Source organism: Ursus maritimus, unplaced genomic scaffold (assembly GCF_017311325.1).
Source record: "Ursus maritimus isolate PB19 unplaced genomic scaffold, ASM1731132v1 scaffold_2, whole genome shotgun sequence".
NCBI classification, from domain to species: domain Eukaryota; kingdom Metazoa; phylum Chordata; class Mammalia; order Carnivora; family Ursidae; genus Ursus; species Ursus maritimus.
Genome location: NW_024424452.1, coordinates 64,542,959 through 64,613,787, shown reverse-complemented (window position 1 = coordinate 64,613,787; position 70,829 = coordinate 64,542,959). Strand labels below are relative to the sequence as shown.

The 70,829-nt window shown below is 47.1% G+C and overlaps 3 protein-coding genes across 3 annotated transcripts in view; 2 read left to right on the top strand and 1 right to left on the bottom strand.

The window, feature by feature from the left end:
• The window catches only part of PLD5 (phospholipase D family member 5), a 421,522-nt gene extending 413,117 nt beyond the window's left edge, over positions 1–8,405 (top strand). The window contains exons 10-11 of the mRNA XM_040636060.1: positions 5,018–5,171; positions 7,289–8,405. Coding sequence (XP_040491994.1) covers positions 5,018–5,171; positions 7,289–7,298 — 164 coding nt within the window. The 3' untranslated portion in view covers positions 7,299–8,405. The remainder of the gene's footprint in view (positions 1–5,017; positions 5,172–7,288) is intronic.
• An 8,171-nt stretch (positions 8,406–16,576) lies between these two features.
• MAP1LC3C (microtubule associated protein 1 light chain 3 gamma) lies at positions 16,577–23,260 on the top strand. Its single transcript, XM_008694717.2, has 4 exons — positions 16,577–17,948; positions 18,050–18,105; positions 18,280–18,386; positions 20,785–23,260. The coding sequence occupies exons 1-4, from the start codon at positions 17,891–17,893 to the stop codon at positions 21,041–21,043; spliced, it is 480 nt and encodes a 159-aa protein (XP_008692939.1). The 5' UTR covers positions 16,577–17,890; the 3' UTR covers positions 21,044–23,260.
• Positions 23,261–35,767: 12,507 nt separating this feature from the next.
• BECN2 (beclin 2) lies at positions 35,768–49,883 on the bottom strand. Its single transcript, XM_008697256.2, has 3 exons — positions 48,725–49,883; positions 35,946–36,025; positions 35,768–35,869 (listed from the first exon to the last, which is right to left on the bottom strand). Exons 1-3 carry the CDS (start codon positions 49,881–49,883, stop codon positions 35,768–35,770), a joined length of 1,341 nt encoding a protein of 446 aa, XP_008695478.2.
• Positions 49,884–70,829: the final 20,946 nt, after the last annotated feature.

The following is a 70,829-nucleotide window of genomic DNA, read 5'->3' as shown; positions in this document are numbered from 1 at the left end:
AACTGAAGAAAAAGGCCCCCATTTTCATATAGGGCCCAGGACGGTGGAAGAGCTGCCGTCTCCCTACAGGTGGTAGTGGTGACCCGTGCTTTTCCTCCTGCCGTCAGGTGGACCCCTGGAGGCAAGTACTCAGTCTCTTTCAAAAGTACGCATTGGACGGAGAACACGTTAGATTAACCCTCGGAGCCAGAAATTCTCTGAGGGAGAGAACCATTTTGTGTAGGAACGCACGAGCCCGGAGGCAGAAGGTGAAGCCCTGAGGTCACCCGTAAGCAGGAGTCAGGGCAACTGAGGACAGCACTACACCCGTGCGCCTCGGATAGCAGTGGGAAGTCGCCGGAAAGAATGAGCTGTGGTAGAGAGAAGGGCTGGACCACGCACAGGAATGGGCAGGAGCCGCCGGCTCAGAAATGGTGAGGGATCTTCGAGGAGGAGCAGCCGAGGCGCACGTCGGTTGTGCGCCCCCGATGGAGACCTCTGCCGCCCCGGCTCTCCGTACATCACCCCTGCTCGTCCGTGGAAGCGCTGGCGCGGTCGGGGTCGGCCGCAGCCGGTGTAAAGCCAGAGGTCGCCCTGAGGGCGTAGAGACCTGGGAGGCCCCGGTGTCTTGGGGAGCACGGCGGGGGCTGCACCCTTGGGCAAGGCCAAGTGACTGCGGCGGACCCCTGAGTAATCACGGCCTCGTCTCTCCACCCGCTCCTCCTTCGGCAGGACAGCACCCACGGGTTGGTCCCACCTTCCTTCACATCACGACCGATTTTCCGAACACACGTTTTGCCTTTCCCGAGCTCCTCAGCCCGCCGCACCGTGGCTTTCCGATCTCAGCCCCTCCACTGGCAGGGCAGGCGCTCATTGCACCCAACATCTCCCCTTGCAAGGCTTTATCTTACCTAAATTATCGATGGCATTTGACGCAAGCCACCGCTCACTCTCACTGCAGACATTCCAGCCTGAGGGCGTCTGGCTGGTTCAGTCAGTCAAGACGCAACTCTTGATCTTGGGGTTTTCAGTTTGAGCCCCAGGTTGGATGTAGAGATTACGTTAATAAATGAATGAATGAATGAATGCTTTAAAAAAGAAAGGAAGAGAGAAAGAAGCACTCTGTCCTCTTGGTTTTCCTGGTTTCCACCACAGGACAGGCTCCTAGACCGCGTCCTAACTCTGGGCTACTCCCTGTCCGGCTTCTTTGCAAGCTGAATTTCCTCTAAGTCACTACGACGTTGGTGCCCGTCAGTGTTCTTATGTGGGCTCTCACCTCCCTGCTGTCTTCACTTCAACCGGTCTTTCCAGGCTATTTTATTTTATTTAAAGATTTTATTTATTTATTTATTTATTTATTTATTTATTTATTTATTTGACAGAGAGAGAGAGGTAGAGCACAAGCAGGGGGGGGAGCAGGCTCCCTGCTGAGCAAGGAGTCCGACATGGGGCTAGATCCCAGGACCCTGGGGTCACGACCTGAGCCGAAGGGAGACGTTAACTGACTGAGCCCCCCTAGGCAATTTCATATTCTCCCCTGGCTTCTGCGACATTTCCAGACGCTCGTATTCCCCTTCCTACTGGACACGAACACTTGGATGTTTCATCTTCTCCTCAAAACTCCAAAAGTGAATGCCCCTCCCTCCGAGCTTGCTCTCTCCCCAGCCCCATCCTGTTGTTGAGGCCAGAAATGGGCACTTCCTCCTCAGCGCTTTGGTCCTTCTTCTCCCTCAAACTGTCAATCAGTCACCAAGTCTCACTGATCCAACTTCCTCAGTATCTCTCTGATCTGCTCACTTCTCTTCTTCCCTATGTCCACACCCTTATTCACACCCCCGGCATCCCTCACCAAGATCATTCCAGCAACTTTTTAACTGGTCCCCTACCCCAAGTTTTGCCCCTTCAGGTTACTCGCTTAATTGTCCACACTACGGCCACAGTGATCTTCCCAAAATACAGCTCTGCGTTACTCCTCTGCTTAAAACCTTTGGTGGCACCACACACGGGTCTGGGGATAAATTTCAAGCTAGCGAACATGACTCTGAAAGCCATTCAAGGTCTGTCCTCTACAGTTCCCCCTGTTTCTTTGCTCCCCACTCCATTCCCTTCCCATAAAATGTGTCTTGTTCCTTCCTGTGTCTCCATTACAAACCGCTCAGTCCTCCACGTTCAAGATCTGCCATGGAGCGGGTGTGCAGTTTATCGCTGTTGGATCAAGTCTGATCATGTGACATTCTCGGCAAAACCCCTTCCTGCTCAGCCAGGCAGGTAGAGTGCAGGTGTATTAATTTCCTAGAACAGCTGCAACGAAATACACAGACTGGTAGCCCCAGAAATCCAAAGTCCAAGTGTTGGCATGCCAAGTTCCTTCTGGAGACTCAGGGGAGATCCCTTCCATCCCTCTCCCTGTGTTTGGAGGCTGTCGGCAATCCTAGGTGCTCCTGGCCTTCCGGATGTTTCCCCCAAATTCTTCCTCTGTCTTCACATTGCTTCCCCCAACCTCTATCTCTGGGTCTCAGATCTCCAGTCCTTTCTCTTGTAAAGACACCTGCTATTGATTTAGGACCTTCCTAATCCAGGATGATCTCCTCTCAAGAGCCATCCTGAATTACATCTGCAGAGGCCCTTCTTCCAGATAAGGCTCCATTCTGAGGTTCTGGATGGACACACCTTTTGAGGGACACTGCTCAGCCCATTAGAGGAAGATGTGGGGAAAATGTTTTATGGCCAGGTATAGGTCCTGCATGAGTCCTCGTGTATAAACTGCTTTCACTCGAGGGGCGCCTGGGTGGCTCATTCAGGTAAGCTTCCAACTCTAGGTTTTGTCTCAGGTCATGATGTCAGGGTCATGAGATCGAGCCCCACACAGAGTCTGTTTCAGATTCTCTCTGTCTCTCTCCCTCTGCCCCTCTCCCTGCTCATGCTCAATAAATAAATAAATAAACAATAAATAAATAACTAAAATCTTTATAAAGTAAACTGCCTTCACTCAGTACTTCTCATATTCTAAAAACCTTAAAAATTCTCACCAATTTATCAGAAATTAAAACTTTATTTTTAAATTTTGCATTTATTTTATTATTAATGAAGTTTCAAATATGATCTTGTATATTAACCATTTTATTCCCTCATTTGTGAATAAGCTTTTCATGTGCTTAGCGTTTCTATGAAGCCACAGTATCTTTCTTATAAATAGGGATAGGCTCTTTATATATTAAGGCCATTAACATTTGTGGCATACTTTTTCTCATTTTGTGTCTCATCTCTCCTTCCTATATTGTTTCATATAAATAAAATCTTAGAAATCATTTATGTCTCAGGTTTAAAGCAATAACAAATCAACAGTTATTTTGTTTGGTTTTTAAGACCTTATTTATTTGAAAGAGAGAGAGCATGAGCAGGGGGAGGAGGCAGAGGGAGAGGGACAAGCAGAGTCCCCACTGAGCAGGGAGCCCAACGTGGGGCTCGATCCCAGGACCCAGAAACCACGCCCTGAGCCGAAGGCAGACACGTAACGACTGAGCCCCCCAGGCACCCCTCAACAGTTATTTTAGATTGTCAATTTACATGGTTATCAGATAACCCCTCATGAGTTTAAATGTCTCTGAGTCAAGACTTATAAACGTGAAACACCAGGAGCAAGCCAAGCCAATCTAAAATCTGGAGCTAAGATTACAGCAAGGACCACAAAAACCATGGCAGGCACAGAAGATACGGCGGGATCCTGCTAGTGCCAGAGGGTGAGCTCAGAGATTCCCGAGAGGCAGTAACCTAAGCCAAACTCTCCAAAGCTTTGTGTCATTATTGTAAGTCCTTGAGTCCATATAGTTTAGGAGATTTGGTCTAATATATATATAAGCGGCTGAAGTATCCTACTTCTGAAAATGACAGTGACATGATATTCTCAAGGTTTAAAAACCTAACTCTAGAAAGGTACTTCATGGCAGTCTTGCAGATCTTCTTTAAAAGATATTTTCCCAACCCTACCGATTCAAATAGGGGTGGGGGAAAGGGGCAGCTCTTGGTCAACGGATTCGAAGTTTCAGTTGTGCAGGATGGGTAAGTTCTAGAGACCAGGTAATCTAGTTCCCCGTACTGCACGTACACTTGACGTTTGCTAAGCAAGTGTTCTCGCCATTTGCGGGCACACACACCAGTCGTGACTGTGAGGTTATAGAGCAATCAGTTAGCTTGACTGGTAGTCATTCTACAGTGTATATGTGTATCAAAACAGGGTATTTTATGCCTTAAATCTAGACAGTTTTTGCAGTGTAGCTCCACAGAGCTGGGCAAAATGCCAGTACTGACAGTGTTCGTTGCTGAGATGCTAATAGTTTTCGAGGTTCCTTGTAAAGTTTTTATGTTAAGTACCTATTGCTCTTGTAAAGAAAAACGCACAGGTGTTTTTACGCGTTTGCTACGCGAAACGAGAGAATTATTTAACATCCACCGAGTGACGGGGAAACGAGTCCTCTTCACTGCAGTCATCAGTGGCATCCTGCAAGGTCCCCAAACCACGTAACAAAGCAAAGAGCTGACGAAAGGCTGCTGGGGGCACCCATCTCTTGGCACAGGGAGGAACCGTGTGCGCTTGGGTCTCAGTGCACGGTAGACAGTGCTGGGCTACCGGAGGAAAGTCTGGGCTGGAGAGAGAGGGTCTGTCATATGCTGTGGGCCAAAAGCCACCTCAGTGGTAACCCTGCTTAGCTCCCGAAATGGAGAAGCGACTTCTTTATCCTGGAACGAACGCCACCTGTGCCCCTCCCGTTAATGGGCTTGGAAAGCCTGAGCTTCGGCAGTGAGAGCGTCTGCGAGGCTAACCCTAGAAATGGACCAAGTCAGAGGAACTCAAACTCCCTATTAATCGAGTGGGTGGGTGGTCGCAGGCGAAATGAGTGACTTACACTCATGCAAGGGCAACAAAGACCTCACGGTGCTCTGTGACGCGCCAGTCCTCGTTCTTGGGGACCCAGAGCCCTGCGCGTAATGCTGGTCTTAACTTCCTCCTCATTTTCACACTTAACTCTTAAATTCCTAGATGATCCCAGCCACGATTTTGGAGACTTCATTGATGCGATCGACAGTTCCAGACCCGAGCTACCCTTTAACACTCTAGAGTCTGAGACTAAAAAGCTGAGTCATCGACCACCCAAGGGCAGGACATCACACTTACTGACATCCACTAGCATCGGGTATGTGCCTGGTATGGTTTACACTCTAACAGCTCTTCGCGGTACTGTTAGGGGTTCTTTTCTCCAGACCGCGGATGAAGGAACCCAGTCTCACGAAGATCAAGTTACCTCTCACGGGAACAAAACACGAGTGAGGAGCCCTGTTCACAGCCAGGCCTGCCTGACTTTGACGTGTGACGCGGGAGGAGAGTGCGAGGCACTGGACCAGAATTTGGAAAAGCAAGGTTTCCAAGACCTTGAGGATTTTCAGGAGTTCGTTAAACTGGGGAATAGGGTTGGTAGGAGTCAAAGGGAATAAACTGAATTTATTTGTTTTAGTAAATGCTATCACAGACACCATGAATCCCCACTGGCCAGCTGTACATTGAGCCTGTATTTCAGCCAAGTGCTAGAACGGGAGGATGCAGTGATGAGTGGAATGGGACATGCAGCCTCATGGAGCACGGCTAGGAGGCAAAAGTACCGTTATTCAAGCCTAAAAATATGTGTATAATTAACAAGGGATATCAGAGCTCAGAACTGAGTGTCTTACTGGAGCGTCTGTGGCAAGCAGAATAATGGCCCCCAAAGACATTCAGACCCTAACCTCCAAACCTGTGAATATGTTATGTTACACAGCAAGGGGGGGATTGAGGATTTAGGTAGAATTCAGAGTGTGAATCAGCTCACTTTAAAAAAAGGGAGATGATCCTGGATTAGCTGGCTGGGCCCCATGGAGTGACAAAGGCCTTGAGTGGGGAAGAGCCCGGAGTGTCAGGGAAGGAGATGTGACCAGGTCAGAGGTCTGAGCGATGGGACTATTGGCCTCAAAGGTGGGAGCGGACATAAGCCACGGAATAGAAGGCAGCTTCTAGAACCTGTTAAGAAAACAGATTCTGGGGGCGCCTGGGTGGCTCAGTCGTTAAGTGTCTGCCTTCGGCTCAGGGCGTGATCCCGGTGTTCCGGGATCGAACCCCACATCAGGCTCCTCCGCTGGGAGCCTGCTTCTTCCTCTCCCACTCCCCCTGCTTGTGTTCCCTCTCTCACTGGCTGTCTCTGTCAAATAAATAAATAAATATATCTTAAAAAAAAAAAAAGAAAGAAAGAAAGAAAACAGATTCTGTCCTAGAGCCTCAAAAAGGAATGCAGCCCATCTTGGTTTTATTTTTTTAAAGAATTATTTGTTTATTTTTAGAGAGAGAGCACGAGGGCAAGGAGTGGGGGCAGAGGGAGAGGGAGAGAGAAACCCAAGCAGACTCCACTCTGGAGCCTGGAGCCTGATGTGGGGCCAAATCCTATGACCCCAAGATCAAGACCTGAGCCGAAACCAACCCCTCTTGATTTTAGTCCAATCTGACCCACTCTGAACTTCTGACCTCTGGAACTTCATAAATGTGTATTGTTTTAAGCCACTGATTTGTACCAATTTGGGGTACTTTTTTACCACAGCAATAAGAAACTAATACAGAGGGAGGTCCTGGAAATCTTCTGTTAGGTGTGGCTCTGGACTGAGACCTGAAGGAACCACGCAGACCACCCGGGGAAACAGGTAGAGGGAGGGGTCCAAACAGACCTCACAGAGGAGGTTAGGGCAGCAAGGGGAGGTGTGGCGGACGAGCTCAGCAGGCGTTTGAGCAGGGACCAGGTCAGCAGCTTCAGCATACAGATCCTTCCAGAAACAATGGGAACCCACCAAAGAACAGCTTACCACCCAAGAGGGCATCATTAGAATGTGCTGAACACAACACAAGAATGTTGCTTCATCTCAGATTAGCGCCTTCCTCACTCCACTACTTTATTGCACACGGTACTTGGAAGCACGAATTTATATGAACCAGACACACTAAAAAAGACCAAAAGGCTGGGAAGATGTTACATGACACATTCCAAAGTCGATTCAAATGGTTTTATACATTACCCCCAGACACCCTCTCCTCCCATAGAAATGAGTGATCAAAAGATGACACCACTCCCAAGGCTTTCAATGGCTTGAGATTAGAGACAACAGTAACACAAGATTTGCTTTCACACTGAAATCTAAGTAAAATTTGGAATATCAGGTTGGGAATATTCTGTGAACCTTTAAATGTGGTATGACATCTAGTGGCCAAAGTTACTAATTTCCTTTTCTTTCTTAGCTTGGCTTAGGCACCCTCGTGATACAATGTACACTGAAGCCAGTAAATATCCAGGAACTGATGAAAATGCGTTCTCTCTGCTCTCCTCGGAGCTTGCAGGCTGCTACAGCGTGTGCAGGAGAGACGAGGATTGCGTGACTAATACTGGATCTCTCGCGCTGTGTAACCATCCCGCCTTGGAGCAGGAGTGGGGGCAGCCAGACAGAAATGGGGCCAGACTTGGGATCCATCAGTGAGCAGGCGATGAGGCTAGAGCGTGGCGATCGACAGGCGTGCTCAGCCCTGAGACTGGCACAGAGTAGTAGCTCAGTAAATATCTACCACTATTCAATAACATTTCCTCAAAGCTGCCGAATGCCGTGGTGGCAAGAGGAGAATCAGCGGAGTCCCAGCTACCGCTGGATGCCAGCTCCTGGGAGTGATAAAATGGTGAAGCGTTAAGTCACGGATGTTAGCAAGCATGCATTTCATTAGGGCTGCAACGTAAGCTTCAGGTGTTTCCCACATGACCGTCAATTGGGCGCCTTTAGAGAAATTGCTCATCTTCTCTGCGATGCTTGCCCAATTGTAAAATGAGACTAAAAGACACTTCACAGAAATTCTGTACAGATCAATTGAGATCATGCATAGTGAAGAGATTTTAACCCTAAAATATTACGCTCATTTAAAATTTGGCAAATTGTCCAAAGGAAATGCTGAAAGACCTAAAATCCTAACCCCAGGCAGCCAGACTGTGCAAGAAGATCGTCACAGTCAAATTACCAAATGTATCCATTTACCAAAAATGTCTTCACCTGTCATCAGTCTTGATTACAGGTAATGATAGGTATTTCTTCCTGAATTTTTATATTTCCTAAGCTCAGTATTCCTGATGGAAACATCTCCGTTTGTTGTGTCTCTCAATTCTTGATGTTAATTTCTGCTTTGCTAATATTTAGGCAGGTTGTCTGTGTGTTTCAGGTTTAATCACTTAACGTTTGGGTTCATCTCACATTTTATGTGTGTAGCTACAGTTTTTCAAACTTGAGGTATGACTCATTGATTTATTATTATAATCCTTTCCTTTCTGCTTCTTTGAATATGTTTACCGATTCATTAAAATCTTTGCGTAAACTGACCGGGCTGGACTATTTTACATGCTTCTTGTTCAAAATCGAATTTCAGAATTTTATTAGTGAGAGAGTTTGGGCAATTTCTGATGTTTTACTGATAATTTTGAATTTAACTTTAACTGAATCGAAATTTAAATTCAATTTGATTTTAAATTCTGATTTCCTTAGGATGCTTTTGAATAAAAATGTAAGTTTAATTCATTTAAATTACATGTAATTAAAAATAATTTAAATGTATTTAAATATTTTATTTGGATAATACATTTTAAATTTTCATTTGAAAACTTATTATGTATGATATAATTATTTTATTTTACTTTAAGCTTGGTGTTTCTGGAAAATTAAAAAAAATAAGCCTCACATACCTTTTGAGAAATTGGCATAATAATATAACAATTGTGTACTGAAAAGAAATAGAAATAACATTTTAAAATTTCCAAATGTCAGGGCGCCTGGGTGGCTCAGTCATTAAGTGTCTGCCTTCAGCTCAGGGCATGATCCCAGCATTCTGGGATCGAGCCCCACATCAGGCTCCTCCACTGGAAGCCTGCTTCTTCCTCTCCCACTCCCCCTGCTTTGTTCCCTCTCTCGCTGGCTGTCTCTCTCTCTCTGTCAAATAAATAAATAAAATCTTTAAAATAAAATAAAATTTCCAAATGTCTAGAATAAATATCACTACACGGGGCACCAAATTTTAGGTTGGAAAATGTCCTGGAAATGTTTAATTTCATACTGATTTCTGCTCAGCATTTTTACCAATTTTGGGGGCAGTTTTAGTTATACTAACTAGTTGAGTCACTATTCACAATTTCACCCTCAATAACTAAAAATTGAACATTTGTGTCAATGCTGTTAAAACCACAGTTTTAAAACTGGGTTAAAGCCGGTCAGGAAATGTGGTCACTGTGGAAACTTGTCATTTGCTAAATTTGGAGAATTGCCCTGCAGACTAATTCGAAGGCACGTGACCAACGTGAGGAACGGCAGAGGGCGCCAAAGAGCACAATGTCCTCGCGTGGCCACACTTCTTACACTTCCTTCAGTAAGAAGTGAGTGGCACCATGAACTTTCGGGTTAATTCGAATTTCTAGTCTTAGCTACCACTCCAAAGTGGATTGGTTTAGTAATTTTACATGATAAAAATATATATAATCCAATGCTAAGGCTTTAAAAAGACCGATAGAGGAAGAATGGGCTGGTAGCCCCGTGGATGGTTCTAAGTGCACCCTATTCCGCGACCTGAATCATTCCGTGATGCTGTCCACCCGCTAGAGGGACTCGTCAGAACACATTCCCAGCTGCGTTCTTGGCTTAAGTGCTGTTCCTGAGATTCGGGCACAAACAGCCCCGTTGGTACACATCTGAGAACACAAGCAGAGAAGAGACGGTCCACTCTTACCTTCCCAGTGAGGGAAGATCTTTGTGTCTCCCACAATTTTCGCTAATTGGTGGTTGAGAATAAACCAAATCCATTCACACTTACTGAGCCATGAACACATTCAAAGTTAAATATAAATGTCCTTGGCAACACTGTAATTACAGGAAATGTTTTACGAGGAAAAAAATATTCCCTTGAACAGGGTTTGTGCAAGATTGGAAGGAAATCTACTGAGAGCGTTCAAAATATGGGGATAGAAATCCAAGGCCTGGGGAAGGAAATTGAATCGGGTGCCAGAAGGGCAGGGAGGAGCTGGGCGGGAGGATTTGTTGGGGCGGATGAGTCATGGTGTTGGAAAGACTGGGATCAGACGATGAAGGGTCCTCACTGAGGTCTGCACTTGACTCTAAGTCTGAGAAGTCTTATTTAGGGTTTTTAAAATTCTGGGGCAGTCACTAGTGTGATTGATTTATTTATTTTAGAGAGAGAGAGAATGCATGAGCAGGAAGGGGCGGAGGGAGAGGGAGAGAACGAATCCTCAAGCAGACTCCCCGCTGAGTGCAGAGCCCCACACGGGGCTTGAAAATCAAGAGCCAGATGCTTAACCGACTGAGCCACTAGGGTGCCTCCTGAACCATTTTTTTCAAATTGCAGATTGAATCCATTAGGTTCTGCTTGGGTGGTTCCACAGTGCGCTAGTGCTGCATATCACCCTGCAGGGCCCCTGGGCTCCACGACGCTCTGCAGCCCCGCGCAGCCCCATTTCCTCCTGGCTTTCAGTGCCGCAGTCACTGTGGCGTCCAGCTCTGCCCTCGCCATGCCATATCCTGGTGTCCGACATGCTGTTCCCTCTGCCTCACACACGACCCGAGCCCCCACGCTCCACCCCCGCCGCTGCCTTGCTTGGTGGGGCTCGTGCCTGTGCATTCTTGAGCTTTGCGCGGAAATACGGCTTCTCCAGGAAGCCCTCCGGGCCTGCGTCCCCATCCCCCAACCCAGAACCCCCCCCCCCGCGCCCATCTTCCCTGAGCACCATGACCCCCGCATCGCATGTGTGTTCCTTCTGCCTCCCCCCCAGCTGCAGACTACCTGAGCTCAGAGCCCCTTCACTTTTCCGCTGCACGCCAGCACCACTGAGTGCAGGGCGCCCGTGGTAGGTGTCCAGGAAATGTTTTTGGAAAGAATGAATATACTGTGGTGAAGCCAAAGTAACTGTCTCCGCTTGTAAAGATCGAACCCGAAGCTCGGTGAAAAAGGAATCTTCCAGAACGCGGGTGCTGGCATTCGGGGGACTCAGGTGATGCGGGGTGAAAGGTTCAGGCTGCGTGAACTCCAGAGCCTCAGAGCTGCAGACCTTCGCGGAGGCCATGGTGCATCCTCCCCCACCGTCCGAAGGTGCCAGAAGGCGGGCTCCCAGCAGAGGCCAGGGCTAGGGCCCTGTTTCCGGCAGGCCAGGCCGACCCTGAGCCCAAACAGGATTCGCCGCTGGCTCCTGGAAACGCGAGCGCCTGCGCCTTCCTCGCCGCCCCCACCAAGGCCGGCAGTCCTTCCCCGCTTCGGGGCTCCCTCCTCCTCCTGCTCATTAGACGTCCTTTCTCCTTCTCTCGCGTCTCTAAGGGGTTCCTAGGCCCTGGAATGCCTGGGACCCCCAGGTGGGGCTGGGAGCGAGCACCACCCGCGCCCAGGTGTCGGAAGGAGGAGGAACCACCTGCGGGCTGGGAGCTGACCTGCGGCCACAGCTCCGTCCTCAAGCACCAGAGCGTCTAGAAACAGCCTGCTGCGGGGACACAGCCCCAGCTGCTCGCCTTCGTTTCCAGGGGCTCTACGCGTCTTGCGGACGGATCGTAGCACGTAGTCCTATCTATCGTTGCACAATATGTACAAGTCCCAAATTGCTACGTTGTACACCTGAGACTAATGGAATGTTAGACGTCAGTTATACCTCAGTAGTAATAGTAAAAAATACCTGGGGATGCCTGCGGCAGAAGGGGGAGAGGCTCTGCGCATGTGAAGCCCTAAACTTGGAGCGGCTAGCGTGATGTTTCAGGGAGCGTCTTCCCTGCGATGGCTCTACTTTGAGCTAACTTTTTAAAATTCTAGAATGAACGACATTATATCATAATGGGTTTTGGTGAAAAGTAGGCTCAGATCTCACCAGCTGAGGGATCTTGAGCAAATTACTTAAACTTCCTGAACTTCAGGTGTCTTTGATCTCTTTTCCGAGGGATTAACCAAGAGAATGGGTTAACCGGACACGTGCATGTGGCGTTCATTTCCACCCCCAGCCCAAGGACGTGCGCATGGTACAGTCCCATGTGCGAGGGTAACAGTGGCAAAGGTGGGGCCTGTGGGGCATGCCGAGTGACAGGCCAGGACTGAAGCTCTTATCCCCCAGCTGTGGGGTGCTAAGGCGCGGGAGTCGAAGGCCCCAGTGGAAGGGGGTGCACTGGAGACACACTCTATCAGGCATTTGAGAATAAAAAGCAAAGGGTAATTAGAAGGACTATGGAGTTGCGTAGCTATTGCTGGGGGCTATGCGATCCAGAAAGTAAAAGAAAGGCTCAAGTTGATTAATCATCAATTAAAAGCGAAGTATAAAATCCAGAGGGCCTCCTTGGAAGACTCTTCTCTCCTTCCGCTGGAGGACAGAGGAGACTGAAGACCCGGGCCACAGCGTAATTACAAGAGTACTAGAACTGCAGAGAAGGATGAGCTCTCAACGTAGCCCTGTCTGCTATGCTGAAGTCAGTGTCCTGGCTGGGAAGGACTGGAACCTGAGGATGGGGTAGGAGCACCTGGGTCAATTAATTTGAAACTCTTGAGCCCCTAGGTTCCCTTGAAAGATCTGGTCTGCTCTTTCCAGGGGAAAGCTAGTTCTTCCCCTCACCTGAAGCTTATGCAGAGACATTCACCCTACAAGGAGACGGGTCTCCCTGCCTCACATATACCACGCTTTTCCCACTGGCCATTATGCTAATAACCATATTTAGGGTATGACATCACCCAGCTGTGTAAACTGTGACCCAAACCTGGTTGTTAGCATAAAGTGGCCAGTGGGACGGCTGCAGGACCTAGCAAACTGTACCCTTGCGGCCAAGAGAGAACATACAGGTCTTGATTCTAAATGTGCTGGGTGGGAGGTGCATGTGGTGGGAAGACACAGAACATAAAGGTAGCTAAGGGAGAAGTTATTGATGGAAGAGCATTTCCCTACTGCAAGGATTTGGTATCCTGGCCAGGAACATAGAAGATGATGCCACCGCCGTGATGCTAGCATGGCTCTTGGAAGCTCAGACAGAAGCCCCACCAGAGCTGCTCTGCCAGATATAAGAGATTTGCTGGAGAGTATTAACATAGCCTCAGATACATGATATAAGAGATTTGCTGGAGAGTATTAACATAGCCTCAGATACATGATATATGGCCCAGGACCTTGCAAACGCATTCCTTTCCATTCCTGTTAAAAAGAACTAAAGACGTTTTGCATTCACTTGGACTAGCTGATACAAGGCTATGCTAATTCTCGGGCCCTCCGTCATATTATGGTCTGGAGAGAAATACATTGTCTGGACATCCCAAGTAATAGGGCCTGGGTCCCCTCTATCAATGATACGATGTGGATTCAATCAGATGAGCAAGAAGGAGCAAGTACGTTGGGAGCCTTTACGAGGCACATGCTTTCCAGAGGTGGGACATAAATCTTTCAATGACTCAGGGGCCTGCCTAATCCATGAAGCTTTCGGGAGGCAGTGGCCCGGGAGTGTTGCAACATCCTGTCAGTAGTCAAGGACAAACTCTTGCATAGCACACCTCCCACCACAAAGAAGGAACCGCAATGCTTGATTGCCTTTTTGGGTTCTAAAGATAGCATATTCCGCACGTGAGAATATACTAAAAGACATATGAATGTGTGAAGGAATATCCATGGGGGCAATTCAATGGGATGCAGGTGAGGCATGGGGCCCAGCAACATGAATTCCAGCTCACCAGGCCCAGCTATCCCTGGGCTATTGCCAATGTCCAAGCACCGGACCGAGACGGATGCCAGAGCCCTGATAGCACGGAGTCCTCGGGGAGGCCAACTGGTCACCCAGGGGCCGTAGATGCCCTTGGCCTCAGTTACTGCTGGAAGAAGCTGCGATTCACCTGACTGTAACCTACACACAGTCTGGACATGAGGATATGAGGCTGCATGCAGGGCTTCAAGCAACACCACTGGGCACTGCTCTGTGTTGGATTTGCACGCAGAGAACTGCACTTAGCTTTATAGAGCCTGAGCCATATTCCAGGCTCCGGGCGAGGTGCTGGGGCTGCAGAGACAGGCACGGTCTTGCCCTCAGTTGTTTCATGGCCGTTGGGGGTTCCTTTGGTCCTGGGGACGGGGTAGCAACGTTCCAGCATTAAAATGATTTCACAGGCTAACTGAGCAGATTCTGAGCTCAAGTGACATCATCATTCAGTGGCTAATTCGGGACTGGGAACCAGAAGCTTCTATTTTCACTGATGGTCTGACTCAAAATAAAGTGCTTTCAACCATGTTGATCAGATAAGCCAGTCTCATTGGTAAGCAACATCTTAAGGGCACTCGATGAAGAAAATAAGATAGAATGAAATAAAGTTTGAACTTCAGCTTTCTACCTTGTGCACGGGAGTGTCGCCGTCCCATCCACAGTGAGTCTTATCTAGGAGAGGGAATTTTGGGGGTCTGCAGCAGCAGGAGCCCCCCTTCGACACACAGCTCCTGTCTCCCGCACAGCCGCTGTGAAGCCACGAAGGGCAGGCACAGTTCCCCGGAGGAGTCGTTCTTCCGGAACCCCTCCTCTCCGAAACGGACACACTGATGAAGATGTCCTTCCACTCAAGCCCCCCCAGCTGCCCCGACCACTTCTCTGAGGGGTACACACTTCACTTCCCACACCTGTTTCCCGAGAATAACAGCTCGTAGCCAGGAAGGATGAGTGACAGCGGCCCCAATAGGACAGGACGGGGAAGCAAGGTGGGTCTGTGCTAGTCCCTCTGTAAGCCCTACACGTCTGCGTTTGCCAAGGGACAGGCCTGCTCTGAATCACACTGAAGAAGCCGAGTCACCTGAGGGCCCTCGTCGGGAGCAGCTGGAGTCAGCCCGGGAGACGTACAACGCTCGGTGGGGACGGGGCTGGGACCGGAGGAGCGTCGAGATCAAGGGGCCGGAGCTCTGGTGGCTCTGAGCTTCGTTCGCAGCAAGGGCTGAGGGCAGCAGTGGGGGGGAGCACGGTTATGGGGGGGGGTGTTCCCTCCAGCTCCGCGTGTCAGCAAGGACGCTGCTCTTCCACGGGCTTGCACGACCTCAGTGCCGGCCGCAGACCGCAGAGATCGAGAAACACAGAGAGGCTGCGAGAGTTTGTACTCACATGAATAAATGCGGATTTATTCTGCATAAACGGATAGTCTACTTACGTCCTTAGCAGCCTTAAGGAGAACCGACAGCTTGAGGGCAAGGGACAGAAGGGAGAAGAACCCCAAGAAAGTGGGATCCTGGAACCCAAAAGATGAGAATTTTTGGAAGGAGGAAGTGCACAGTTCCGCACCCTGATGGATCGAAGATCAAGTAAAATAAGGACTAAAGAGAGTTGCTTGTGTGTGCGTGCTGACCTCCCGAGAGCACGCGTCGGTGTTGGGACAGACTCCAGACCACAGCCGAAGAGGACAGGCGGTGAGCTCAGTGGAAAAAGTGAGCTCGGGCGACTCTTGCGGAAGGTTCCGCAAGTGTGAGCAGAGCGGGCCCGGCTACAGGCTACACGGGAGGTGAGTAGTGAGAGAATCCGTGTTTCCTGAGCCCCCACTGGGCCATCTCACGTGTACACGGACACCCCAGAGCTCCCCACATCTCGTCGTCACACAGCCCCAGCAGACGGGCAAAAGCCCACTCATTTCGCTAACGAGTAACGCGGCGCTCGGAGAAGCAGCGCTCGTCCGCAAGATTTGGGACCCACGTCTGTTTTCAGAGTTGTTCTTCCCATGACATTCGCATGTCTGGTAGAGTCAAGGGAAGGCTGACAGGTGCTATTTTAAAAAGGTGGGACATGGGCATGTTTACAGGTGGAGAGAAACGAGGTTCCCTAATCCCCGTTGCTAGCGCCCCGTTCCACAGCATCTCCTTTGACCAGCTTTCTCTAGTCCCAGGACCCCTGCCAGGCCCCGGGTCGGAGCAGACGGAGGGGGCCGAGTGGGTGAGACTCAGCATGACCTCAGCCAGCTCCTCTTTCACAAGCTTTGCCTGCAGGAAGGTAAAGCTCTAAAGGAGTAAAGCTGGGCTTTGCTTACTAACACATCAGTGGCCAGGACTCTGGCTCCAGCCATTCACCGCGGTGCTGTTCCCATCTCCTTCCCCACCGTCCTTGGGGCATCGATGTGATGTGGCTTTGGTCACCTTCCAGACGACGGGTCCTGCCCCTCAGCCCAAGGAGCACGATGGGGCCACACGACACCCACGACACCGTGCTCCTCTCAGAAAAGAAGCTTCTCCACAAAAGAAAAATGATCTCGCCCACACTGTAGCTGGGACTTACTTTCCCCGGGCCCCAACCCGGAGCTATTTCCTCCAGCCTCCAAACCTCAGTGCCCGTCCACGTCCCCGGACTGTGGGGCTTTAGGGAGGCCCGGTGCAGGGAGAGCCTTGGATTCGAAGCAAGGGCCTGGGTTCATTCTGGTCCCACGTGACCACTCCCCGTTAGGTAACACAAACCACTTTAATCAGGCGAAAATAATCATTTTGCAACAAGGAAAACCATAGTTAGTAATCGTGAAGCGATTTCTCTAAGATCAGAAATTGAGGTGATAGTTGGAGGGTCAGGCCTGGAGCCAGCTCTGCGGGTTCTGGGTGCTGGGCCCACTCCTGGGAGCTGGACGGTCGGGGGTGGCCCCCCTCAGTGCATCCGGGCTGGGTGTCCCTCGACAGAGAGTGTGGCTACCTGCCCTTCCTACCCACAAGGCAACTGGGGCTCAAGTGAGATTGTGCATTTGAGAGCTGCCTGACTACAGACACGCAGTCCACACTTGCTCCTTATTATCTCAGCCCCGTGAGCACACGCGCCCTTTCTAAAGACGTGCGACGAGGCCACTTGTCAACGATGCTATCATGTAACCACTCGATGTCCATTCCTGATGATGAACCGAAGCACGGAGAGTCACACTCTGAGTCACGAAGCAAACGTAGAGAATGTACCATCACCTTCCTTCATGTCGCTCTCTGTCCGTTTGAAGGCTTCGCTGTTGAGGTGCTCTGCTGGGAAACCAGTGCGGGGAAATGTAAACCCCTGCTCACTCGGAGTGCCCAGGTCTGCCTGGACATGCAGACGTGTCTGGAAGCAAGCCCTGGACACTGGGACCTGGGAGATCGCTGTCTTGCCTCTTACCAACCATTGGATCCCAGGCAAACCAGTTAGCCTCTGTGGGCCTCTGTTTCTTATCTCTCAAAGGGAGATCTTGGGGGTCACTGGGCTTCCTTCCCCCCCTTCACAGCAGAGAAGATAAAATGGCAGCATAGAGTGGAGTGTGCCCTTCTTTGTACCAAATCGGAGTTTTAATCCCAACCGCCTCTCTTACTGGCTGTGTGACTTTGGGCAAATCCCTTTACCTCTCTGATCATAGGTTTCTCTCTGTGGAAACTGGCAAGGACTGTCGTGGGAGTAATGCAGCCCCGTTTGGTCCCGGCAGCCCCGTCTTGGCCCGCCTTTAGGATGGTTCCTTCCTGAAGCACAAGATTGTTCCTAGTGAACTGCTGTTTGGCCCCCCCAGAGTCCTCAGCCCAGATGTAGGCTGTTTGATGACACAGCCACTGATTTTATTGTGAACCCTAATTTCTCCAGCAAAGAAATGTCTTGAACTGGTCATGAGCAAAGTGACTTTGAGCAGCAAGCAGGTGGCTGTTCCGTCTCCAACCTCAGGACTGACCTCCTGCTGCCTGGGGAGGGGGAGGGGAGGGAGGGTTGGAGAGGCCTGATGTCACACAGCCCTACATAAGGGCCTCCTTTAGGCTCCTGCGGGCGGTTTGGAAGCAGCTGAGGAAGGAGTTAGGTCCCGGTTGTGGGATTTTTTTTTTTAAGTCAGACACAGACACAGCTGTTGAGCAAAATGCAGACTCCACAGAAAACCCAAAGCCTCAGACCCTTCAAGCAGAGGAAGAGTTTAGGTAAAATTCTAAAGGAAGCTCTCTGGGTTGCCAGAAAGAGGGAAGAGGATACAGACTTCTCTTGCTGTTTACTTATTCTTTTGTCTTTGAAATATTCACAGCAACCAGACAAGAGGAAGTTGCTAGAATCCGGGCAAAGTTCCCAAACAAGATCCCGGTAAGACTCCATTGTGCTTTTTGAAAAGGAGTATACCCTGTTTCTTGAAAAAACTAAAAGAAAAAAGAAAAAAAGTAACAAGAAGAAGGGGAAAAACCCACGGTCTCTCCCTGTTCTAAGTTTCTAAGATAGTGAGAGCTCAGAGTCACTCTCAGGGACCGACCCTCTTGACAGGTGATAGTGGAACGCTACCCCAGGGAGAAGCTCCTGCCTCCGCTGGACAAGACCAAGTTCCTGGTTCCGCGGGAGCTGACCATGAGCCAGTTCCTCAGCGCCATCCGGTAGGTGACAGAAGTACGCGTCGGGGAGTGTGCTGGGCTTTTTCCGTTTGCTTTGTTAGCTGGTTTGGTTTTGAGGATGGGGGCGTTCTGGAAGAGAGAGAGAAGATTTCCTTTGTGATTCACCTTTAGATTCTATGGTGCCCAGAAAAGAGGCTCTGAGAATTAATCGAACTTAAGCAGGTGGGAGAACTGCACAGATTAACAGGTGTAAGGAGAGTAAGAGCTGCCAACTTTTCTAAGACGTTTCAGAGGTGGTCTTGGCTCTGGAACTAGTCCAGAGATCCTTCTTCCACATGCCGCTTAAAACCCAGTCTGCATTTTCCCAGGAGAGACGCAGTACCTTTAAAGTGTGTGTGCACTGGGGGAGTGGGGACGTCTTCAAAAGGCAAAGTCTCCCTGCACTGCTCAGACCGTGGGAGGGAGGACAGGGACGGCGTCCCCAGACGTGCTCCTCCCTTGGGTTAAGGTGCAGCGAAGAAAATGGGGCTATTTTTAAAGCTTCACAAGGTTAAGAAGTGTCCTCGACACATGGATTCAATAAAAATGATTTGGGAGTAATGTGACTATAACCCCTGGGGAGTAATTCTTCACAGGGTTGAAAAGTCTGGAGAGGCCAACCCGTGCAAGGATTCCTTCAAGAATTCAGTTGGAGTGTGTATTTGTCTCCGTCGTTTCTCTTGATGAGTTATTTAAGAATATCCTGATTTCTCCTCCTCAGGGAAGCTTGCGTGGGCCCCGTATGAAGGGAGGTGGCTAAGGGACCATGAGTTTAGGATTATATCCCCTCCCCCACCTCCCTCAGAAACAACCCCTTGAGTTCTGAGAGCCATTCTTCTCCTCCTTCCCACACAGGGGTCATCCTCCCTTTCCCACCAGCCCTGACCCCTCCCCATCCCACTGGTTATGTTCTCTATTCTTCCTGAGCTCTGTCTTTACTGCAGTGAACAGAACGACAAAAATCCCTGCCCACAGCCTCCTCTCCAGGGGATGCCAAAGCCCTCATTGGAAAAGCATGGCGGGGCATCTGGTTGGCACAGTCGGTGAAGTGTCCAACTCTTGGTTTCAGCTCTCTTTGTGATCTCAGGGTCGTGAGATCGAGCCCTGTGCTGGGCTCCATGCTCGATGCAGGGTCTGCATGGAATTCTCTCTCCCTCTCCCTCTACCCCTCCTGCTCATGCCCTCTCTCTCTCAAATAAATAAATAAATCAAAAGAAAGAAAGAGGAGAGCATAGCAAAAGATAGGAGGTAGGCATGCAGACTCTGGGAGCAGAGTTCCCTGCAGAGCTGAAGGCCGTGCGCCTGTCCCCAGCTCCTCCCATTTCCACTACAGAGCACTTCTTTTACCCAAAGACACCCATGCAATTGTCAATGCTGAAATCTTTGGGGTTATTTTGGGAGGGATTATCTGGTTGTAAAACTACTCAGTTTCCAGCCACCTGCATCCCACAGACATATAGACGTAGCTCACCTGAAAGTTCGAAGCTCAGAGACCGGAGTGGGCAGCCTCTCCGAGCAGAGTGAACAGAAGCGTGCTGCAGGGAGACAGAGCCCTTACCTGGGCGTCCACATTGCCACATTGTCCTCCGCTCCAGGACGAGCCAGCCCTCAGAACGACCTTGACATCTACAGCATGTCCCACTGAACCTTGCTGCTTCTCCATCTCCTTGAGATGGGGGAGAGATGGCAGGAGGGAGGAGAGAGCAGCAACTTTCCAAAAGGTCATCCCAGGGCTGTTGAGCAGTGAGGTGTTAGGAGATTCTGCTAATCACCTCTGTATGTCTGGGGATGTACATACCTTGAGTTTCAGAGCAAAGAGGGGCTTATTTGCTCGGCATTTTTGTGTTGGTATGTCTCCCAGTTAACGACAGGATGGCCTCACGCTTTTGGCCCACCTGGGAGGACGTCAGGTATTTTCACCCTGCAGGGAATGCGTAGGGAGCCCTTCAGCCTTCCCGAGTGTCATGACCCTGCAGCCCCCTGGGATGCTTCCCAGGCAGACTGGCTCAGAATCCCCGGGTGTGGAGGGGGCACCTGGGTGGCTTGGTCAGTTAAGCTAACGTCTGACTTCGGCTTAGGTCATGATCTCAGGGTCCTGAGATCAAGCCCCACGTCAGGCTCTGTGCTCAGCAGTGAGTCTGCTTGTCCCTCTGCCCCTCCCCCTGTGTGCGCACACACACTCTCTCTCACATACAAAAAATCTTCAAAAGAATCTCTGTGTGTGGAGTGCAGGCATGTGCTTTCAACAGGCCCTCCTGGGGAACCGTCCAGGTCGAGGACAATGCGCTCAAGCAGGGAGGTGGCTCCTTGGGTCCACGTGTCTGCAGTGGACAAACACAGGGAAGTCAGGCCGTGGGTCAGTTAACGTTTTCCCTTCCTGCCCCCCCTTCTCCTCCCCCAGGAGCCGCCTGGTCCTTGGGGCCACTGAAGCCTTTTACCTGCTGGTGAACAGCAGGAGTCTGGTCAGCGTGAGTGTGACCATGGCAGAAGTCTACAGGGACTACAGGGACGAGGACGGCTTCGTGTACGTGACCTACGCCTCCCAGGAGATGTTCGGCTGCTCGGGGTCAGGGCAGACCCCGCCGTCCTCTCCAGGGCGAGTCAAGAACCCGTCCTGGGATGGCCCGCCTCCTGGGTGTGAGTGGCGGGCGGCCCAGTGAGCAGGGCTGCCCCGCAGCGATGGGCCCCCAGTGCCACAGGAAGGCCTGGCCGCCCCTGTGTCTTTATGGGGCCCCCCGCGCTTGTGTGCACGGAGACAGTGCGGTGGCTCTCGGGGGTTCTGTGCCTGCTAAGTCTTTCCTGAGTAGGCAATGGTGAGCGTGTGTGATGGGGAGAGAGAAGTTAGGCAGGGGCCAGGTCTACAGGGTCCACTGTGCTAAGATGTTTGGAGTTGGTTTTAAGGTGGCTAAGTGGGAAAGGAGAAGCATTCTAACTGGAGAGAGAGGCTCAGTGAGGGTGTGACCCCCCCCCCCAACTCGGTCCCCAGCAGCACGGAGCTGGCCTGTCTCCTCCACTCACTCCCGGGATCCTTCTGCTCCAGGCTGCTTTTCCTGACTCATAGGCGGCCAGCCTGCCCTCTCTCCTGCCCTCAGCTGTCCTTTCCCTGCCCAGCTTGCCCGCTCTACTGCTCTACTCACTTCCTCTAACACCTGTTCATCGCGTCCTCTTTGCCATCTGCCAAGTAAGACAGTGCCTCCGGACTTGATCTCGACAGATCCTGTTGCTTCACCTTGAGCGACGAATCTTCTTCCTGAATGAGTCCACATCCCAGGACTGACTCGGAGCTTGATGACAGGTGGTTGGCCCTGGACAGCCACCTGACTGCTGGTGCCCAGGGCTGGTGCCCCTGCTCTCAGCCTTACCCACTTCCGCGCCTGCTCCCGAATCCAGCTTCTAAGACTATCATCATCCTGGGTCGTAGCCGCATGAGCTGTTGTGTTCCATTTGGTCCCCAAGACCTTTCGCAGTATGGCTTCCCTCCTGCGTCGACCTCTGGCTGCCTTGTTTGTGGTGGGCAGTGCTCGGTGTTCTGCTGCTGTCTAACCAACCAGACGAAATTCATAGGTGGCATAGAACCATCCAGCTTGTTTACACTCATGGCGTCTGTGGGTAAGGGTTTCAGATAGTGCTCAGTAGCCACAGCTTGTCTCTGCTCTCTGACGTCTGGGGACTCAGCTGGGAGACTCGAAAGGCTGGGGGTGACTTCAACACCCGGGAGCTGGGATTATCCAGAGGCTTCTTCAGTCTCTCATCTGACCCCTGGGCCTGAACGACTCAAGGCTGGGCCCAGCCGAGACTGGAGGGGCTCCAAGGGGCCTCTCTCAGCCTGGGTTCCTGGATGGCCATCCCCAGAAGGAGCAGCGGGAGGTCATGCCATCCAAGGAACCAAGATGGCAGCTGACCTCTCCGTAGGTGATGAATCTCAATTGATTTTGGTCGGGATTTTTTTTTCTTCTTTATTTTCTTCGCATCTACTCAGACGCATAAGATTAATTGGCAATGTGTCCCTCGATAAAATATGACCACTTTTCTGTTATGGTATTCATCATTTCCTATTGGTTTTTACGAGTTCGCAAAGTTGAGTAATTCACCCTTTGTATGCCATGGGTATTAAAATAATTACCCTGTGCCTGTCGGTCCTGTTGATGGCAGACTTTCTCACGTAGCTGCTTTTTATCCTTCCGTGATCTTTTCCTTGTGGATTCTGAGTTCGTGTTCTCAATAGACACTGTCTCCCGGCTGCGCGATTACATACAACGTATACCCACCCTGTGTTTACTTCTAGGACCAATGATTTCACTTGGTTTCCATTTAAGCATTGGAACCAACTGGAATTTATTTTGACAACAGAAGAATGCATGCAGGTTCCATTTTTCCCAAATGCCTAACCAAGTCTCGCATACGCTTCTAATAAATTATCTATCTATGGGCATTTGAATTTGCTGTGATTATGTGTTTATGTCTTATTACCGTAACAACGACAACAAATGCTTAAGAACAGAGGACTGTGACTTTCCTTCTCTGGATTCCCTGCAGCTCCCAGGAATGCTAAGCACATTTGGCTAATTGTTTGGTGATAAATTTGAGAAACTCCCTTGTCAGCTTCAGAGGGAGATGCTGGAATTATGGGATTGGCCATTAGCTGTTTCCGCCGCGATCAGGTCAGGCAGGAAACCATTCTGGTTTTGTTGCCTGTTTTCAGGCATTAGCCGCCCTCTCCCCACTCCCATAAGACCAAAGGAGGGCAGATAAAAACGTACTTGCTTACGTCACAGCTAACGCACGGTCTAAAGCTGATCCAGTTCCGTTGCGTGCTAGACCAGAGGTCATCCCACTACTGTCTCCAGCCAGCTGACGTGGGCCTACTTCTGTAAATAAAGTACTTCTGGAATGAACGCCTCCTCACCATTCCTTTACCATGGTCTCGGGCTGCTTCTGGGCTATAACGGCAGACTTGAGTATTTGCGACGTAGACCACGTAACATGCAAAGCCTAAAATGTTTACTATCCGACCCTTTACAGAACAAGTTTGCTGACCCCTAGCCCAGGTTTATGCTAAAAACGTCATCAAGAGATCCTGGGGATAAATCACACAAGGAAGAAGTTTCTTTTCGTTGCTGTTGTTTTGGTCCAACGTGAGCTGGGCAGGAAAGCATTTCCCAGGCTGCCGGGCCCACTGATTTTGTGTGGCTAAGTCCTCGACTGAATGGAGACACAGAGTTCTCCACGGGTCAAAACGCGCTCCTCATCACGGCTCCTATTCGCCAGTCTCCTCTGGGCTCACTCACCCTTCATTTGCGTCTGGAATACGGGTGGGGGATTTCTAGGAGTGAGTTGTTTCCTTTCAGGAACAAAAGAAACCAGATGACACCGATTTCCCAGCAAACTCCCTCTAGGTTAGGGGATCTCAGCTTTTCACAGCCGACGGGCCCTTCACACAAGACTAGATTCGAGATTCGGGGCAGGACTTCCCAGCCCACGCACAACGGACGTTTGGGCAAGTAATTCTCCACGACACCGGCTGCCGTGGTATCATGGGGGCTAGCAGCACCCCAGCCTCTATGTACCAACACCAGTAGCACCGGCCCCTCACCCCAGGAGTGACACCAAAAAGTCTCCAGGGATCGCCAAATGTCCTCTGGGGGGTGGAATTGCTCCCTGCTCAAAACCATAGCTCAAGCCTCCTCTAGACCCAACGTGTGGTCTGTAGACAAGCAGGCCAGCCTCACCCAAGAGCTGGTTAAAATTGCAGAAGTTTGGGGCTGTCTCCAGAACTACGGATCGGAATCTACGATTTACCAAGAGCCCCCAGGTGATACGTAGGCACATTCAGTCTGAGAAGCACCGGCCTAGACACTCTGGGTAGTAACACCCCCACGCTGTCTCCTCCGTCCTTGGAAAGTGCAGACATTGTGTTTCACCCGTACCCCTCCAGCTTCCACTGTGTGAGCACGCACCTTGGCCCAGCACCGTATTTAGACAGTGTGGAGTCCTGGGAAGAGCCGGGACTTTGTCGTCAGACAAACCCAGGTTCGAAAGAAGAGTCTGTCCCTGTGGGTCTGGGGGATTATTTATGTCCCTGTCCTCATCCGAAAAAATCTCGTTTGTGCGTCAGAACATGAAACCCTCCTGAGCAGGGTACTGCCGAAAAGATCAGCACTTTTCGTATCAGAGTTTGCAGATCACGTATGTAAGTTTCTCACAAATGATGAGATCAAAGGCAGCGAGGTTCCCAGGAACAGGACCATACGTACCAGGAGCGGCTTCCTCGACCCTATAAACTCCAAGGAGTTCAGAGCCTAAGGGACTCTGCTGGGATTCGAGGCAGAGCTGTACCACCAGGTACCACCAGGTGGCGCCAACACCACTTGGTTAGATTTGGCTAAGCAGTTCGCGGCCAATCAACCTAAATCCCCCCCAATTTTAAAGTTCCTAATGGGGTAAAGGAAGCTTCTGGAAAGGCTAGCTCTAGCCAAAGGGGAAACCGGACAAAACTGTCGGGGGAAAACAGACAGAACATGAATTATGTGTTTGACCTGAATGCTAGTTAGCCCACAGGAAAGAACTGCCCAGACCTTAAAGCGACAAAACACCAGAAGGAAAGCAAGGTCCTCCCCACTCCTGGTGCTGCCATGGCAACCAGTCATCATACCGGCACAAATGGCCCAGAGGGATGCTGAGAGCAGGGCTGGAGAGCGAGGACCACAGACCACCATGTGCGAAAGAAGTCAAGAGAAGGATAAAAGCAGAGAATTTGTAGTAGCAGAAATAAAACAAGTCCCAAATGTTATTTTACCTTTATTTGATGCCTTTTATTAGAAGAATAAATATTATTCCTCCCTGAGCACCTAGTTCAGAGAGCTCAGCCACCCCCATGTTCTCAGGCACTGAGCAACGGTATTGGAATGGCTTTTCAGTGACCAAGACTGGACTGACACTTATAAATCAGCAGTGAGGACCTCTGGGGCAACAGGAAACAGAAATCTGAGTGGGAGTGGGAGGGGTCAGTGGGCATGAATCTCCCTTAAATTGATTCAATTTCCATGATACCTTGGAAGAGGTGCTTCTCGTGGGGAATAAAGGATGTTCATTCACTGAAAATGGCCAGCCCCAATCATAAAACAATATGGCCAGTGTCTTGTGAAGGTAAGTATCATGGTTCCCTCCAGGCACAGCATCCTTTTGGAAGCAACCCCTCGCTTTGCCCCTCAAAGACACTGCCTTTTCTCCTCGTTCCATGTCTTCGTCACTTCCTGCCCGACATTTCATGTAGCAGCTCATCCTTTCTTGCTTGTGCCCCATTTTTATGATCTTTTAAACATTTCAGTGTCATTGCTCATGTTGTTTAATGCCTGGAGTGTCCCTCCTTCGAGGGATGAACTCTTCCAACTCAACCTTCAAGATTCAAGACAGCTGCGTGACTCGGTTCTGTGCTCCGTCCATTTTATCAATGACTCTTGTTTATTTGAGAGCTACAGTGACCCTAGAACTCAAAGTCAATATTCACGTAGACCTTGAAAGATACTTACTATCGTTATTATTCCCATTTTAAGGATGAAGACACTGAGGGTAAGAAAAGTCAGCTCGAGTTCTAAAGGCACAGAGCCAACAAGCCTGCAGCTCAAACTCACATCTGTACCGTCCTGTGTTCTCAGCATTGCATTTGTTGTTTATCCAAAATTCAAATGTGTGTCCTCTGTTTTTATTTCCTACGTCTGGCAACCCCATGTGTGGCTCTCATATGGGCTGTGGATAGCCTTGTCCCTTGGGACTCTCCCTTTGCACATAAGTTTTCAACAAATGGAACTATACCCAGCTTCTGGGTCTCGAACTTTCCATAGGGTGTTCTCCACTTTGATTCACTGGAAAATGTCAACTTAGTCTTTAAAAGCAATGTCAACGGCCTCTGCTACCCCAGTGGCTATTTCCCCCGTCCCTCCTGCACACACATCTGGTACATACCTTTATCATTGCTTATTCCACCACATCTTAATTACGGTGACGAGGCCCTTGCCCAGGAGAATCAGTGTGAACTAAGACTGCATGTGTGAATTAACAAATACGTGAATGAATGAATCAATCATTACGAAGACAATGAACATACTCTTAGCTTCTTTGTATTTACTCTTTCAAATAGATTCCTATTCATTTGGGGATAACAGGGTGGTCGTTAAAATACAGAAACATGAGTGAAGACACTGCGTAAGTAACAGCCCCGGATTTTGGTGTCCAAAGTACATTCAGATAAATGACTAACAAAAAACAGATATTTAAATCATGAAATCAGATCAAACAAAGGGAAAAGCAGTGAATAACCACAATGGTTCTGGAGTTCATACAGTACACGCTCAGGGTTTCTGAGAAGTTCCGAAGACGTCTCGGAAAAAGTGATTTTTAGGGCTGAAACCAGAAGAAATTACACAGGTGGGTGTGGAGTGGGGAGAAGGGTGGCTCTGTGTGTAGGGGTGGGGGTGGAGTGGGGAGAGAACAGAGACTATTTTCTTTATTCTTTAGGAATAAATAAAATCGATTTGCCCGGTTGACTTTTATTTATTCTAACAGGTCTAAGGATGACTTGACTCACAGTTACCTGAGTGATTTATTCTTCAGGACTAATTACATTAAAATCGGTTTTTAAATTAGATTTGGAAACTCCAAATCCCTTCTGTCAGAGAAGCCAAATCTTCGGGTGTAGGACGTTGGCACAATTGTGAAGACGTTTGCTGAATGGCCCTTTAGTGACTCTTGCCCTACAGTCTGGGGGAGCCCGACTTGAGAAGAGTCACTTAGACTGTCACATAAGATAGAAAGTTCTCTCTCTCCAGCTACAGGTCTCAGGGGCCCTGTTAAGTCCTGATTCGAGGGGGGGCCATTCCTTAAATGACCTTGATGTTAAATCTATGGCTTTTACCCTCAACCTCCGGAAAACTACCAGTGCCCCCAGAGCAGCTGTGGACATTCCTCCGTCTGCTCCCAGCCTTCTACTGAGCCATGAGATCTCGGGACCAGCCCAGCGTTCAGAGCCACAGAGAAGCCCCAGCTGGTCGGGGCTGGGCCCCCACCTCGACTGGGTCATTTGTTTCCACTAGGAGACATGGAAACCAGAGGGACCGAATGATCTCGAACATAATTTGGGAGCATTGCGTGTGTCTCAGGACCATTATAAATATTTTTTGTCATCTTACTTGACTCCCAGACAAACTGATTCAGTTTAACTTAGTTTCGGCCGATGTGTCACCCTCGGTTTTCTGGTGACCAGTAGGTACTTGACACAGAGCTAAAAATCGCTCAGGTAACTGTGAGTCCAGTCATCCTTAGACCTGTTAGAATAAATAAAAGTCAACTGAGCAAATCTGAAGATCTAACTGGAATTATTAAATGATTCCTGAATCGGGCAGCATCCCAACCAGCGAGTAGAGGGGAGCACTGCTGAGCCGCAGGAAGAAAATGGTTCTTAAAGGAAGAGAGAGGGCGCCTGGGTGGTTCAGTCAATGAAGCGTCTGCCTTTGGCTCAGGTCATGATCCCAGAGTCCTGGGATCAAGTCCCACATCGGGCTCCCTGCTCAGTGGGGAGCCTGCTTCTCCCTCTGCCTGCCACTCCCCCTGGCTTGTGCTCTCTCTCTCTCTGTCAGATAAATAAGTAAAATCTTAAATAAATAAGGGCAGAGAGAGGGCATGGCAAAGAAAGGCATTGATTAGTATGGAACGCATTCTTGAGGCGAGGCTGCCCTCCTCGGGGAAGGGGTCCCTCAGGGGTCACCTGCTGGTGTTGACCGGGGAGCTCCAGCTTGGCTGGTTAAAGGCCCCACTTGGGGAGGGAATGAGAGTGCGGGTAGGGGAGGTATCAGACCTTGGTTTACCGACATGCGGCCTTAAGATCAGTCGCAGCGTTTTGGTCTGCGGTTTTCTGCCTCGCTGACCGTGCCGCGCGACCCGAGTCTGAGAACGAGGGGGCCTTGCACTGGACGAGCCAGCCCCGACGGGACCTCCGCTGGCACCCGCAGACGGAGCGGGAGAAAGCAGGCCAGGGAGGTGGGCCTCTGCTCGGAACGAGTCTCTACAAGTGACATAGGAAGCCAGTTCCGGGAGAAGCGGGGTCTCTGCGAAAGCTCCAGGACTCAGCCGGCAGGGGTGCCTTCATGCTGCCCTTCTCCTCGGGGGCTCGGCGTCGGTGCGACGGGCGCTATGGGGAGCCCAGGAGGCCGTGTGTGGGCCCCACGGGGACGATCCTGGGCAGGACCGTACTCCACTCTATAGAGAATATTTTTTCGAGTTTGAGGACCATCCCCTTGTTTGGTTTCGTTTTGTTTTCTTGGCACTTTCCATCGGCTTTACTTTTTAAACGGAGGTTGCAGTCGTCAGGGGTAAGGGACGGAGGGACACAGAGTGTTAGCCCTCACTGGGTGTGGTCAGTAAAGCAGATGAAATGAAAGTGGAACCCTAATCAGGGCTCCTTCAGGAAAATGGTCTCATTCCCCCCCGATCACATTAGCTCATCTGTAGTCTTCCCGAAAAGTCGGAGACCTAAGACACACTGGGAACACAGCACAATGAAATGAAATTTGAAACCAGTTTTTAATGTGAAACGGTATAAGCTCTCCTCGTAGTTGGACCCCCCCCCCCAGAGACCCCACATCTCCCACACTGGCCTCTGTTGGAGTCTGGGGAACGTCTTTATTCACGTTTAACGAAGAGAGCAAAGCTCGCTTCAGTCCTGCTGAAAGCGCTAAGCACGCGGACGACCTGAGTAAAGAGAAAGGCACTTGAAGCTGCGGTAATAAAGGGACGGAGCAGGTTTGCCCTTGGACAGCAGTGCGTGAGGGGTCCCTGAGCCGGCGGAGGGAGGCCCTTGACTTGTTTGGGTTGGTGGGTTTGTTTCCAGTCCTGCTGAGATAGAAGTGACGTGATAACCTTGTAGTGGTGTAAGGCGTACAACGTAACGATTGGACGTAGTAGATATTGCAAAACGATGGCCCCGGTACCTTAGTTGCCGTCCTCCACCTCACGGTTCCGACCTTTCCTTTCTTGCGATGAGAGCCTCGAAGATCTGCCCTCTCGGCGGCTTTCCTGTCTGCAGTTCAGTCCCGCTAACGACAGTCGCCAGGTGTCCGCGGCGCCCCCAGGACTCACCTGCTAACTTCCCAGCTGTACCTTTGTACCTTCTGACCCCTTCACCCGTTTTGCCCACCCCCCAACGTCCCGCCTCTGGCACCAACGAGGTTAACGTGGTTGATTACGTTAAAGCTCCATTTGCTTCTGGCTGAATTGTTTAGAGCTCATATGCAATAATAATGTCAAATCTCAATGTTAACAGGGAACAGGCCCCAGATGGAGTCACGTTTGCTAAGATCCAGCAAGACTCAGTACGTAATCTGCTGGTCAGCCTCCCCGGGAGGGAATCTTAACAATCAGCCTGGAATTTCTCCATCAGCAGCGGTGAAGTCACCTGCAGAAGACCTCCTGCTCTTTCCCTTAAGGGAAAGTGACCTCGCCTGGAACATTCCTTTTCTGTTGCTCATAACTCCTTGCCCCACCTTCTTTTCTACAAAAACCTTTCATTTTGTACAGCTCCTCAGAGCTCCCTCCTACCTGCTCCATGAGCTGTTGCCTAATTCACGGAGTACTTAATAAAGCCAATGAGATCTTCAAATTCACGCAGCTAAATTTTTGTCCTTTTTTTTTTTAAGATTTTATTTATTTATTTGACAGAGATAGAGACAGCCAGCGAGAGAGGGAACACAAGCAGGGGGAGTGGGAGAGGAAGAAGCAGGCTCATAGCGGAGGAGCCTGATATGGGGCTTGATCCCAGAACGCTGGGATCACGCCCTGAGCCGAAGGCAGACGCTTAACCACTGTGCCACCCAGGCGCCCCTAAATTTTTGTCCTTTAACACGAATATGGAAGAATATGGAATGCTTACTGATAGCAGGGAGCCAGGCGTTGTGCTAAACTCTTTCCGTGAAAGGTTTTGTGTAAGCCTCGCCATATTCCTACAACGCAAGCACAACCATGACCCTCATTCTAGTGACAAGGAGATCAGGAGGCAGCATATTAAGAACGGCCACCAGGCAGTTAAGAGAAAAACAGGATGGAACGCAGCTTGGGCAGAGCCAGAACACGGTCTCCATCACAAACAGCCCCTAGCCCTCACCAGCAGGAGTCCTCAACCCCAGTCACACCGCACACCTTGACCTTCCCCAAACTGACCCAGCCCCTGCTGCCCCCTGCCTTGTTACCAGCCCACCCTCTACTGAGTTGCCACCATGCTGGCCCGGACTCCCGGCCTCAAGCAGAGGCTGTTTTTAGGCCACAGGCTTGAGCCACGTAAACTGGAGCCAGGCAAGTGTCCACAACGCCCACCGAGTGGACACAAACAGGCTAAGTGACCTGCTTCAACGGCCCCAACCCTAAGTGACCAGTTACGACAAGGGAAACAAGGGAAAATTCCATACATTCCCCTACTCCCTCACTCCCCCTGTAACTATAGCCCCTCACCACCTCCTCGCAGACCGTCTCTCCTCCCCTGTCCTGCCTGCCGCTCCCTTGTGATGCGTTCAATAAGCTTCCAGCTTTGTTCTGCCTTCGGTGAACTCTTCCACTGCCCGCACCTCCGGCCTGCACCTGATGAGGACGCCGCCACCTTCCCCGGATGGTGCGCCCACTCAGTCCTCCTGAGCCCACACGTCTGCGGGAGGTGGGGGGAGGGTGCTAGGGAACCTACATGTCCAAACTTAAGGGGTCTTGCTCTTAAATTCACAAACTTTCAAAATCCTAACAGTAATCTACCATTTAAAGTAAATTTTAAAAAATTGTGTTTACCTAGATTTCTCCCACTAGCCCACGCTTTCTTTACGGGCAAGAGCATTATTTTGTATCCCTGGAGCCTAATACAAGCTGGCACTAAGGAGCTGTGACTCCCTCATTTTAAAACACTCCCACGATTCTTAGTCATATATACTAGAGAAACCCCAGCTTCAGTGGAGTGTTATACAAGGTCCTCAGAGATCTACCCACCTGCCTCGCCTCGGTTCTTGGGCCTCCACCTCTTACAGCAGAAGCTACAGACAGATCTGATACGTTTTGCAGCCTTTCGTCACATGTGGCTGGCACCCTGGGCATCCAGCGTGCTTCACTGAACACGGCTTCTGCACGTGGCTTTCACGATACCCTGCATGTAGCTGAGTCCTAGCCAAGTTGAACATTCCTCAGACTTCCGCAGTCCTATCCTCATCAGTCCTCTTCCACGGACACTCCGAATTAGCCCAAGACAACCAAGCTCCTTGCCCTGTATTTGCCCTACGGAGGCGTAGAGAAACACCAGCTGGGCCTACCTGGCCACCCCTCCAACAGCGGGAGCAGACGTCTGGGGCTGTGAAAACCAGATTTATTTATTTATTTGGATACGGGACTGACTATGGGCCTTTGGGAACTTTTCTAAACCCCAGTGCCCATTTTTACCATCTTTTAGAGACACACACTAATGTAACTACATGGTACAGAACTGGAGTCTGCCCAGTGCCGTCCGGGATGACCGCTCTGGCGCCAACTAGCCTGTACGGGCTGCAGCTGACAGCTGCCACGCTTCACCAGACATCGCTCATTTCAAACCATTTTGCCTTGAGCAGGGGTCAACAAACGTTTCTCCAAAGGGTCAGACAGCAAATATTTTAGGCTTTAAGGTCTCTGCCACCATTCTGCCACAACAGCGAGAAAGCAGCCGGGGCCACCAGTAAATGAATGGGCGTGGCTGTGTGCCAACAAAACTTTATTTATGGACGCCAAAATTTGACTTTAAAATAATTTTTCACCTATCTTGAAATGTCATTCTTCCTTAGATTTTACCCCCCCCCCCACCAACCGTTTGAAAACCTAAAAACCATTTTTAGCTTGCAAGCTGGACACACGCAGGCGCCAGGCTGATGTGACCCACGGGCCCCAGGTTGCGGAGTTTGACCTGGATGAGAGGCTCTGCTGCGGCATGCACCAGCCTCCTTGGAGGGCTTGCTGTACAAGACTGTCAGTCTCACCTGGGCGGGAGCCTGAACATTCCTAGCAGGTTCCAGCGGATCTGTTACTGCAGGTCCGGCAACCACACACTCTGAAACCTCCGGCCTAGAACTGGAGAACAGCTGCTGTCCCACAGCACCAAGCCCTGCTGACAGTCCCCGTTGTGTGGAGACTTGCAGGTGTCATCTACCCCTTGAATCAGCGGTGATGGGTCTAGAACATCAGGGCTGGCATCCATCAGATGTGCCCTGGGGCAAGAGGAAGGCAGACGGAGAGACTGACACCTGGGCCGGGCGGCAGGCAGAGAGCACAGTAAGACTCGAACTCTGGGAGAGTCCGAGACCCCAGGAGGGCCAGAGAAGAGGCCACCTAAACCTGGTGGGGGCACCTGGGGGGCTCCGTCGGTTAGTGCCTGACCCTTGATTTCGGCTCAGGTCATGATTTCAGGTCTGGAGATCAAGCCCCATGTCGGGCTCTGAGCTGAGCTTGGAGCCTGCTTCAGATTCTCTCTCCTGCCACCACTCCCCCGACCCCCACTCATGCATGCTTTCTCTCTCTATCTCTCTCTTAAAACAAACAAACAAACAAACAAACACCCTGTGTGGGCTTGAGTCTTGGGTGCTGGATTCCAGGAGCCCCAGCCCCAACAGGAAGGAAAGGATTCTAGAGGGTGAAGGGCCGGGGCTGAACTCCCTTTAATCTCTGCAGAAACTCCACCAGTGACCAGAGAAACCAAGGCTGTTTTGGCACAGGTCATGATCTCAGGGTCAAGAGATTGAGCCCCGGGTAGGGCTTTGCACTTAGCGGGGAGCCTGCTTAAGATTCTCTCCTTCTTCTTCCCCTCCCCTCACAAGCTCTCTTTCAAAAATAAACAAAGGAGCCAGAAAGCCCTGCCCTCATAAAAGCCCCAGGCACAGATGCTCTAACTATTTTGTTGTTAATTTGTATTTTGATAGAGTTCAAATGGGCAGCTAAATTGCAAAAATAATACAATACCCTTTACCAAGAGTAGCCAATTGATTTCATTTTACCCATTTTGAGAGAAGTCTTTTTTTTTTATGTTAAACCTTATTAAACAAAGTTAAAGAAATTTTGGTAAAGGAGAATTTGGGAGTTCAAACAAGTCTGCAATACTCAGCATCACAGCCATTTGCTGTGGACTGTTTTGTTCCTTTTTGTCCTCATCATGAGTCACAGAGCTGACCGTATGGCCCATAAACTGGGTGACTGCACACTCAGCGTGGTGCTCAAGGAATGAGTTAATAATAGTGAAGCGTGTTTTAATAACCTCTGATGAAAGACGTCACGCGGAAGTAGAATACACTATCCCTTTTCCCTCTCTTAAGCTAACAGCTGTGACCGACTCTACTTCTGTGACAAGGATTAGCTTATATTTTCCCTCGCCTGGTTTCCATTTCCCTCCCAGTGGGATCTTGCCCTCGTCTCCCCGTACAATTGCATCATTTGTGAGCGCCGTTGTCATGACGGCGTGAGAGATCTGGAGGTTGTGTTTTCCTTCACGAGGACTTCTTTTGCCTTCCTCATCTCGGCAGTGAGATGTTCTCAGCTGATTGACAATTCAGATGCCCTTTGGTCTATATTCAAATGAAACTCTTTGAAGGTCCCTAGCTGCTTTTCACCTAACACTGTATCTAACCCAGGACCCGCGTGCCACAGGATGCCAGGGGTTTCTGTTCTTACCGGGGTCGGTGGACGTGGACGCCCCTGGAGTGGTGTGGTCCACTTTCCTGCAGGCGTTATGCAAGCCCTACCCTCACCCCTCAGCTGGCTGAAGTACTTCAAGACAACTCACATTCACCTCTTTAGGTTTTTTAAAAATCTCTTAGCCCTTCTGAAGTGTATGGCCAACCACTTCTCAGGCATTTCTAAGCCCTAAGAAGTTGAGGAAAATGCTCTACGATTGCAGAAGAGTGGACTATATCCTGCTTCAAGAAGACTCCGGGCTTCCTGGTGAAAGACAACAAACATTTACAGTTGGTCATTTTGGTTCATTTTCGGGATGTTTAGCTTGGAATGTGTCAACGCTCTCCAGCCAAAGCCACCAGCAGCACAGCTACCGTGGAACAAGTTGGGTTTATTCCCGGTGACAGCGGTGGAGAAGCTACACCACGGACATCCACAGGGTGTCTGGCGAGGTGACAGAAAGGTGTTGGTGGTGTGGGCTTGTGTTAGGTGATTTGAGGCAGGTTTAAGACAGAAGGTGTAGCTCGGGCTTGGAGGCTGTCGGGAAGCAGGGGAACGTCCATAGTATCTCCACCAACCTAGTCTATGTGGGAAGAAGCATGAAATAAGGCTGAAGTTGGTAAAGAAGCAGCAGTCACTCATGTTAACCGGGAGGGGGTTGTTTTGTCATTCTTGTGGTTTGGACGGTGCTCATGTTTTCGGCTGTGCTCAGACGCGAAAATGAAGAGGTCTTGTTTTTGTCTTGAGCGGTCACGAACAAGGGCACAGAATGGCCTTGTCTGGGGTCGACGCTCTGTGGAAGTGGTGACGTTCATCAGGAGGATACTGTGAGAGCCTGAGCGCCCGCCCAGCCCCCAGCGTGAGAGGGTGGGCTTTTCCTCTCCTCATACAGGAATTCCAGAACTTAAAAGATAGCAAAAGATAGGAATCTCATGTGTTACTTTTCATTTATATCCTGGTTTAATTCAGAAATAATTTGCTGTGATTCTGAAAGATACTGAGTCTCTTCCAGTTTTCCACACCCAGGCACTGCAAAACCGCAACTTGCAGTTGGAAGAGGGTTTAAAATGGTCTAGTCTAGTCCTTTTCCTTCATCGAGGTATTTATGATCACGTTGGACATACGTAAGATCCACTGTTAGTGTAATTCCAACAGTTCTTCTCTCACTGAAGAATAAACTCCATTCATTTCAATACATAGCAGAAATGATTTGTATCATTAGTACTTTATAAAATTAGGAAATATTGAGACAAGGCCCATAAGAGATCCCAAAGCAACCATTTCCCTACCACCTGTTCTGTCTAAAGCCTTGCGCTGATGAGAAGAGACTGAGGCCAGAGAGGGAGATTGACGTGCCTGGAGCCACAGGACTCATCCGTTCAAGGACTGTGCTCGGACCATCCTTCCGTCACCAGCCACCCCGCCCCCCTGTCATCGCTGGACTCCCCTCCCATGTCTGGTCCCCTTCCCTCATTCGTATTCCTTGGATTCATCTGCTGACATTGAGCCAACCTCCCCCCACATCCTCTACTTCCCCACACACCCACCCCTCCACCTTCCAACACACGTTCCCACCTTCCCAGCCTGCAGTTTCCGCATACATGTGATGGAGTCAGCAGAGCTGCGAGGCTCGTAGTAAAACTATGTGTGATTAAAAATCTACAGCTTTCCCCTCAGCCTGTGATCTTCATAAGGGTAGGGATTCTTACAACTTTGGGCTTCATCAGAGACTGTCCCACAAAAAGGGCGTCCTCAGCGAATGTCTCCTGCACTTGCTGCCGTGGACGATGGGGGTGAGGGTGGGACAGTGCGGAGCAGAGGGTGGTGATCTTTAGAAGGGACTGGGCTTACTTCTCTAAGAGCGCCTGAGAGGAATGCCTGCTCGCCAACCTTCACACTCGTCCTGCCAACTGCCACCTGCAGCTTCATTTCTGAATTTCACAGACGGTTCACACAGGGTCCAAGATGGCGCTCTGGACGTCCTTCCTGAACACTGTCTCCCTGCCTCCTCCTTCTCCCGTCCTCCCCGTCATAAATGGCCACACCGCCTTTATCAACCTCATCACAATTTTAGATTGTCTTGGTCTTCATGTATCTTCCCAAGGGAATGGAAGGCCCTTGAAGGCACGCACCACTTCTGGGTGTTCACCTCTGCTTTCTCATATTTTGGAATGAATGGATGAATAAAAGGAAATGTCAGGTGGCAGTGAGAAAAGCTGATCTTGGCAAACTGAGAAGTGGGCTGCAAAGGCATCTACCGAGAACAAAAGATTTGGTGCAGTTCGTGCTGGAAATGCAATCCAGAAACAACAGGCTGTGCTTGTCTCTATATTTTTAATTCAGTGTTAAACTATTAATAAGACTTCAGAAGTAATTCTATCATATGTTTATTCCAGCCGTATTATTTTCTTCCTAATTTTCTGTAATATATTTTAAACCTTTATAATAATCGCATTCTTTGCCTTTCTGAAAAGTTAGAAATGTTATGATCTTAAAATAATTTTTGCTCAACCTTTTAAAGATTTTATTTATTCATTTTAGAGAGAGGGAGAGTGCACATGTGTGCGAGCGTGCAAAAGCATTGGGGGGGAGGGAGAGAGAAAGAATCTCAAGCAGACTCCCTGCTGAGCACAGAGCCCAATGCAGGGCTCAATCTCATGACCTTGAGATCATGACTTGAGCCGAAATCAAGAGGAGAACACTTACCTGACTGAGCCACCCAGGTGCCCCTTTCCTTGACCTCATAAAGGAACTGGGGTGGTTTTGTTTAAGCTTCTGAGAGACTGCAGGACAGCGGTTGTCAGAAGGCAGGAGAGCCTATGGTGGAAAGGTACAGGACAGAGTCAAAGCATGACACCAAGTTCACCCTGTGTGAGGAGACCATCCTACGCTCTTCTTCAAGGGTCTCCTGAAGACTACCTGCATCAGATCACCTGGTTAAGATGGAAGATTCCAGGGGCGCCTGGGTGGCACAGCGGTTAAGCGTCTGCCTTCGGCTCAGGGCGTGATCCTGGCGTTATGGGATCGAGCCCCACATCAGGCTCCTCCGCTATGAGCCTGCTTCTTCCTCTCCCACTCCCCCTGCTTGTGTTCCCTCTCTCGCTGGCTGTCTCTATCTCTGTCAAATAAATAAATAAAATCTTTAAAAAAAAAAAAAGATGGAAGATTCCAGGCCCCAACCCAGACCTACAATTGAGGGGCAGGGGATAGCAGCAACCACGGGTGTCTTACTCTGTCGGGGCCGCCTTCACAAAATCCCATAGAGTGGGTGGTTTAAATAACAAATGTATTTCTCACGGTCCCAGAGCCTAGGAAATGCCATGATATGGGTACCCGCCAACTTGGTTTCTGGTGAGAGTTTTCTTCTCGGATTGCAGATATCCACGTTCCTGCTGTGTCCTCACATGGGGTGTTGGAAGCTGGCAGAACAAGCCTGGTGTCTTGTAAGAGCACAATCTGAGGACGGTGGGGGCCCCGTCCTCACGACCTCAACTAATCCTCATCACCTCATAGGCTTGATGGGGTTCAGGAAATGCTACCCCAAGATATCATAACTTGACTTATTAAATATTTTAAGCTCAAGGAGTCTGAGAAAACTGCAGAAACTGGTAGGTCACTCTGACCCTAACAATCTGTCCGTAACAATCTCCAATGCTGCATGTATTCCAAATGATTCTGAAGTTTGAGAACTCTTGAGTTAGGGCACCTCTAAACCTCTCTGCCCTCCCCCCTCGTCAATAAGAACATATCGTGGGGGTTTACAGTGGACCCTGTCATTTCCTAAGTCCCTCTACCACAAATACTTTATGAAATATTATCACCCCCATTTTCTCAATGAAAAGAATGGAAGCAAAGAGGTATAAATACTTTGCCCAAGGTCACACAGGAAATTGTATGAGTGGAGGTCCAGACCTGGGCCACCTGGTAGCAAGGACCAAAATCTCGCTGCCCTCTTCCTGTGAACTGCTCTCTGTTTGGAAGACAAAACAAGTTCCTTTTTCAGAACCATAAGGGAGTCTCCGGTCAAGTGTCAATATCGTGGTAAATGAGACAGAGACAGAGGACTGCCGTCCTTCTTGCCCTGGAAAGGCATTGTACAGAACAACCACATTGCTACAAATCTCTTAAAAACAGGAAAGGGACCCCATTTTGTTAGGCCAGGCCTTCCTGTAATGGGCAAAAGAAAACAAATCCACACCGTACATAGGATTTTTAACCAAGGAAATGCAATCAAATCCAGGGAACGTCAAGTTCACAATGCAAACTATCCAGATAATCCCATCAGCCCTTTGCCACTTCTTTAACTATTTACAAATTCTGTCCATTTTTACATTATTTTTCTAACCTTGCACTGCAGTATATTTTTCTCCATTTCCATTAAACAATCCATTCTCTCAGAAAATATAAACTCTTTGAGATAAGGGATCTCCAATGTAGACAAAATTAACACCACTGGGCACCTTGTCTGTCCAGGTGGGTGTTGATGGAGCAATAGTGCGGGTGCTCTGAATGCCACAGGCTGCTCCTTGGGGCCTGGAAGGGTCAGGTCGCCCTGTCCGTGAGCTGGTCCTCAGCTGCATGACCCCGGCCTCTACCTGTCTGTGCACCAGAGGACAGCTACCTCTCATTGACAACTTCATGTCACCACACTCATCTAAGACCAACAAGAAACCCCAATAATAATGAACAACTTTTAAAAGGAGCACCATCAAATAACCAATGTGATCAGCATTCCCCCGCCCCCGGAAACGAATTCACATGAGAAGCCAGGTTATAATCAGACAGTTGCTTGATGAACGTAGAGACAAAACAAGACAAACGACATGTTTATTAAGCTCCAGAGCTAAGAGCCTCGAGAATTCTTCCCAAGAGTTTTAACTCCCAAACATACCCCGTGATTTACCCTCCAAACAGCTCAGCAACAATGCTGACGTCACACGACTTGACTCATTCTTTTTTCTCCTTTTCCTAAACTCTGCATCAGGAATTCTTAATCTGATACAGGAGCCACCAAAAACGGCATGCAAAATTTGTTCATATTTCAGATGTCCTTGGGAAAGAGCTCATAAAATTCATTGAATTTTAAATATATTATATATACACATGTAATTTAAAAAATTAGTAATATAGTCTAAATTCATTGTAACAGATTCTAATTTTTCAAAAAATATTCATACTAATGACAAATATTCATTCATACATATATTTTCAATGTAATTATACTATATACAGTATATCGTTCAGTAATGTCTTTTCCCCAGAATGTATATATCTTGGACATGTTTCTAACATTCTTTCTAGCATGATACACCATAAAATTGATTTATCTTCACTATTTTTATTTTCCCATGCCTCTACGTATGGTGAATTATGCTGTTACTGTCCTTCATGCTATTTCTCCAAAGAGCCAAACACTCTTGCCCCACACCTTCCCCTGGGCTGTGCCCTCCCTGCCCTTGATTCCCTCAGGGAGACCACCCTGCCGTCAGTACCCATCCTCCTCCCCCTTCTCCCTGACCAGTTAGCTTTCTCTTCATAGCGTCACCTTCTTTATCACTCCTTCAAGCAGCCTGAAATTATGGTAGTTATCTGTGCTTCTTCTCTGTCTTGGTTCTGAGTCTTTGAGAAAAATTTCCCCTCAGATTGTCCCTAGGCGTGAACCTAGTCCAGAGCTGGTCCTCACAAGTATCTGATGAATGCATGCTGGTCTAATTTTCACACTCTCATACAAATACTCCAGGGCTCCTAGAAATAGCATAATTTTTTAAAAGATTCTATTTATTTATTTGAGAGACAGCGAGCCTGCACAAGCAGGGGGAGGGGCAGAGGAAGAAGCAGACTCCCCGCTGAGCAGGGAGCCTGATGTGGGGCTCGATCCCAGGACCCCGGGATCATGACCTGAGCCAAACGCAGTCGCTTAACTAACTGAGCCACCCAGGCACCCTCTCCTTTGACATTTTTAGACATGTTAATTCCATCATCTATGACGTAAAAATAGAAGAGGTACAGAGCTCAAATGAAAAGAGCCCACTGTAGCAGGCGGTGTCTCCAGTGACGTTGTTATGAGGGCTTTATTCCTGGGGGCTCTCTGGACCTTCTCATTTCTGGATTACTGTGCTACAGATCTCTGGTCTTGCCCATTCACAGTGGCTCTTTCCAAGTCACATGATCAGGTTTTACAGATGAGGAAATCCAGCACAGAGATTAGGGAACTCTCCCCAGCCCCCAGTGCCCGACCCATCTTTTGAAACTAGATCTGTCTGATTACAAAGCCCAGGACTTTCCAGGACACTTCAGCCACCAGGAGCATTGCTGGCCAAGGTTATTTGCTCAAATCATTCTGGTGAATTGGTTTTACCAAAGCTGAAACAGAATGGACACAGATCCACCATAATAAGGGTGCTTCTCCAGTGGGTGGAAGGGAAAGAGAGTGGTCATACTGCCCAGGATAGTCCGGGCACTCGAACTCAGCTCCTGTGACTATCAACCTGCCTCGAGAACCTCTGAGCTGGGGGAAGTTGGGAGGAAGATGGGAAGCAGTCTCCCAGTGAAGTGACAGTACCTGCGGGGACTGACACAGCTAGGATGACGGGTCTGTAAATATGAAATCAACAAAGGTTTGAAAAAGCCTTTTTCTTCATTATTATAGTTATAACAAAAGCAAAACAAACAAGCAAAACCCCTTTACTGTTGTGTTTTACTCCCTCTTCCCCATAACTCAATCTTGATGGTGAGCCATGTGAATTAAAAAAAAAAAAATCTGAGGTCAACTGGGAATAGTGTACAGCTATGTGACTTATTAGCCACCGTGTGATTTGGGGAGGATGGAAGGGAGGGAGGGAAGGAGTGACTCATGCACTGAAGCCAGCAAGGAGTAAGAGTCTTGACCAAAAAGGCAACAATCATTCTTTTCAATATATTGTTAATAACATTGTCTAAATATAACACTAGATATAATTTTTTTAAAAACCTAAACCAAAGAATAGTAGTAGTACCTTAATATGTAGCAATGCTATACTAAGAACTTTATGATTTCATTTCATCTTTGCAATTACTACTTTCTTTCTAGATGCCAGCAAATTATCCCATTTTCCCAAGTATTTGTTGAGCACCTAGGATCTGCCCATTGACATGGGGTCCCAAGAGAAGAAAGGCAGTCTTTGTCCTTGAGGACTGCAGAGTGTTGTTAAGGAGTTAAGGTGTGGTTATACCACATGCAAGTCAGACTGTCCATGCCAAAGGATGGATTATTTAATAAGCGCAGTTGAGACAAGGAGCTTGCCATTTGGAATGAAAGGGAACCATGAGTCCTAAATCAAATCTCACGTTAAAAATAAATTCCAGATGGATCAAATATTTTAATGTAAAAACAATGAAACTATTATGTACCAGAGGAAAACAAAGCGTGGGTGTATAATCTGATAATGTTGGCATGGAGACCACCCTTCTCACCATGACACAAACCCCATAAGGAAAAGACTACCAGTCTTGACCACATAAAAAAACGAAAATAAAAATTTCTAGATAACCAACCCTATAATTATAATCGAAGGGAAAACAGAGGAGAAAAATACTTGTAACTCATATGGCAAACTGCTGATTTCCCTTATATATGAAAAGATCTTTCTACTTAATAGAAATAAATTAAAAATTAAGATCCAAAAGGCCCGTAAACACCAAAATGTTTAACAATGATTACAGAAATTCAAGTTGAAACAACACTGAGGTTTTTTCATGTAATAGATCGATAAATATATTTAAAGGTTGATATCATCCAGTGCTAATTATTATGTGATGGAATTCACACGTTCCGTGGGAATATAAACTGGTAAATCCAGCACCCCCTAAAACAGAAGCAAGAGAGGCCTCTTTGTAATTTAGAGGACCCCATTCAGGCCCTGATGTGCTGTGGACTTCCCCATCGTGGGGAATATTCTATAGCCTTAAGGCAGCGGACTCATCCGGAGCCCCCTCTGCACCCCTTCTAGATCCTTCTCCAGACATCTAGGGCCCTGCACTCCTAGTGGCCATGTCAGGAACTACACAGGACTCTCATTTCCTTAGACCATTTTCCCAAAGGCAGATTGTGCTGCTGGCATGTGCATCTCTGACCCGGAGGGGTAGCCAACAGGTGGCTGATTGCAGGGCTCTGGATAAACTTGCATATGAAGCTTGAAGCCAGTGAGTTCACAGGGAAGCACATGAAACTCTGCCTCGACTCTGTAGAGTCCGACCAGGGGTGGGAGGGAGAGGGAAGATGGCCCCGGGGCCATGGACCCAGAACTTCCCAGCCTCCAACTTCAAGGACTCCAAAAACTCTAAATTTGAAACTGGACTTCTAGGTAATAATGATGGTGTATTTGTCAAAGTAGGAGGATAGAACATACTTTACTGAACAGTCTGCTGCTTGATTCAAGTATTTACACATATGATATGCACATCTTCACTTGTACTTCTGTTACAGACCCACAAGCGTTAGGGTGCATTGGGACATACTCATGTAGAAAAATATTTGGTATAAACTTTTTTAAATTAAAAAAATATTCATATTTGTCCACCCAGAAATTCCCTGTCCAGAAATTTATGATGTAGGAATAGTCATATAAGTCATACAAATACTCACAAATTTAAGCACATATTAATATTTACAACATCTTCATAATTATGATGATAATAATAGTAATAAAATGCCAAGCACTTTACTGAGCACTTTAAATATTACCACTGAATCCCCACAATTACGTGAGATTAATACTATTATCTGTTTTATAGGAAAGAAAATTAAACTTTAAAAAGAGTACCCAGTTTCCATTCATTTAGCTTTTAAGTGGCCGAACCGGGGAGTTGGGATTTTTTTTTCAACTTCTAAATCTGACATTTTTCAAGATTAAAAAAAATTTATAAAAGTGGGTCTTTTGTAAATCTGTTTTAAAAAGTTAAAGAATAAATGAGACAGAGAAAGATGAATACTGTATGATCTCACTTATATGTGCAATCTAAAAGAAACACCCCAAACGCAGATACAGAATACAGATTAGTAGGGAAGCGGGCAGGGGATGGTGAATGGGGTCAAAAGATAGAGACTTTCAGTTATAAGATAAGTTTTAAGGATGTAATGCACAGCATGGTGATAGAGTTAACAGCACTGTATTGTGTATTTGGAAGTTGCTAAGAGTAGAAGTTCTTATCCCAAGAAAATGCTTAACTATGTGCCGCAATGGGTGTCAGCTACGCTTTACTGCGGTGATCATTTTGCAATAGACACATACATCACACCTTTATGTTGTACACTTTAAACTGATACGATGTTATACAACAGTTATCTCAAAAAAGTGCACCTTGAAAAAATAAGTTGAAGAAATTGTATGATAAATACATACCTACTTACCACCAGCTTTCAACATCTCACGATGGTTTTATGAATACATTTTTTTAAAGGTTTTATTTATTTATTCATGAGAGATAGAGAGGCAGAGGGAGAAGGCAGGCTCCCTGCCCAGGGAGCCTGATGAGGGACTCCATCCCAGGACTCCAGGATCATGACCTGAGCCAAAGGCAGGCACTTAACTGACTGAGCCACCTGAATACATTTTCTTAAATTGCTGACTCACTTCAAAGTCCACTGAAGACACATCTTAAGCCTAAATATATACATTAAAATTATATTCTCCAACATTACAACACCATTATCACACCTAAGAAAATTCATGATTTTCTACACACCACCTAATACCAGACTATATTCAGATTTCCATAATTCTTCCCCAAAATGTCTTACAGTTCTCTTATTTTCTCCAAACCAGAATCTAGTCTGAGTCGTCGATGCCCTGCTGCCCGGTTGCGTGGGAACGTGCCTTGAACAACGCTGGACTGACTGGCTCTTTGCAAGGACGGGGGAGGTGGGGTAGGGAGGAGCCCTGTGAAAGGCTGAAAATGCTCCTTGGTAAGGGGTCAGGGCGTGGTGCTTTTGCTCTGGATTGCGTGCTGACAAAACGCAAAGGCAATTCTATGATTTTCTTAAGGAGGAACAAAGCAGGGAAGGGAGACTTTGGGCCATTTTTGTGGTTTGGACAACATTCTTGTTTTTGTCTGTCCTTAGAGAGGATTACAGAGAGGTCTGGCTTTTGTCTTGCTCCATCCTGGTCACAGAGTGACCTGATTTTTGTTCTGTGAGGTTACGTGGGTCAGAACTCCGTGGCCTAGCTTGTTAGCGGCAGGCCTGCTCGGCTGGCAGTATTTCCTTCTCCGAGTTCACATTACATTTGGTTGTTACCTCATGCTTGTCTCTGTTAATCTAATACAACCCTCCTACTGGAAAAAAAAAAAAAAAGATGACTTTTTGAAACCTCGTCCAAGCGTCCCATAGAAAATCTCACATTCTAGATTAATCTGTTTATTTCTTTGTAATGGTATTTGGTTTGATCCAGTAAATTGGAAAATCGGTGTAGAGGCTCTGTAAGAGTCACATCAAACTTGCCCCGTAACGAGACTTCACAAGCAATGCTGTGAGGTTAATACATCCCGTCAGGAGACACATTAGGTCATCTCCTGATGAGTGATGTTAAGTTTGATAACCTGCGTAAAGTGCGGCAGCAAACGTCTCCGTTATAAACGTACGTCAGTGAGTCGCTCAGTCTGTGGGGTAACACTGGGTATGCCACAAGTACCCTCGCCCCCAGGACCCTGCTTCTGCATCTCTGATCACCCTTACCTGAGTCAACGACTTCCTCAGGGATTGCAAAAGGGTTATTTTCTATTCTATTGTTCCTTCTACATTTATGAAGTGGCATTTGCTCTAAACAATATTCCCTTATCGTCTGGCAATGAACTGCGGTTCTTCCCGAGAAAGAATCCATGACTTCTCAGTGATACCAGAAATGGAAGGAGAAAAACACTCACGTGTCTTGATCTGGGGTTACTGATATGGCTAAAATCCAACATGGGAGGGGAAATGATGAAGCGTGCGCTCCATCTTTTCCCTGAGAGTGTCCTTTTCTTGGGGAATGGGACCTAGAAACCAAGATCTGGTGGCTGGGGGCACTTATGGGGACCAGCTTGATATTGCTTCCAGACCCTTTGAAGAAACACAGCTAAAAAAAACCAAACACACAACACACACAAGAATTCATACTAATATTTCCAGTCCAAATACTGACAGCTTTATCTTACAATATACATAAAATAATTTAAAATTATAAATTGTGTCACTACTCCCAATAGAACTACAGGGCAATGCTTAATATTTAACTGTAGTACTTTTTTTTTTTTAAGATGTATTTATTTATTTTAGAGAGCATGAGGGAGCGGGGTGGAGGGGCAGAGAGAGAGGGAGAGAGAGAGCCTCAAGCAGACTCCCCGCTGAGCACGGAGCCCAAAGGCGGGGCTCAATGCAGAGCTCGATCTCACCACACTGAGATCAGGACTTGAGCCAAAATCAAGAGTCGGACATTTAACCCACTGAGCCACCCAGGCGCCCCTGACGGTAATACTTTTAATCTCAGAGTATAGCTACTCAGAATGTGCTGTCACATTACTGTTTTCAAAAGTACTTAATCTTTTTCTCTGTGATGTTAAAAAGTTGATATTAGGTTTATATTATCAGTTTTACACTTGCTTTTTCATTTCCCTTTGACGTATTTTTACATTTTTTAAATATATGAAACATTTTTATACTATTCAAAAGTTAAACCTTTACAAAAATATGCTCAGAAAAGTGTTACATCCATCTCTGTCCCTTTCACCTCACTCCTCCCCTCAATAGGTAACTTAAAATGGGCAAAACCCACTGCTGAAAAACATTTGAGACAACAGGTAAATCAGTTTCTTTCCCCGAGTTTTAGGTGAAGCCAAGCTATAACTGATAATTGTATTAATGGCTACAATATTGGGGTTGTGTAGGTATAAAACGACATTTGAAATAGAGTGATGAAATAAAGATTTGCAAATCAGCACATATGGAATGATCATCAGAAATATGATGGGGGCGCCTGGGTGGCTCAGTTGGTTAAGTGTCTGACTCTTGATTTCGGATCAGGTCATGATCTCAGGGTTGTGAGATCAAGCCCCACATTGAGCTCTGCACTGGGCATGGACCCTGCTTGGGATTCTCCCTCTCCCTCTCCCTCTACCCACCCTATAAAAAAAAAGAAAAAAATATGGTAAACTTGTCCCCTTGTACCTGATGCCTGATACTAACCTCTTCTTTAAGACAAATCTTCAAAGATCTGGAAGTTGTGTTATATCTTACTTATTGCAAGTTGCTGATTGAAGCCCAAGCTTTACAAATACCCAATACAAATAAGCATTACGTATTTTCTGTGGCTGGTTTTACTCTTTAGGAGCCCAAACAAGTAGTTGCTACAATTGAGTAGTTGCAACAGGATCACATGGACCAAAAATCCTAAAATATTTACTATTTGGTCTTTTATAGAAAAAAATGTGCCAACCTCTGCTTTAGGGGCAATTGATAACATAGCTTTCTATGTTATCATCGCCTGTGTCAGATTATTCTTAGGTATTTAATGATTTGAACCATTTAAAGTTCTTTTTTCTTAAATTTATTTGAGAGAGAGAACACGTGCGTGTGAGGAGGACGAGAGGCAGAGGGAGAGAAGCTCAAGCAGTCCCCTGCTGAGCACAGAGCCCTGGGCAGGGCTCCATCTCAACCACCCCAAGAGCATGACCTGAGCCGAAATCAAAAGCTGGAGGTTCGACTGACTGAGCCACCAGGTGCCCCTCAAAGGTCTTTTTCTAATTGTTGCCTTTATATAAAAATATTTTTTATTTTTGTATTTACTTTGTGGTCACTGAATTTCTTAATTGACTTAATTCTAACCATTTATCTGTTGATTAGTTTTGATACTGTTATAGTTATTTCATATGAAAATAACTGATCTATTTTTTCCCTTCTAGTCTCTAGACCTTTAATTTTTTATTTATTGCACCGGCTAGGATCACCGACACATGTTAAACAGAAATGCTGATAACCAGTATCTTCTTCCCTAATCACAAGGGGAGAGAGTTTTTTTAAACACAAAGCTTTTATGTAAGTACCATTATATTCAAGGGATACATTTTTTTTGCATTTTTCTCTACTTTTCTGAGTTTTCATATTATGTTTTATAACTTAATCTTTTTCCTTAATATAAGCATTGCCATTAAATGTTACATAATTAAATATTTTTCTATAACATCTTAATATCTACATGGTATTCCATCATAGACTTAGACCTTCATTTAATCGATCTCCTGGTGTCCTAGTCTGTGACAAATGAACCACCTTCCTTTCTCATTTCCCACAATGATTTCTATTCATGGGTGCTTACTATGTATAAGGCCGGTGCTATCCTAGGCGCTAACTACACTACAAAGCTAAAGTAGCTCCCAGCAAGTTTAGTTTGGTTACAAGACCCTGACACGTAAGGAAGAGCTTGGGCAAAGGGCAGGGGAACTTTGGACTTAGTACGTGTTGGAATAAGAAGATGCTGGAAGAAGTGTAAGGTGAGCCTGGAGAGACACGGAGGGACCCAGGGCTGAATTTTATCCTGGGAGCAAGGCAGCAGCAGGTAAAAAATAGGATACAATTTGCATTTTTAAAAAGTTCTCTGGCTGACTCCTTTTACTTTTTTAAAGATTTTATTTGAGAAAGAAAGCAAGAAAGCTAGCAAGAGCATGAGTGGGGGGAGGGGCAGAGGGAGAAGCACTTTCCGCTGAGCAAGGAGCCCAACTTGGGGCTCGATCCCAGGACCCTGAAATCATGACCTGAGCTGAAGGCAGACGTTTAACCAACTGAGCCATCCAGGTGCCCCCACCCCTGCTGACTCCTTTTAAATCTTCAGGTCTCTGTAAGAGTTCACCTGATGACTCTCAACTGATGACTGGATTGACCTATCAGCCAAGATGTTACCAGTCCTCTTCAGCCACACCCCCACCAGATCAGTCTCAACATAATGGCACAACCCAATATGACACACTTCTGACTTTGAAATCACTGAAGAAAATATAGAAATTCACTGAAAGCTTTTCAGGGATGAAGGAGGGATTTACACTATATATATTGCAGCAGAAACTTAATATCTTTGAATATTCGCCCTCCCCACAAAAGTCCCACTACATATGTGAGTGGCCCAAATACGTTTATGAAGACTCCAGCTTTCTCCTCACCAGCCCCTTCCCTCAGCCCCACCCTAGTGCTTTCCCTCTGCATCTCTTGATCCTTTTTCTGTACTAGTTATCTGGTCATCTTGTAATTCAATCTTTGCTGACATTTTGAATGTTTGTTAAGATGGGGAGGGAGGGAACAGCAAAGTACAAGGAAGGGAGGACAAAGATGTTCAGGGGTAGATAATAATGGCTTTTGGTTTGCTCTGAACAATTAATGCTTGGGTTGCCATTTATTTTTAAAATTATAAGCATGTTGTATATCTTTCAATTTTACAGTTTCTGATATTTTTCACAAATCAAATATTTTAAAGCAAAAATACTCCCTCTCCCTCATAAAAGAAAAAGCTATTCTTGATATCTTAAAGAGACCCAAGCGAGACTATGCTTAAAATTTATAAGCATGAGCCTGAGTGCCTTTGTCCACTGCTCCTCTGTGTTCAAGTGGGTTCTGATGGAATAGAACTCACCGCTGCTTCTGGAGTCTTCCATTACGCCACTCTCCACATGAATCCTGCAGGGCAGGCAAAGACCCCACTTGCCTTTCTCAGCCTCTTCCTTGAACTGCTGCATGCAGTCCAAAAAAGCCATCATTGCCTGGTCAAATTTGACATGCAAGCAAGTTCTGTGCCCTGCGATGTAGAACAACGGCAGCTCAACGGGGTCAGCTGTTACAGACTTCAGATAGGACCGCTCTCCACAGGGGACGAGTCGATACCTCTGAAACTCCAGCCCAATCTTGTTGGACAGGGCAAGGAGCAGCAAGGCTGTCTGGCCCCAGGCCATGTTAATCTCCTTCCAGCTCACGGGGATGGTGGGGAGGCAGCCCAATCTGAAGCTATTGATGATGCCCACAGGGCCATCATGCCTGATCTCAAAGGTGGCATTGAAGGCGTTGGTCTTCGTCAGCCGGCCCCACTGGATCTGGGCATGTCTCAGCTGGTGCTTTATGCTCTTCAGCTGGTCCTGCAGTTCCAGTTGCTGCCATTGCAAGTTACTACAATCCCTCCAGTACTGCTCGTCCTGCTGGTCGAGCATCTTCGTCTCTGCCCGGGCTGCCTCCAGATCTGCTGCTATTCTTTCTCGGTTCTTCTCCACCTCCTTCAGCTCCTGCATCAGCGTCGCCTCCTCCAACTCCAGGCCCTCCAACTCCCCCTGCAGTGTCTTCTTCTCCTCCTCACGTATCCTCCCCATCCAATATTTGTACTTCTGGTTCTCAGATTCTACAATAATGAGTTGGGTGTCCACTTGTTCTAAAAGTTTGTCGGTACAGTCCTCACATAGGGGGTGGTCCATATCTTCTTCACCAGTGAGGATGTCAAAAATGTCCCTCGCAGTCTTCTGGATGTTACTGAGCGTTCTTGCAGAGTCAAACTTTCCAAGCAAGATGAACTTGTTAGAACTATCTCTTGACATCTTGCCATTGCCAGGGAGGATAGAATAGGAGGCACCATCCTGCAGCTTCTCACTGTCCGTCTCCACCTTGGAGGGAGGGCCATGCTCCTTCTGAGCTGAGGTGAATGTGGAAGCTGCAGATTCTTGGGTGGTCTCGAGACCCAAGGTCCCCATGGACTGATCCAGCTTCATGGGTTGCCTGCAGCCCTGGCAAATGAAGCGGGTGAAGGACATGGTGGAGGCCTTGGCTCTCACTCTAATTCCAAGTTTCCTCTGGGTGCCCACTTATCTATTTATACCTTTTTAAGCTTTTTGAAAGTAGTGATTCTTTTAAAATGCATATTTCATCCTGTCACTCTTCTACTTCAAACCTTACATTGGTACCCTCCTTAGATACCTCTAGGCCTCCTTTAGCTCCTTTTAGACAAGTGATTCTTTCTAAAAGGAAAATCTGATCATCTCACTTTGTCCTTTAACAATTCCAAGGCATAATCTTAAGAGTAATCTTTATAAATTAAGCTCTGATCATGGTACTTTCCTCCTTAAAATGGTTTTATGCTCTTATCTTACCTTAAAATAAAGTCCCATTATCTTAACCTGACACCAAGGCCTCTGCTCATTTTCCCAGCTACTTCTCTCCCTGTTTCCTGCCACCTTCACCCATGGGCTTCTCCATGATCCCTGGAGTGATGGGTGGAAAGGATCTACTATACAAAGTATGCTTTTCCTCACCCTGATACAACCCCCCAAAGGGTTGGGGAATAGCAGAATAAGTTTGGAACTGCTTTCAATGTCATGGTCAATTCTGAGTCCTGATTCATGCTTGGGAGTAGAATGGCAAAGTATATTCATTGCTAAACGCTAAACCTCATTTTAATTACCCACCCACCAAAACCAAACAAATCCAAGCCACACCTGGCTTTGGGTTTGAACCAGCCCAGACAGATGATGCCCCAAACAAGCTAAGGAACACAGAGGTGAAGGAGAGTAGAGATTGTTTCAGACTCTGGTTTATCTAACAAGGGAATGATGTTTCCAGGATAATCCAGGATTCCTCTGTGGAGCCTTCCTTTCATGAAGGAATCAGTGGAAGTGGAGTGTTGTTTATAGCTGGGAAGGAAATCCCTTATTTCTGGAGATCATCCTTCTAATTCTCACCTCCTCATTCCAGTGTCCCCTTTGGGAAGACTGGAAGGGGACCAAGAGTGAAGATTCTCTGGGTTGGAGGGTATTGGCGGCAGGAATTTTATGTACTTCTCTATTGTCAGCACTTAGATGAATTACCTTGTCCTCTCTTCCATTTCCAACCTGTGTTCCTCAGGCTTTGTCACAAACCTCTAGGAAAGATTCATCTGTACCCACTATCTCCAATTCCTCTTCTTCTGTTCTCTCTTAAACCCACCGTGATTCAACTTTAATCCCAGTACTTGATAGAAAGTCCTCATATCAAGGTCACAGCTGTTGCTGCGTTGCTAAGTTTAATCTCAGTGGAATAGGAAGAAAGGTCTTCAGCCAAAAGTGAGCATGGGGAAGAGATGCATGTGAGAGTCGCCTAGGTGAGTAGGAGATTGCATGGAGAAGAGAAGTGGCCTGACTGCTCCTCACTTGTAGTGGTCCACACGCGACTTGCTGTCATGAGCAGGTGTACAATTTTGTCCAGCCACCCACCTGCATGGGTTTGCCAAGCAAGCAAGACTAAACCGGGGAGGCAGGAGAGAAGGTGCCAGCAAGGAAGTGGTTAGGAAGGTTGACGGCAATATATCCTGGGAAGGAAGAACAGGGGTGGTGGGAGAGACAGGGAAAAGGTGGAACAGTTGATGTGCTTCTGTTCTAGGAGGTTGAAGGAGTGTCAGAGTCAGGATATCGGGAGACCAGATGAGCAAATAGGGGAGGTAGTCAGAGGGTGTGAATGAACTGGACACAACAGAGCACTTGCTCCCTGTGGTCTGCAATCTTTCATCTCCCCATCCTGGAACAAACGACCTTTGTTTGGCTCCTCCAGGCACATATCATAGTATTCTGGAGTCAGAGGGTCTTGGCTTCTAATATTGCTTACTTAACAGATTACTTAACCCTTTGATGCTCAGATCTTCATTTGAAAATGAATGAAACAGAAGCCATCATAAGAGACTTGCTTTGATGATTAGACAAAATGATCTTTAGAACCTCAAATGACATTAGTTTCCTCTCACTACCAGTCGCCTGTGTGGCCTGTGCCTGGCTTTCTCCTCCTTGTGCACCTTGAACTTCTCAAAAGAGAAGCTCACTACTTCTCACTGTTTCCAAATCCTCATCAAACCTCTTTCAACCTTTGCGATCTGGCATCTGGCTCCATAATTAATGGGATCAAATGGTTCTTGTTAAGGTCAGCAATGACCTTAAATAGCACATCCAAAGCATCTTTTCTGTCCTCTTCCGAATTAGTGCTCATTCTTTAACATTTGAGGTGATTGCCATCCTTTCCTCATCAAAAGAGGAAAACAAAGTCCTTATTTGGATTCCAGAGGATTGCTGCTTCTGAGTCTCCCAGATTTCTAAACTTCCTTTCCACCCTGCTGACTCATCCTGCCAAGAGATTCTGAATTTAAAAAAGTAAAAATCTGTCTTTGATATAGACAACTAATTTTTTCTGAAGCTTGCTAAGTGTGAATAAAAGCCTACTTTTAAAAATTCAAGGCTTTGTATACCCATGTTCATAGAAGCATCATTCATCATAGTCAAAAGGTAGAAGCAACCCACATGCCCATCGATGAATAAATGAGTAAACAAAATGTGGTATATACATATAGTGAAGAATTATTCAGCTTTAAAAAGGAAGGAAAGAGAGAGAGAGAGTGAGAGAGAGCACAAGCAGGGGGAGCAGCAGAGGAAGAGGGAGAAGCAAGCTCCCCTCTGGTCAGGGAGCCCGATGTGGGGCTTGATGCAGGGCTCGATCCCAGGATCATGACCTGAGCCAAAAGCAGATGCCTAACTGACCAAGCCATGCAGGCACCCCAAAAGGAAGGAAATTCTTACCCATGCAACAACCTGGGTGAAATTTAGGACATTATGCTAAATGAAATAAGCCAATCACGAAAGGACAGATAAGGTATGAGTCCACTTAAATGAAGTACCTAGAGTAGTCAGATACAATTCATAGGGAATGAAAGTACGATGGTGCTTGCCAGGGGCTGGGGGAAGAAAGGTTCGCTCTATAAATCACTGTGATATTGTGATTTACATAAAAAATATATATTTGGTCTTCTCTGTTCATACCACAGAGCTCCTAAACCCTTAGAATTTGCTAAGCAATGAGAGCGATCAAGGTGTCTTTTATTGTTAATGAAGGGACTATCAGAAAGTACCTAAAGATGGGGGCTGTTATCAGGAGAACCAACCATGTGATTGGAGGGTTGAAACTTTAAGCTCCACCCCACTGACATCCAGGGGGAGAGTGAGGCTGGAGATTAAATCAGTCACCAATGGCCAGTGATTTAATCAGCCATGCTTATGTAATGAAGTCTCCATGAAAACCCAAAAAGGAGTGGGCTCAGAGAATTTCTGGGTTGGTGACCATGGGGCAATTTGGGGAGAATGCTGAGCCTGGAGACGGCATGGAATCTCGACAACCTTCCCGCATATCTTTTTTTTTTTTTTAAAGATTTTATTTATTTATGTGACAGAGAGACAGCCAGTGAGAGAGGGAACACAGCAGGGGAGAGGGAGAGGAGCCCGATGTGGGACTCGATCCCGGAACGCCGGGATCACGCCCTGAGCAGAAGGCAGACGCTTAACGACTGCACTACCCAGGTGCCCCCTTCCCGCATATCTTGTTCTGTGCATCTCTTTCATCTGACTATTCCTAAGTTATATCCTTTTATAATAAGTTGGTAAGCTAGTAAGTAAATGTTTTCCTGAGTTTTATGAGCTGCTCTAGCAAATTCATCAAATCTGAGGAGGGGTCAAGGGAATCATTTAGTCCTAAGCCAGGTGACGACCTGGACTTGCAGCAGTTGGCATCTGAAGTGGGGAACAGGAAGCAGTCTTGGCGGACTGAGCTCACAGCCTGTGATCTGATGCTATCTAGCGTCAGAACTGAATCATAAGACACGCGGTTGGTATCAGAATTGCTTGGTGTGAGGAAAAAGCCCACACACTGGAACTGGAACCAGAGTGCTAGTTGGTGTTGGAATATTTGGGTGTTAGTGTTCAATGGGTACAGAGTTTTAGTTTGGGAAGATTAAAAGTTCTGGAGATGGATGGTGGTGATGGCTGCACATGTGGGAAGGAGAAACGATTCTACCCTTCAAGATTCTTCTAGCAGGGCTAAGAATTAAATTGACATAAGACAGATTAACTGGAGAAGATAACACTGAATTTTGTTAAGTATGGGGAATCCACAAAAACATGAAATTCCAAAGACAGGCAAAATGAGGTATATGTGTTGTCCTGAACTAAGAAGGGAATTGGGGTCAGGGATTTCCCAGGGAAGGAAAGCAATGCACAGGAAGATGGAAAGGGGTAAGTGTTTGGTAAACATATGTTTGCTGGGCTATTCAGAAACAATGGGACACAGAGGAATTTTAACATATAGACTGCTAAAATTCCTCCTCCCTGTAGACTACCCCTCATTCATATTATACTGTAGTTGCCTGTGGTGATACCTCCTGTCCTGGAGCAGGTCTTCCAACTAAATTCTTTTAGAAATTTAAGGAGAAGATCAAAGTTTCTTCCTGAGTTTTTTGATCCCTGATGGTTTTCAGCTCAGGATAATTTGCATGCCAAAGCGACACTTCCAGGGTGATTCATTCTGAGCTCCCTCACAGGACAATGTGAGTATATTTAATGCCACCGCACACTTAAAAATTGTAAAGATGGTATTTTATCACCATTAAAATATAATAAAGGAAATTAAAGGACCTGTCTAAAGCGGCTATCTTTCTCTCTGCGGGGCCCCTGGGGCAATAAGGTAGCTATTAGAAACTTTCCCATAGATGTAACATGTTCTGGGACTCTCAGATGGGCTCAAAGTGCAAGACTCATCATTAATTAGAAAAAATAGGCTCAGCTTTAAAATGCTAAGCACATATGCCTCTGTTTGCTATGATTCACATGAAAAAAAAATTGTGTTATGTGTGTCTTATCACAGTTTAAAAACCTCAAGTTTGCACTGGCTTATGGGCCTCAGAATGTCCCCTGTTTGCTTTGTAAACCTCCACAGACTTTGACCGTGGCCTCACAAAGGCCAGTGTGGGGATTCGAGGTGTGTGAGGAAGGACTCTTGCGGCTGCAGAGGGCCAGACACCTGCGGGCCCAGCTGTGACTCACACAGGGTGGGAAGGCAATGCTCATAGTTACAGAGGAGCCCAGATTTCTGGTTCACATAAGACACTTTTTAAAGGAATTTTAAGTTTTAATTCATTTTGCTTTGCTTCAGACTAGCCAACGTCCTCTTTGCTAGAGAAACTCCAGAGAAGTTAATCACAACAAGCTGGAATGGGAGTATTTTTTTCAAGACTCAGACCATCAAAAGAGCCAAGATCCTGGCTTTCTGTCCCAGGTCAGATGCTGATTTAGGAAGTCATTTCAGCTCACAGTCTGCTTAAACTCTGTGAGCCGGGTGCAATGCTAGCAATTAAACACTGCTCACAATCGTTGTTGAGGGCAAAGACACCTGCACCACGCTCCCTCAGCGTTCTGCACAGGGGCGGTGTCAAGTCCGTGTTCAGGAAACCATCGCTAGATTCTGCACACAATACGAATGCATGCAAGTGCTCAGCCCGAGGGACTGGAGCTCCCACCTCCTGCCACTCCCCGCTAATGTCTACCTAAAGCCATGCCAGAAAAATAAAATATAGATTTATGCAGAGCGAACTTGTTCATATAAAACAAATATTCTCTATTTGCAAAAGGATTCACAGAATTCCTCAAATAGATTGCTGGCTAATGTGCAGAAATTTAACTCTTTATAATCAATATTAAAAAGTCAGGATCCAATGCCAGTTGAAGGGCAGATGTTCCAAGTCAATCCACCTGTGAAGATTGATACCTCTCTCACCTGTGCACTGGCACATGCATCCATCAGTCTCAGTGGATGGCACTCGGCATATCTACTTCTCCACCGGACTATACGACTCTTGAGAATATTGTTGAAACCCTTCTTGCATCTTTAACATCCATTCATCCATTCTGTTCCTTCTTTTCTTTTTTCTTTTTTTTTATTCCTATGGAAGGGCTTCTAAACACCAGGACTCTGACTCAAATAATCCCATAGATGGGACAGCTCATTCTACTAAAATATACTGGTAATTTTTTTCCAGAGAATTGCATGCTAATCATAATGATTTGATCATTGGACTAAAAATCTAGGAGTATCAATTTACTGCATGTAGTGGATTGCTATCCCTTGTCACAAGGAGTGCCTTTAGGATTCCTGACGATGACGTATCATCCCTTCACAAGAGGACTGTGAGGATCACCCGCTCCCCAAGACCTTGGCTCTAGGAGCATGGAAAACACCACCATCGATATTCGGGCCCAGGCCCTTGTTCTCATCATTCTCATAATCATTAGCAGGGAGAGGAAGGCCCCCAGAAAGCAGCTGCAGTCTTGATGCCTTAAACCAGCCCCTTCAAGATCGTGAATGCTCACAGGCAGGATTGTATTTTATACCTAAGGCCAAACTGGCAGAAGCCGAACTGCTGCCCACCACCCCGCTCCTGGACAATGCCCACGGTGTCTGATGCTCCCATCCCGGCCACAGGCCCCATTTAATGTATTTTCCTCACTCTAGGACTAAATGAACAAAACTGCCCTCTTACAGCCTGTTCTGGGGTTCAGGACATCTGGGGGCCTAAAGATTTCTTCCACTCTGTTCTGGTGCGGTGGGAAGAGCTCTGGCCCAGGGTTCAGGAGGCTTGGTTTCTGGTCACAATTTACTATAGACAGTTCTCTGCGCCTCTTGGTTTTCTTATTTGTAAAATAAGGGACTTTGAGCAAGTGATATTCAAAGTCCTCACAACCTCACTTATGATAAATTTTCCATCTCTTATTAGGCCAGGTTCCAACTAGTTCTTCTGCCCACCTCACACTCCCTCCCAAACCCCACAATAATATCACGGGAAATTATTTGAGAACTAGAATTCATTAAAATGCATAAGCTTACACCCGAAAATAACCATGTGATATAACCATATGACCATGGCCTATGTTTTCACCTATTTTGGTAGCTTGAGATGCCTTTTCAATGACAAAGAAGTTGGTGATTGATGTCATATTCTTGTCTACACACTCACAACAAGCCTAGCAATCACAGCTCAGAATGGACTGGAACGGTGGGAGGCTGTGTGGACCCAGGGCCTGTCGGGATCATGGAGAAGGTGGAAAGTGGAGGCCACCACCAGCTGTCAGGGCACGGGTTAAGTGGCATGCCGCATGGCAGAGTGAGGCAAGGATTTGGAAAGGACGAGGGAGCTGAAGTTGGTGGGATGCTTGGGGCACTAAGACCGGGATGAAGGCCAAGGTTGTTGGATCAGCAGATCACTGGCCAGCTGGCTGGACATCCAAAGTCGGGCTGGCAACAGTGCTGGCTGATCACGCTCAGACCCTGGTTCACTGAATCTTCCCGTAAGCACGGGGAGAGGGCTGGAGGCTAACGCCTTCTGAGGACCTAACTCGTTTCTGGCTTACTGCGGCAATTGTATTGTCAAGCACATATTCATCCTTCTCTCCCTCCGTTGGGAATGATTTTGGACTGTGGACTGTGGGCTGAAGTGACAGTGTGTCAGTTCCAACCCCAAGTGTCTCCTAGCTCTCTTGTGCTCCTGTCTTCCATCATGAGAACAGCATATCCCATGGAGGAGCTCTCCTGCCTCTGTCCCCAAGTGAGAAGGCATCTGGAGCCCTGTCCGGCCAACCTGCGAAACTCCCAAATGAGAAATACATACTTGGGTTGTCAACCACTGAAACTTGGGGGTTATTATCACAGCAAAAGCTGAGTAGTTGAGACATGAGAATCTTTCTGAATCTCAGGTGAGGATCAGAATCCCTCAGGTGCTGGGCTTTGACATCAAATCAAAAACCATGCTTTCCATTAAATTGTGACGACTCTGGTCTTTGATGAGTAAAGCAATAGTTAACTTAGAAAAGTGGTCATAGAGAAAATGCTAACTGAATATTCCTTTGGGAGCTCCTGGTACAAGAGCTCCAGACCCTCCCAGGAGTGGACGTCCTGCTGGGAGTTCTGCATCAGCAAAGGAGCCTCCGATGCCATAAGGATGCAAATGGCTGGCTGCCGAGAGCCCCTCTTCTCCCTTCTCCCTACCTGCGGACTTCACAGTACAGTCAGGAAGAGACACAGAGGAAATCCGATCAGGCTGCCCCAGCGCCTCCGGGGAGAGTGGGAACAATGTGACCCTGTCTGAGGGCTCCTGCGTTCCTCTGCCAGAGAGCCCTGGCTCCTCTCCCCTTGTGAGTCACCCTCGCAGGTGCTCGCAGCCCTCGGGATGAAAAATGATGCTCTGGCGTCAAGAAGCCTTTCGGGGCTTACGAATCCCTTACCCCTGGAAAGTAGGGAAGGGGAAAACATGGGACACGGGGTGGAAAGGCAGTTTGGAAATCAGCTGGGGAAGGCCAGCAGGCCTTCACAGAGTCAGCCAGAAAAGGTTTTCCAGTATATTTTTCAAAGATCCTGAGTAATTTTTTTGTTGTCCCAATGTACTGCATTCGGGTTTGGACTGGCCCTAAGGGCAGTTGGACATGGCCCTGTGGCCTACGGAGAAACTCCTGTGACAGTGCTCACCCCCCGCCCGCCCTGTCGCTCTGGTGTCTGGGAGTTTTCCCAGCCGGACCCCTCACCAGTGCTGGGAGCCAGTCTCAGTCATGCAGTACTGGGGACTTCCTTCTTCTCTCCGGAACATGCCGAGTCCTCTCCGAGTCTGCCCTTCGTCACGGCGGCTCTGCAGGCCCGGCAGGCCGTTCATCACTCTTCCGGCCTCAGCTTTGGCTTCCCTCCCCGAGGAGGCCATTCTGTGCCGTGGGCTCCCCAGACACCCTCCCTAAGAGCACCTGTCCCAGACTGAACTCCATCCACAGTGACGTGGCGTAGCTGGTTCTCGCGGCTTTCCCATCACGACGGGAGCTCTGTCACGTTAGGGACCGTCCGACCTGCTGGTCCCCGGCTGGCACCTCACAAGCTCTGTGAGCGAGTGACGGATTGCATCTTTGTATCAACTCTGAAAGGTAACTCTCATTTTGCTATTAACTGCTGCATTCTGCCCAACTCTGCTTTTAAAATGTGGCCTGGGGCACCTGGGTGGCTCCGTTGGTTAAGCTTCCGACTCTTGACTTCTGTTCAGGTCGTGATCCTGATCAGGGTCTTAGATCAAGCCCCATGTCACCTGGAGTCTGCTTGAGATTCTCTCTCTCTCTCTGCCCCACCCCTGCTCTCTCTTTCTCTCAAATAAATAAAAATAAATAAAATCTTTTAAAAAAATGCTGCTTCATTTTATCACATAAGTAGTACATGAAGACTTACCAGTACAGAGAATTCAGGTCCTTCTGAGGAAATGGGAAACAGAGCAAGTCCCCCTTTCTTTCCTCTCTCCCTCTCGACCCTCTCCCTTCCCCAGGTAAACTTTGAGAGTTTTGGTTCTCTGAGATGGTGTGATTTATAATAACTATGTATTTGGTCTTTGACCCCCATCCTGGCACAAACTTCCTAAAACCCTCCAAAACTTTTGGACCTTGCCTCAGGATGCCAGAAAAACCAACCCATGTGATTAGAGGGTTGGAATTTTCAGTCCTGCCCCCGAGACCTCCAGGTTGGTGAGAAGAGCTGGAGGTTGATCAATCACCGATGGCCAGTGATTTCTTCAATCATGTGTATGTAATGAGGCCTCCACAAAATCCCAAAAGGGCAAGGTGGGAAAAGCTCCCAGGTTGGTGAACACATGGAGATTCAGGGGGAGTGGTGTGCCCAGAGAGAGAATGGAAACCCTATACCCCTTCCCCATACCTTGCTCTATGCAACTCTCCCAAAGGGCTATTCCTGACTGACTTCTATCCTTTTATAACAAACCGGTGATCTCGTAAGTAACATGTTGCTCTGAATTCTGCGAGCCACTCTAGAAAACTAATCAAACCCAAATGGGGCTGCAAGAACCTTCAGTCTACAGCCAGTCAGTCAGAAGCCCAGGTGACAGCCTAGATTGTGATGAGTGTCGGACTGGGGGGTGGGGGCAAGCTTCTAGGACCTTTAACCTGTGGGATCTGACGCTATCTCCAGGTGGACAGTGTCAGAATTGGGCTGAATTGTTGGACACCCGGCTGGTGCTGGGGAGCTGTCTGTTGGTGTGGGAAGCCCTCCTCTGACACACAAGCTGGTATTAGGTACGGAGCCTTCGCTGACCTTTTGCTTTCTATAATTCACGTATCTGTGACACAGAGGCATCCTTTCATGTAAATGAGTTTTAATTTTCTTTAAAATGACTAGAGTGTACCCACTGTAGTGTCTGTCTCTATGGGATGGGGGCCCCCAAATGTGGGCCTCCATGGGGTGGAAGCCGGAGGCCCCGGCAGGGTTCACCCACGGCAGAACAAAGGAGGTAGAAGTTTCTTGAATACACTGCAGGGGAGCTGCAGGCAGTCAGCGGAGGAGAGGCTGTCTGCAACCTGGCAGTGGGTGGGGGCTGTACTTAAATCGGGAAGGTGAGGATGTATGAGGATGCATGATTGTAAGTAGCCCATAGGTCAGCTACGGCCCACGGATATTTTTAGGTGGGTCACGGGCTGGGCCCCTCTGTACTCAGCCAGGGGGGTGCTGTGGGCCCTCTTGCCTTAATCAAATTTTCATTGCTCAAGCCTGTTGTCTAAAAGCGTTCTCTAGACCCATGTCCTACCTAGCGCTTGTTACGAACCAGACGAACCAGAATTTGTTCCATTGGTTCCCTCTGGATGGAAAACTAACAAGTGATAACCAAGCATTCTGGCCTTTGTAATCTTTGATCTTTTGTAATTAGTGCTTTCTTTCCTCCAAAGGCGGGATTTACCAAGGCTGGCTCGTTCCCTCCCCAGTGGACCACATGCGCTGGTTTGGACTATCAAGACACAAGTCAGTTTTACTCTCTAAATAATTATTTTGTCATTTTCTTTTATTAGGAACTCAGTCTAGGGATTGGTAATTCAATAGCTTTGCACAGCATCTAATCCTGATTACAAGAGAAATTCATATTATTAAAAGCCGCCCTTCCTGCCTCTGTAGTTCCCGTGCTGCATACCTATGTTGACCAGCAGTTCCAGAATGGGGTCTCAGTGTGTGTGGCCAGTTTGACAGGCCAAGGTACGTTGTGAGGCAAGAGGAGGCCCAGAGATTATAGAAGCCATTTCTGATGCCTTCCTAAGTCTGACTCCTTGACTTCTCTTTCCTTTATTTAGGACACACAGAGATCACCCACTGTTGTGCCCTCCCTGCCTCTACTGTAGGGTGCTGGCCGTTGAACTTGCCAATTCCAGCATTGGCGTTGAGACAGAATGCCAGGAAATGTGCTTTGGAGCTTTTTTTCCTTCCTCTGCCAGTTTTCGAGATGTCTTTTGATTTAAGGATACTTTGGAAAGCTTATTTATCAGTAGTTCTTTTTCTATTCTGGTAATGTCTTAGCCAGCACCAATCTTAGGTCCCTTCCTATAGATCTGGTGAGATTTCTTTTACAGGCACTAGCAGATAATATACAATTTTTCCTTGAGAGCCCTGTTCAAGTACAGGATTAAATTTTTCAGTCACCTTTGTCTTCTGTGGATGCTTTGATCTCAGTACGTGGCACATAGCTGGTCTTTCCATTAAATAATAATTGAATGAATGAAATGCTAAACCTGAGTGTTCAGATTTTCTAACTGAATGATGGTGTGCTCTTCTACTTTAACTTGTGGTTGTTTTATTTAAAAACTATTTCTGGGGCACCTGGGTGGCTGCCTTTGGCTCAGGTCATGGTCCTGGAATCCCGGGATTGAGTCTTGCATTGGGCTACCCCCTCAATGGGGAGTCTGCTTCTCCCACTGCCCCATCCCCCTGCTTGTGTGCTCTCTCTCTCTCAGACTTCCTAAGTCTGACTCTTTGACTTCTCTTTTGTTTATTTATGACACATACACCCTTTCTCTCTCATTCAAATAAATAAAATCTTAAAAAATAAAATAAAATAAAAAATAAAAAGTATTTCCTTCTCCCTTCTAGTCATAGTTATGTGAATTTGGCCACTCAAAAAATCATGAAAGGTACAATTTTTGTTTCTGATTTCAAAAAGTCTTTAAAAAGATTATTTTTATTTGGTAAACATTATTTGTAGCTTCTAAGTTAAGACCTCATGTTTCGGGGCACCTGGGTAGCACAGTCGTTAAGCGTCTGCTTCAGGCTCAGGGTGTGATCCCGGCGTTCGGGGATCAAGTCCCACATCAGGCTCCTCCGCTAGGAGCCTGCTTCTTCCTCTCCCACTCCCCCTGCTTGTGTTCCCTCTCTCACTGGCTGTCTCTCTCTGTCAAATAAATAAATAAATAATCTTAAAAAAAAAAAAAGACCTCATGTTTCATGTTCTTATCAAAAGGACCTCACCTAACATTGCCACATAATTGTGGTGACTTTCTCAACTGAATAACAATATGATTTTTTATGTATTATGCTCTTCCTAATTTCATGTATTTAGGTACATATGTGTGTTCCTGTGTATACATGTCCTAGGGTAAATGTCCAGCAAAAGAGTTAGTTAAAGGCTATCAATTTCTTTTGGAATGCTCCGTGTGAGTGGCCTGCCCTGAAAGATTTGATCAGGTTATAACCATCAACTGTACAGGGTACCCTGTAAACTCATATAAGAGTTAAAGATTAATATCAGAATATATAATATTTCTACAAGTCATTAGAAAAATAACCAATCCACTAGAAAAATGGGACAAGGACATGACTAGTGATTCTCCACTCTGGCTGCACAGTAGAATCATGGAGGACTTGAAAAACTTCAAACACCCCCCATTTACCCACACGCTGATTTAATTGGTTTGGTTTGAGACCCTAAATCTGCATTTTCTTAGGCTCCCTAGGAGATCCAGAGTGCATGTGGAGTTGAGAAACACACTGATAAAAGATGTATTTGCCCTGGGTCTTGAAATATCAGTAAATTCACATAAGGAAAAAAGAGGAATGAAGCATTTTGGGTGGGGATGGGAAGACATGACCAGGACTCATGTAAATAAGTGGGCAAAAGTAGGAACTACACTTGCAGAGGCAGGGAATCTTGTAAAATTTTAGAATCTGAAGGAACCAACAAGACAATCTAATCTCTACTCTCTTCTCTCTCACTGCTATGTTTATCACTACTACTGCTGCAAGAAAGTTTTTAGAAGTTTGTGTGTGTGTGTGTGTGTATGTGTGTGTGTGTGTGTGTGTGTGTGTGTTTAAGGGCAGAATGTGCTACCCCAAAATATGTCTCTTTGGTATGAGAATTATTTTGAGCTGATTATTTTGGGAAACTGTAGACAAAGAGTAGCTCTGAAAAGAGAGTACAAGTTACCCTTTTGTAAGAGAAATTTATGTCAGAAAGGGGGCCTCTGCCAGGAAGAGAATTATTACCAGAGATAACTTTTCCACCTGAGAGACTTATCTGCTTGGCAGGGCAACCTCTGTTATCTTTTCTTTTCTTTTTTTACCCCTTTCTTTTTCTTTCTTTTCTTTTCTTTTCTTTTCTTTTCTTTTCTTTTCTTTCTTTCTTTCTTTCTTTCTTTCTTTCTTTCTTTCTTTCTTTCTTTCTTTCTTTTTCTTTCTTTCACTTTTAAATTAGTAAAGTGGGGAAAGGTAAATTAATAAAATATAATAGAGATCAAGTAAAGAAGAGAGACCAGAAAAAAAAAACAAAACAGGAAAACAAATAAAAAGCATAGGTTTTATGGTACAATAAAACCCAAATGTGCCATAATTTTACACTAAATGTAAATGGACTGTAGCTCAAGGAAAATTTATTAAAATTTATTATCCAATAAAAAGAAATATTTATTTCTTTTACTTTTTTAAAAGATTTTATTTATTTATTTGAGAGAGAAAAGGAGAGAGAGAGTACTAGCAGGGGGGAGGGACAGAGGGAGAGGGAGAAGCAGACTCCCCGCTGAGCTGGGAGCCTGATGCAGGGCTCCATCTCAAGACCCTGGGACCATGACCTGAGACGAAGGCAGATGCTTAACTGACTGAGCCACCCAGGTGCCCCAAAGAAATACATTTAAAGCATACATGTAGGGGCGCCTGGGTGGCACAGCGGTTAAGCGTCTGCCTTCGGCTCAGGGCGTGATCCCGGCGTTATGGGATCGAGCCCCACATCAGGCTCCTCTGCTATGAGCCTGCTTCTTCCTCTCCCACTCCCCCTGCTTGTGTTCCCTCTCTCGCTGGCTGTCTCTATCTCTGTCAAATAAATAAATAAAATCTTTAAAAAAAAAAAAAAAAGCATACATGTAGACTGAGAGTAGAAAGGTAGAAAAATATATACCATGCAAATATAAATTCCCCCCAAATCTGTATAGCTATATTAATATCTGACTAAATTGACCTAAAGGCAAAAAGCATTATAAGAGATAAAGGGAGAGGTACCATTATGATAGAATGTTCAGATCACCAGATTAGTCTATGAACAAAAGCAAGGCAGGGTTTATAAAAGCCAATCTGGAGTCTACGGAATAGTGACCCCACACCACTTATGTAGATCAATCAGTACCCTCCAGGAGTACAGCTGCAGTTGAACACAGTTGAGTTTATTAACTCCTCACAGCAAGGGAGAACTCACACCATGCGGAACTGTGAGGTGACCCAGTAAGAGGGCTAGAAGGAAGTCACAGGATTTGGGGTTGTGTGAGGAATTGGGGAGTGTTTAGGATGCAGGGGTTTGCTAAGGATTGGGAGGAGGGATAATTCTATGATTGGATATCTAGGTAATTCATACCTAGAAGGTAGGATGACTAGATGGTGGTTAAAGCTACAACTGTCACTCATTAACCAGGATAAGGAGACTTCTGGTCAGTTTTGTGGTTTGGATGACATTCCTGCTTTTGTCTGTGTTCACACAATTATGGAGTGGCCTTGGTTTGTCCTGATCCATCTCTGTCACAGGGTATTTTCATTCTGTGAAACCATTTGTGTCAGCTGGAGACCCCACTGCCTTGCTGTGTGGGCCAGACAGGCTCTGGGCTCGGAGGCTGCTCCTCTCTCAGGCTGAGAGCTGAGTAAAGGAGAAAAGGGGAGGATAATTTCAGCTATTTGTGTGTTTTCCAAGAAACCTTGTGATTTTGGTTCTGGAGTAGACATGACGTGCTCGTCTCTGCTAGTGACCTGCCTTTGTCCCTCCCCCTTGGTTAAAGCAGGTCTGCACTATTTCCTCATTATGATTCCTTGGTCTTAATTTTACTTGTTTTTATTTTGCACAATCAGTGTGGTTTTGGAAGGTAATTTTCCTTTAATCTTACATTTTTATTTATGAGGTTAGAGACAAGTTTGGTAAAACAGAAGGTTTAATTTTGGGGGCTCAAATGAGTTTGCAAATGTTCAGTATGAGGGCCAATTCCCATGAAATGTCTTTATTCATACATTCCATGTTCTCTGTTAGTGTGACTCAGTGACTCACTGCAATACTCATGAAATGGACACAGCTGCTCCCTGAACAAGGTGCTTGGTGTGAGTGAAGTGTTTTAATATCCTCTAATGGAAGATATACGCAAGAATAAAGTAAACTTAGTGTCTTTTTCCATGTTTTTCAGCCAAAAGGTCCGTACAAGATTTTGTGACTGTAGCTTAACAGCTGTAACTAATTTTATCATTACCAGAAATTCCCTTCTTTTCCCTCCTCTGGTTTCCATTTCCCCCCTGGTGGTTGGAGTCCTCCCTCCTGGTCACTGCTCCCGCCAGTCACCTGGGCCACTTGCTGCCTTTGGGATGATGTCATTCGGGCCTCCAGTTGCCATGGCAGCACCAAGACTTGGGAGGATGGTGCCCTCCTTTATGGGGTCTTGTTACTATCAAGGCCTGAGCAGCTCTTTTCCCCAGGTGACTAACTCAGGGTCCTCCTGGTTAGCGCTCACATCAAAGACACCCACTTAACTTCCCTGGCTGCTCTTCCTCCACAGCTGTACCTAATCACCCCTCCCTCATGCCAGCCGTTCAGAGGATTCAGACGTACCCATTACATGGTTTAAAATGGTTTAGACCTGTGAATGTATATTGGACAATAATCCATTGCTTGCTCATTTCTAGATGCTCAAAAGGTGGTTGACTCTAGATTACGCATGGAGAGAATTCTGGGTTCTTGAAGTGTTGGAACATCCCAGACAGCTGCAGTGACTCTAGACAGAGCGGCCCTGGAAAACTGGAAACTCTGAAACCCACCCCTCCTTGATTCTCAAGACTGGCTGCCTGCTCTTCCCCCACCTCACATCCCATCCTTCTTTGTTCCTCCAGCACATGACCAAGACAGGAATTTTAAGAACCTTAGCCCCAGATCCAGACATAATACACATGGTAAGAGCACAAACCAAGGCTCACATAATTGCATATTTAAATCATTAATTATTTAAATCAAACTAAAATTTTAAATAAAATAATTTCTAGCCTCCTGCTTCGAACAATATACTTTTGTAAAAGTCAGTTCAGATTTAGAATTATGGGGTTTTTGTGTAGGGGCCAAGGGCAGGCTGCCCAAGATGGGCCACTTTCGCATGAACACTGTTTTGAGTTAAAAGCAATCAAAACCCAGCAGATTCGGTAAAAGCTCTTTACTTGAGGGAAAAGCCTTCAACTGCCTGCTTTATAGGAAGAGAGATATTAATAGAGATTCCTCTTCACCTAAGAAACCTTTCTATCTAATAGAGCAACCTTTGTTTTCCAAACATTAAGTCCTCTCACTTAGAGTATGGCTAATGGTCTTTCTCTCCTTCATATCCTCAGAGCCTACCTCTCTTCTTGCTTCTATAAGCATCAAGTTGCCTGTCTTTGGAATTTCCACAACTGTGTGGATTCCCCATGTGTACCCTATTAAATTTGATTTTCTCCTGTTAATCTGTCTCATGTCACCTTGATTCTAAGTTCAGCTAGAAGGACCTAGAAGGGCAGAGGAAATTCTTCCTCCCCGACAAAGGTCAGTACTGAATCACCCAGATAATTCCATCCATAAATGCAGCCATATTAGTATGTTGTCTTAGATGATTTTCTGGCTTTCACTGTAACCAAACTAATGGGAGTTCAGTGCTTGGTGAGGTTCAGATGGAGAGTACAGGGAGCTGTCACCCAAAGGAAAATTTATTTGCAGCAAAGAAGAAGATCAAGGCGAATAATTTCCAAAGCCATGACTCCTGGGGCAGGGGCGAGTAGGTTCTTTTTACTCGGGGTTTAGGGTGAATTCTCAGAAAGGGGAGCTTTATCATTGCATGTAAAGGTGGGTGTAAGGTTGTGCAGGAGTACTCAGAAAACACGCCTATACCTGCATTGCATGTTATGTTAATGAAGCTTGTGCTCCTCCTAAGGCAGAGATATTAACATTATAATGAAGCAGAGGTAACTCCGGAGGAGAAGGGGCCTGGGGCATGCTCTGATAGTCCATATATACTGGATGGGGTCCTGGGCTCCGTATCTGGGGTAAGGAATGCAGAGCCTTGCTTACTTCTGGATCCGCACTTGGGATTTTACCACTGATTTATTGTCTCTGATAGGGTTGAGCTATTTCCTGGCCTGGTAGAGACTATTAGTTTTTACATATTCTTTGTTCCTTAAAATTCTTAACTGCTGAGGTTTTCACATTTCTTTGAAATTCTGACACCTCCTAGGAAGTTCTGCAGGAAGTCTGCTCTGGCAAATAGGACAGAGATGATGGAAAATAGCTGGAGGCCTAAAATGACTTCTCCAGTATCATGAAAGCTGTGTCTGTCTTTCTTTTTCTGAGGACCCCGTAACTCTTCCTGCTCACATCATGCCTATGTCCTTCCCCTCAGAGTGCATTATAACTCCCTTATGGAAGAGCACTGGAAATAGTAAGCATGTGGATAAGCATTAAAGATGAAATTTTTTCTCTTAATTCCTTTAAAATGCATATGAGTGTTTAAAGCGAAGATTTATAACTTTGCACTGTGTGGCGTAGGACCCATGCAGATGTATACAGGACAATTACAGAATAAAGGGGGGGGTGTAGTGGGAAATGGCCCTCCACAGGTGCATGATTCTTATATTTTATGTGAAGTGGCACATGGTTAATTCTAAGTGGACTGTGAAAAGCTCACGATATTTCAATACCGTTAGGAACCACTAAATAATAATAACAACACCAAGAGGTATAGCTAAAAGTCAATTATGTAATTTAAGGTGGATTTCTAAAGGATCAGCTAATCCCAAAGAAAGCTGGACGGAGGGGGGAACAGGACAACCAGCAAACAAGACACCTCCAAGGGCAGAAACCTTTGACAAAAGGGAGAGATGGGATGGACAGAATTCACATCACTGAGCACTCCAGGTGCCAGGTGCTTTGCAGAGGATATCTTATCTACTCTTGACATTAGCCTAAGGGGTGGGTGTTGCCTTGAAAGGGCCTCAGGATGCCCTGTGGGCTCCCATGGAGCTTGGGAGGGGTGGGAGGTGGGGCTGCTCCAGGGCCTGTCCTCCGCACAGGTCCTGTGAATGCTAAGACAGTGCAGGGCAGGAAGATCCAAAGATCCGTTACTAGTTGATGGACTTCAGTTTTCTGGGCTCGTAAGGAGTAAAGGTAAAAACCACAACACAATACAATGTACTAATTAAAAGTGATTAAGTCATCAATGTGATCTGGACATTCTTTCCCTAAAGTCCTATTTGCATGGGAAACCACTTTATAACCAGAAGGGTCTTGAAAATTTTGTGATTAGTGATGTGGGAGACAGAGACAGAGAAAAGAAAAAAATTATTAAACTTCCTTATTACTCAACAGCCCACTGAGGGGTCCTTGAAACAGGCAAAGTTACATTCCTCTAGGGCTCATCTGCCTCGATGTGGACACCTTGCTAAGGGCAAAAGGCCCACTTAGCCCCCTCCCCTCCCCAACCCCATAAGTCTGCTTTAACATATAAAAATTCCTTTGGAAACTTCCTTTATCTCTAAACCCCCACAAGACACATGTCGGCAATCATCCCCCAAGCATATGGCCCTCTGATATACATCTGAAGGGTCTCATGACTAAGGTTTTATTAGATGGTAATAAATGACCTTTTCCCAACAATAGCTAGCCCCCTCCAGGTCCTGGAAAATTTCCTTCCAAATTCCTTAGACACTTAGGCTATCCCTAACCCCCCTCCCAACTTGAAACTATGTAATGGGCCACTCCTCATGACCCCGGTGCAGCTCTTTCTGCCCACGGGTCCTGTCCCTGTGCTTTAATAAAATCACCTTTTTGCACAAAAGACGTCTCAAGAATTCTTTCTTGGCTGTGGGCTTTGAACCCTAACGTCTTTCGTACATCAATTATACCTCCCAGTTACAGTGCAGAGAGAGCGTGAATACTGCAATAAACCCTGAGAACTCCACGGGGGCCCAAGGGCCTGTAGCATTCTCTTTTCCTTTTCTGGACCCTACTCAGCTCTCCCACCCCCTTGCTACAACCACGCACAATACTTGGTTGTATATCTCCAGATCTTTCTAATATGGGCATGAAAAGACATATATACTTTTTGATATTTATTATAAAAAAGGGATTATCAATATATTCCTTACATACTTTCATTTCCATTTAAAATATGATAAACACAGTCCCAGATCTGTCTGCGCCTCTGGATCCTGTTACTTTTTTTCAGCTCTGGACTATCCTGGGGAACAAATGGCAGCAACAAAGGACTCTTTCTCCCCTTTGTTAATGGTTATGTAAGCAGAAAGAATTAGGGGTCCCTGGAAAAAGAAAGATGAGACATAGCACCTTGACATAAGAAAGGTCCTTTTAGGTCCCTGGCCATCTTGTGATCTCTGTCTGACAGGCACTACTTGCCCAAAACACATTTCTTACAGAACTTCCCGGAATATGTTGAAACCACAGAAGAACAGGCCTCATTAGTTAATAATCTTAAGGGAACAAAAGAAAGGAAGAGCAAGCAGGTACCATCAGGCCAGGAGATAGCCTAGTCACTTCAAGGACGATAAAGCAGCGGTACAGTTCCCTGCGCTGCTTCCAAAGCAGTCTGAGCAGAAGACTCTCGGGTTTCCTCGGCAGCACCTAAGCCCTCTGAGCGCCTGGACACCGGAGCCGCTGGAGCAGGAGGATGGATGGTGTCAACCCTTGCAGGCCTCGTGACTTCAATCTATGAAGACCTGGGCTCTGTCACCTTAAGATGACTTTTATCCCAATTCCATGCCGAGATCCTCATCGTGCAAGCCCTTCATGAATTTCCATGCACGCTTAGATTAGATCTTGCCCAGTTTTGTTGTTCCAGGAGACGCTGCTCTGGGAAAGATCCCCGGTTACTCCTTTCCTTGTTGCAAGTAAAACCCTCCTTTCACCTAGTCTTTGCCTTAATTGTATGTTGGTTTAACATCCACCCAGAGGCGAACCCAGTTTGGGGTAATAGTTACTTGTCTGTGACTCTGTCGCTCCTGCTAAAGGGTCTCTGAAAAGCCACCATGCTGGTTAAGAGCGTGAAGGAAAGAAATGCCAGCTCCATGTGTGGGAAGGTCATCAGGCACAGGCCAAGGGCAAAGAGGGGCTGGACCTCATCCCAGCACAGCCATGCTGTCTTGCTGAGATTCCAGGGGAGCTCCCCAGTTTACCATCTCAGTCTGGGAGCTGCTGTTGTGGGCTCAGGGCTCTGCTAGGTGCCCTGGGGGTCAGATGGGAGTAAATCCTGTGGCCCTTGCTCTTGCAGACTGTACATTGCTGGGCGGCGCGTGCACACATGCACACACACACACACACACACACACACACACACACAGATCGCAGCAGAGCTGCACCAGTGTCGGGGCCAGAAGACGAATTCTTCAATAGATAGGATGTAATGGTGATAAAGCATTTGGGAAGTAGGGTAGCTGAATCCTTCCCTCCCTTGTTAAGCTAATATAAATTCCAGGTGGATCAGGATTTACATGTAAAATAGATAAAATCTTAACAGTGTTAGAAAAAACACAAAGCATTTGTGTCATAGGTTATAATCATGGAACAGAACACTTACCGCAAGCAG

Excerpts from the sequence above, each read along its gene's own strand:
- MAP1LC3C (XM_008694717.2), top strand. The coding sequence starts at position 17,891 with ATGCAGACTCCACAGAAAACCCAAAGCCTCAGACCCTTCAAGCAGAGG. Across the intron at positions 17,949-18,049 it reads CAAGCAGAGGAAGAGTTTAG|CAACCAGACAAGAGGAAGTT; the intron begins GTAAAATTCTAA and ends AAATATTCACAG. Across the intron at positions 18,387-20,784 it reads CAGTTCCTCAGCGCCATCCG|GAGCCGCCTGGTCCTTGGGG; the intron begins GTAGGTGACAGA and ends CTCCTCCCCCAG.
- BECN2 (XM_008697256.2), bottom strand. The coding sequence starts at position 49,883 with ATGTCCTTCACCCGCTTCATTTGCCAGGGCTGCAGGCAACCCATGAAG. Across the intron at positions 36,026-48,724 it reads GGAAGACTCCAGAAGCAGCG|AAATGAAGCTGCAGGTGGCA; the intron begins GTGAGTTCTATT and ends TGTGAAATTCAG. Across the intron at positions 35,870-35,945 it reads TCTCAGGCGCTCTTAGAGAA|CAAGTGCAGGAGACATTCGC; the intron begins GTAAGCCCAGTC and ends CGTCCACGGCAG.